The sequence below is a fragment of the Diadema setosum genome, chromosome 14 (genome assembly GCF_964275005.1).
Source record: "Diadema setosum chromosome 14, eeDiaSeto1, whole genome shotgun sequence".
Lineage (NCBI taxonomy): Eukaryota > Metazoa > Echinodermata > Echinoidea > Diadematoida > Diadematidae > Diadema > Diadema setosum.
Window position 1 is genome coordinate 6006434 of NC_092698.1, and position 67258 is coordinate 6073691.

Consider the following 67258-nt stretch of genomic DNA (forward strand, 5'->3'; position numbering starts at 1 on the left):
TTTCACTTACCCCGGCAGCCACAATTTTCTTTTTGCTTAGTAATATCCTACGAATATTACTTTACTTGGAAAACATACAACCTTTCAACAGTTTTACGCACCCATTTTTTTTTTCTCATTGGCAACTGTTGATAATTTGAATTTGTTCATTTGATGCTGTTTTTAATTCCAGGAGATATATTATTATGAGAGTATATGAGAATATATTACGTTCATTAGGCATATTTTATAATGTCACACCACATCTGATTATCTTATGATGCAGAATCTATAATTTTGTTGTACTCCCATCAATATTTGTAAACATTTACTACATTGTACATTTGACCGTTTGTGAACATTATGTGATCAAAATGCAGTTTAAGCGTGACGAATGTACAGTTATAATCAGTAATGCCGTGTAGTGGGAGAATGAGAATTTGTAGTGTCTGTATGTGTTTATGTGCTTGTGTGTGAGAGTCACTTTCTTGGATGTGATGAAGAGATGATTGTGTGTATGTGTTTGTGAGTGTACCTGTGTTTGCGCGTGCGTGTAATGCGTGTATGTTTGTGAGAGAGAAGGAGGGGGAAGATGTGAATAGAATGTGAGGAAAGGAAGTAACCGCATGGTTCCCTTTTATTCAGTTTATGTTTACTCGTCACGTACAGTGTGTTGACTGTAGTGAATGTAATATATTCTAAAATGAATAATGTTGTAAATGATGTCAATTGTTATTTTTTAAATAGTGATGAATGATTTGAAAATTGTAAATACTTTCTTTTTTAATCAAATATGTATTGTGTGAACGAATGTTGCAATTCAGCCTTTTGGCTGCGAGAACATTTTATCTAATAAACCATACCATACCATACCATACCATACCATACCATACCATACCATACTGGCGTGTACTCGTAGTTTATGTTCTTCTGCTTATGCCCTCACAAATACAAAAAAAAAAAAGAAAAAGAGAGAGAGAAAATTAACCTATAGCCCGATATCAAAGGGAAGTGCGCCACATCATTCTGAGCGTGTACGATATTACTGTCATATCAGACGCGAGCGTTATCCACTGTCATCTGGAACGTATCTTTCATGCCGATGTAAAAATCTGCTACATAGTTTAATACACATTTGAATATCGCTGCGCCCAGTGGCATGTAGTCGTGAATGATTTCCAGCCCTGCCTCATTTCAGTGGACTACTCAACTTGTGTAACTTCGTCGAAGCGAGAGAACCTTCTAGTGGAGAAGAGACACATGACCGTTGTACCTCCTCCGTGTCTTCACACAACTATTTCATAAACACAGGATCAAACTTTTGACTATAACGATTGTTGGAGTTGACGCAGATCATGTCTAAGGAACTACTTTTCAACATGCTTCTGTTGATGCACCTGCTAAAGCACGCAGGTAGGCTGCTATTTTTTTTTTTCATTCTTTTCCTAATTGCCATGCTGTATATATATATATAACGAAGAATCAAGAAATAAACTAATAATGCATTATTTCTCCAATAAGAATGAGTTTATTGAGCAACTCAAATTTTCGATGGCCTCCACCTTCTTCAGGAGTTCGACTCCTGAAGAAGGTGGAGGCCAACTCAAATTTGAGTTGCTCAATAAACTCATTCTAATTGGCAAAATAATGCATTACTAGTTTATTTCTTGATTCTTCGTTATATTGGAGCCAATACGTGAATTCGCAACATATATATATATATATAATACAATAGCCCATGTATACATTCATCCGTTTGCTTTTGGTTGCTTTTTGTGTCCAACCTCTGATTTCGATTTCGTTTGTGTGTGTGTGTGTGTGTGTGTGTGTGTGTGTGTGTGTGTTGCATTTTGTGTGATGAGGAGTTACTGCAACGGTGAGGTGTCACACACTCGATCCCTTTGAAGTCTTACAATAATTGTACTATCACGTGACTTCATGTCATCAGAGGATATGATAATATTAGGTAATAATGTCTTGCGGTGCCAAGATCTTCCATACACAGAAAATGGCACCATGGAATATTGCCACTTCTGCCATAAATCGTCGGCTACTGTATGTCGACTAAATGCACGAAAAATAAGCTGATGGGTTTTCAACTCATATAGGTAAAGATAGATAAGTTCTGAGTGGTATTTTGAAGCTTAAGTGTCTAAATTTCCACGAAAGATGTTTCCTTGAATTTTACATGAGCAAGGGAGACTTTTAATAAAACAGGTAATTAGTTTTGAATTAAAAAAAATGTGCAACCAGATTCCTATGCCTTTATTTTATAGAAAATCATCCATGTTTTTCTTTATTTCTGTCGGATGATTGTTTTCATCATTTCTTATCGATCTTTATGCACAGTAAGTTTTGCTGGTGCTGAACATGTTGTTGGTTAAATATGATTTCGATCATCCCTATTCGATCAATGACATGCAAAGCTAAAAATATATCTCAATTAAAATGATACTAGGTTTTTAAGTATCCATCTTTCACTGAAAGCGATATCCATCCGTATCACTGAAGTTCATTTTGGATTCGAACGATTTTTTATCACTGCTTACATACTCATGTCTTATACCCTTGGACAAGTTTATACGAAACGTTGCGCTTGCCTGTGATACGACCGATATATCTGTGATTTTGTTCATCTATTTCGAAACATAGAAAATTACGTAAGACTTGTTGATAAGTCAGAGATGACGAGCTCGCTTAAGAAAAAAATTGGACTTCAGTACGTAACACATATCAATGTCCGTTAGGGTTTCTTTGAAATGAGAGCATGAACTTTTTTTTTTTCAGTACTTATCTCTCGCAACATTTAGCAAAATATTTTTGTTTTCTCGAGACTTTTTGAAGGCATTGAAATGCCTTTGTTTTACATAACCGAATATGCAGTGCCCATCGTGTTACCTTTGTTCTGCTCTCGAAATGTTGACGTAGGCCGGGGTAGTAGACCAGTCAAACACTTAAAAAAAAAAGGCTTTAGAAAAAAGATTCGACGGCATTTTTTTTGTAAAGCTCGGCTCTCATGCTGAAAGTCTTGCAAAAATACTGTCCCGGGGCAGGTCGGCTATCAGTGATGATCCCGAAGCGTGTGCTAAGGAGTTCCTGGTAGTTCGAGCAGTCCGACGCGCTCAGGCCTCGCGTCGCCCTTTTATTCTCTGCGTTTGGAGTGGCCATGAAACGATTCTGCTTTCTTAGTTTGTTTTGTCTTGTTTTGTTTGATTTGATTTGTTTTGAACTTGTTTGATTTTGTTTGTGAGTTTGTTTGTTTGTCTGTTTGTTTCTTTGTTCGTTTTTTTTTAACTTTTAGTCGCAAATCAATCAATATGAATATGTACGTTTTACGTGTCTTAGAATCCCTGTTTTCCAAATATGCACGACTGCATCTTCCACGGAGTGCTACCACCACCCCCCCCCGAAAAAAAAAAATCAAGAGCAGATCCCCCCCCCCCAAAAAAAATGGACTTTTAAAGACAAGCACAGTATTTCATCGTATGTGGTCCTTATTCAGCAAAGAATATACATATCTCCAACATACAAGCCCCTTCCCTTGAATTCCCTTCTTCAGTGCTTATGAAAAAAAAAGGTAATCCAACTTTGGAGGGCTACTGGATTATTGTGAGCTATGGAGAGCTCAATATTGATTATGAGGAAAGAGGAACTCTTCGTCTTTCCATTGATACCTAATTATGTTGACAGATGTCATGCATGACTGAGCACATGAATTCTAAAGACAACAATGACAAATTGCACTTTTTCCAAGTTTTCTTATTATTGTGAAGGAACAGCGAATGTCTCACTGCATGGATGAGATCTGTCATTGAAAGTGGCCAAATAGGACAGTCTGCCTACGAATGCATGGATAATGGATAACATAATTAGAATTCAAAGGAAAGAGGAAGAGTTCCCTTTCCTTTCAACCAATATTTCTCTCTCCATAGCTGACAATTATAAAATAGTAGCCATCCAAAGTTGAATTACTTTTTTTTTTTATACGTACTGTGTTATATCGTTATTTCTTTTCTGTAAAAATGATAGAAGAATAGGAGAGGATATATGTAATATAAAACATTCAATGAATGCTATAAAATGGAACAAGATGATGGTATCGGGCGGAAAACAATTCTGTTCAGGAGGTAAAGTTGCAGGCAGTAGTGATCATAATTATTAATCGTCATGTAAGGTCATGTGACCAGTTTAAGGCATAATTTACCATTTGCAGATGAAACAAAAACCCAGCATTAGTGCTCTAAAATAGTTCTACAAAGAGAGTTAGGGATAGAAACAACCACTGTGAAAATTTTAATCTGTATAATCGATGTTAAGTATTGTTGAATACACAAAATGTGAACAATAGGTATAATTAAAAAAAAATCAGACTTATCCGTCTACAGTTATGGTCTATTGAGAAAAATACTGGTATATCCTTATATTTTAGGCTTTATTGCAAACATTTTATATGGTAGGATGTTTTGTAAATAGACCTATATGCATCAAATATGATATCTTGAAATTTTTTCAATCACTGCTCCCAAAGATAAACATTAATAAAATTAATCGCTGCCCTTAATGCCTGCGCGACGCCTCGATCGACCGTCCTAACAGTTGTTCAGTCGAAAGACGAAATATTCCAGTGTCTGTTCTTTTCTTCAGCTTTTTTTATGTGTGTGTATATATATATATATATATATATATATATATATATATATATATATATATGTATATATATATATATATATATATATATATATATATATATGTGTGTGCGTGTGTGTGTGTGTGTGTGTGTGTGTGTGTGTGTGTATGTGTATGTCCACATGATGTTCTTCCTGAGTAACTGGTGATATTATTTTCAATTTTGGTTTATTTAGACGCCGCAAGTGGTGTGTGTCCTGATGGATGGGAAAGCATAGGCAAGGGATGTTACAAGTATGGTTCCAGCTCCTACGTGGATTATGACGCAGCCGTGGCAGCCTGTAGTGATATTGGGGGTTACCCGTGGGTGATGAACGACAACGAGGAGGCATCAGCAGTTCTGCTGTCAGATTACGTTAGAGCCGGTAAGACGCAGTATGAATCCATCTGGATTGGCTGTACAGACAAAGAGGTAGAAGGAACCTTCAAGTGTGCAGATGGATCGCAATATCAAGGTGCTGACGGTAAGAAATAAAAAGAGTTTCTATAGGATTTGGGTATTGTATAAGCATGTAACACTTTTATATTTGAAAAAAGAAGAAGAATGTTACAGTTTCATTCCAGTGTGTGTTTATCACCAGACCTGATCGACAGTAATTGCAATAACAATTAGTAAGTGTATGGAAGATTTAATTTTGAAGACTGTATTGCATACTATGTGTCAATATAATATCTGCGAGATGACGTCAAGCAAACTTAAAGTGAAAATAATGTTTGAATTAACATTTGCGAGCTTATAGTATCATCATGAATTGAGTAAATTTATGTGTAATTTTAGGGGAAAGGTTTCATATGATCGATGTGAGTATGTATTGACACAAACAAGGTGTATTTTCTTTTACTGTCTTCTTACAGCGGAAAATCAATAGCATTTTGTATATGAAAAGCCTGTACTGTTATATAACAGCGGAAATAATGAGTTTTCAATCGACTGCGAATGTACATATAAATAGTTTAGGTGAACTTTAAAATGTTCTGTTTGGATTTTGTAGGCTAAACTTACTTTATTGTCAACGTTTTATCATTGATGGAAATGTTTGAACGTACACAGCAGTCAGACCATTTTTGGCTATAACAATTTGGGCATCAGACGTTGTGAGCGCTTATTGTGGCAGACTTCTGCATAACCTACCAGTCCATGTTTCTAGAGATGTCTCTTCTCATGCATTTTTGGACAGCTCCTGTCCCGAGCTAAATTAGCCCGCGCCCAGCAGTAAAAAATGCGTTCAGTAACTATATTGTGGCAGACCCGCGCTACTTTTACGATGACCCATTCACCCATTCAGGATAATGTGATGCCGTGTTAAAAACTGAATTTTTTTGCAACGCTTTTCTATAGGATAAAAAAAGGGTAAACTCTCGAGTCATTAAAGTACCACCTGTTCCCCTATAAGATGATCTTGTCAGGCATTAGTTTCGTCATCAACACCAAATCAAATGACTTACCACTACCATTGGTAGTTTAGCCTACATTGTTCACCAATGCAAACTTAAGCCGATGTTCATTCAAAGGGCATCGACCCGTTTTCACGATGGGGGGGGGGGGGGGGTGCAAATCTTGGAATGGAAGATCTGTGCGTGGGAGCGGGGAGAATTGCGGTTTTGGTGGAATATCTGGCAATTTTTATCAGACATGAAATTGTCAGAAAAGTGTAGTACGTCTTTCATCAATGTAGGGAGACCAAAAGGGGGAACGATATGGGAGTAGGCATCCCCCTATACCCCTCCCAAACGAGAGAGCTAGCTTATACTTCTTAATGGATGAAATTCAACGATCTGGTGCACCTGGCATTTGTGATGCAGTGTAGCCATAATTTGTGAAGGCTAATATTATAGCATGGGGGTGTGGAGGGAATGTCCCCGACCCCTCCCATACGAGGGAGCTTTTGCATTGTAAGGATGGAATTGAATGTACCTCGCATACATAATACGAAGGAGTGGATATTATGTATTTTGTCAACTGAAAGAAGTGTTCCATAAATCTATGGATCTGTAGATCCCCTCCCACATGAGAAGATCTGGCGCGCACTTTTCTATGAAATATTCGGATGTTTGTCAATTACCAAAGTTAAAAGGACAAGTTCAACTTGTACACGAGGATTGAAAATGTAGCAATGTCAGTAAAACACACCAGTGATTAGAGGAAAAAACGACCATCTTTTCATGCGCTGTGAATTTTTAAAGTTTCGGTTTTGAAAACGATATGGGAGTAGGCATCCCCCTATACCCCTCCCAAACGAGAGAGCTAGCTTATACTTCTTAATGGATGAAATTCAACGATGTTGCCATAATTTGTGAAGGCTAATATTATAGCATGGGGGTGTGGAGGGAACGTCCCCGACCCCTCCCATACGAGGGAGCTTTTGCATTCTAAGGATGGAATTGAATGTACCTCGCATACATGATACAAAGGAGTGGATATTATGTATTTTGTCAACTGAAAGAAGTGTTCCATAAATCTATGGATCTGTGAAAGAAGATATCCCCTCCCACATGAGAAGATCTGGTGCGCACTTTTCGATGAAATATTGGGATATTTGTCAATTACCAAAGTTAAAAGGACAAGTTCACCTTGTACACGAGGATTGAAAATGTAGCAATGTCAGTAAAACACACCAGTGATTAGAGGAAAAAACGACCATCTTTTCATGCGCTGTGAATTTTTAAAGTTTCGGTACCCGCATCGCAGCATGAGAAGACTACTGCAGCTTGTGATGTCACATGTTTAGAATGATATAATGAAAATATACAGAAAATTCAACATAGTTTTACTTTTCTCACGTATTTAAGACTTGGCCTTTTCAGAAGGACAGGAAATGATAATAACATTAACATGCGTCCGTAACAAGTCGAGGGAATGCGTACTTAAAAAAAATAGAATTCTCCGTATATTTTTCCGTATATCGTTCTCTGCATGTGACAGCATGAACTGCAGTGGTCTTCTGCTCCAGCAGTGACTGTACAGAAACTTTGAAAAATTCATAATTTTTGAACAGATTGTCTGATTTTCCTCAAATTTTCACCAATGTGTTCTACTGATATTGCTGCGTTCACTCAATCCACATGTCCTATAATAAGTATATGGAAGGGGACATTACGGAAGGTGTACGGAAGGGGACATTATGAGAGCTGGTATCCCCTCCTATGCCAGGGACATTTCGCAGTTTTAAAATTGAATTTCTCGGATGCTCTCTGCGCGTAAAATATTTGGACAGTTTTTTATCAAAAAACAAAAATGAAAATTTTCCCCATAACAGGAATTATATTTGGGAGCAATATTATAATGTTTGCCCCCTTGTCCCCCAAGATACGATAGAGCTTTAGCATTTTTAAAGTTGAAAGGAAAAATTTCGTAAACACATTTTTAATGGAATTTGGGTAATTGTCAATCCCAAAAGTGTATAAAATCTATAAATGGAAGGGAACCAAGAGAGAAAATGGGTGACTGAAATGGAATATCCCCTCCAACGTGAGGGAAAATTTGCATTTTTAGAAATGAAGTGACAGAGTCGTTTCACTCTTTGGGTGATAATGATAATGATAATAAACATTTCTACTTCAAATTCGTGAAATTCTTCCGTCGAAACGTTTTCATTGCAACTTTATGTCGATATAGGGCAATTTGTCAATCAGTTGCAATATTTCTAATGCACACTTTCTGACAATTTGTCACCCAAGGCGCTACGATGATATATAATTGCTCAACGACATTAGATCAAAATATAATTTAAAAAGATAAGTAAGTTAGATAAACTAAGAAAAGTAGCAGAACCACACAAGTAGGCTACAATGTAATGAGGATGTCCCGTACTCCTTTGTAAACATCAGGTTGACTAAAAAGTCTTGATGTTATTTATGTTCCTACTCGATGTTCCCCATACTACCAGGCAGTCTTTTCCGCATGTCTGGTGGTACATAGGTAAAAGCATGTCCTCCATGATATGATGGGTTGTTCGGCTTCGAGGGGGCAAACACAGAGAGTTGATGACGATGATTTCGATGGATATTAACATTTGTTCTGCCTCATCACAAGAAAGTCCCTGATAAACGTAGGTGCTGCATTATGGAGCTTCATGGACCAGTGTCAGAATCTTGTAGGCCTATTCGACTCTTCTTGACACAGGGAGCCATTAGAGTTCCTTTAAAATAGGCATGATAATGATCGTAATATATTCCAACACCTTTCAGGACTCGTGCAGCATTATTCACGTATCCTCTGACGTCGTGCGATCGCAGAATGTTATAGATTAAATATTTGGACAGTTTTCTATCAAAAAAAAAGGGGGGGGGGGGAGGGAGAAAAATTTCCACATCTACGTAATTGTTGTTGGAGGGGGGGGGGGGATGAGAGAGCAAAATGGTATGTTTGCCCACTCAATTTTTTCATTGCCCCCCTCCATCGATGCCCCTGCTGCATTCTGTATATACATTGTATTACAAAAAAAGTGATGATGTATATACGCGTAGTACAACAGATATACTGTGCAAATTCTGCAGTGAATATATACACTTTTTTTTTCACCCGTCTTTTGAATTCCCCACGTAGGTAAATTCTGCACAAAGTAATGCTTTAGCTGAAAAAAAGAAGAAGAAGAAGACACAAACCCACACAAAAGAACACGGCAATAATTTCCGATTAAAGGTGCGCTCCGTGATACGTATGTCCCTCCTGTAAACTTCGGAGTAGGGGTGTGAGGGCCAATCACGTGTTTGACATAATGGCTCATTTATATCGTAACAACATAGAATATCATTATACAGATGTAGGCAGAGGTTTCCGAAACAACGGAACATTTTGTGTTTAAAAAAAAAAGATAAAGAGAATTGAGTGCACCAGGTGGGTTGGGGAGGATGGCCTGAGGGCCTAAGTCATTTAGTTGGCTCTTTCCAGACCCGGGCTACCCAACCTGGTGCCCCCTTACCACTCCAATGTTCAATTTTCTGATTTCGAAAAATGTATTTGTGATTGAAAGCCGAATAAATAATAATAATAATAATAACAACTGAAAAAAATCAAATCAATATTTTGAAATGTAACAGGTATACGCATGACAAGGACTGGTAGTAAATACATAGACGACAAATAAAAAGAAATGTGTGTGTGTGTGTGTGTGTGTGTGTGTGTGTGTTTGTGTGTGTGTGTGTGTATGTGTGTGTCCTCTGTTGTATGCATGTTCCCTGTGCTGTCTATACCAGTGGTGATTGTAGTATGATAATCCATGTTTAATCTTAATTCTCTCATTGACGGTTGACTGGAATGGAGGATGGAGCCACGACACAAGTCGAAACTGTATTACCAGGTCTCCTGTTTTCCCTTCGCAAGCTTCAACTAACATTGACTGTACTCCTAACCCTACGTTCACCTACGCTGTCTGTGAAAGTAAGTGCAGAACTGATCGATGACCTTCATTAGTCAATGTACGACCCCCCCCCAAAAAAAAAAAAAAAAAAAAAACCTTGCAAATAAAATCACACCTTTCTCATGAATCCTAACACTACAACACATTCTTTATGCAAAATGCATTGATATTACGGGGGGGGGGGGCTCCTGTCACAAATGTATATGTCTTTGACCCATTTGTGTTTATGATACTCCCTTTGTATACTAAGTATGTATTATGTATGTTTTTAAGACACACTGGAAGTGTGAATCAAAAGGACTTTGTAGGGTTTTTAAATTTGTCTTCAATTTCCGATGTATTACTGTCACTTTATACCATACGTATATTTCTGCCCGTACATGGTAACATTTTTTTGTGTGTACCTTATTGATAATGGTTAGAGGGGAATGCATATCTCAAGCTCTGCTTTCTAGCTCCCCGCCCCCCTCCATTTCCAACATTTTCAACATTTTCAACGTTATGTGCATGGTAAATATCTGATATCTAGACATCTGAATTTACTATGTTAATATTTTAGAATTTCGATGTGTAGAATATTTATGTTGCTTTTTTAAATAATATGATTTATAGGGCCTACACTTATATTTTGTGTTAAAATGAAAAAAAGATAGATAATGAAATGAAATGAAGTTGATACATATATGGTAAAGCACAGATTAATTGTCATAATTTTGTGGCCAAGTGTTCTTTGTTGAAAGTTCTTAGAAATGAGGTCATGCACATAGACATTACAAACAATACATTTTGTATAAGGGCGGTGAGTTGGCTCAGTGGGTAGCGCGTCTGCCTCACGATCCTAAGGACCCTGGTTCGAACCCGAGTACAGCTTATGGACTGGGCAATTTTGTGTGTAATCATACCGTCCCCTCTAGCAAGAGGCAAAATTAATACTCTGTCCCTCGGATAGGACATAAAATGGAGATCCCGTGTATGAGAGAGTCACAACTCATGCACGTGAAAGATCCCGCTTCATTCATTCATGACAAAGAACAGGGTGTTTAACCCGGTGAAGTGGTCCTACCTCACATCCAACTGGACCCCACAGCGTAGCTGAATACGGGCTATCCAGCCATCTTCTCAGATAGAAATGAACAAACAAACAAACAAATAAACACAAAACAAACAAATAGACAATAAGTCAGGGTGTGTGGAAGGTTCTGGAATCTAGAGATTAGAGATCCTTACAGAATGTTCAAGAGTGGTTGTAAAACAAAAACAAACACAAAAATCGTATATAAGCCACAGACATTAATACCGTGATCACGTAAAAGGAAGTGTAGATGTCAGTCCTCCAAGACCTTTGCTCTGACAGTAACGTCACATCCGGCTCTGAAGCGACTTATCATATAGTTAGTTCCATATAAGCCAGTTCGCAGTTCCATTTTGCGCATGGGCAGAAAAAAATGGTCATTTGTATCCACAGACATGTTGGCTTTTAAATTCACTGAGACAAGCATCGATGATCACTTCTGTTTTTGTTTGTTTGTTTTTTTACTACAATGTATAATTACTATAATGTCCTCCTCAATTGTTTTACATTCTCTTCGATACATAATGTTCTGTTTACTTTATTCTCTGTTGTCAAAAGAAGTGTAACTTATATGTTTTGTCGAAAAATGAAATAAACTTTGAATTGAAAAAAATTGAATTGATATAATGATTATTACTGTAATCCCTGTGATTGCTGCTTGCCAGCACATCCACCTGACAGCAAAAAATGGTATTTGGCATTATCAATAGAAAGAGATTGTTTTACATTCGATGCAAAATAATGAAATGGATGCTTTCCCAAGTGTTAATTGACGGAGCATTCTGGTCATCTGGTCTACGCAAATCCATTCTTTGTTTGAACAGAATTGATGAATCCATTTGTTACGTAGAGCTCATGCATAATTATGTCGATCTGAAAACGAGTGAAGTGCCCCTAACCGACTGAGAAAAAGTCTGTATCGGTCTTGTAATATAGAAGAAAATAAATCATATTAGTTAAAGCGAGGGGACTCTGAAACTTCATATAAAAACTCCATCATGTATCATTGATTGCACGCCTTGTTATAGATGCTCTTGTGGAAAACATTTATAGGGTACAGAAAAGCGGAAAAAATTGCTTGTTAAAAGAAAGATAATAATCACTTAACTTCCTGTGAGTAAAGTGAAAAAACCATGGTCTAAATGTTTAATTTTGATGCACAAAATTGAATTAAACAAAATATTTCTTTTCCTCATTTCTATAACTTCCCCAGTTGAACCGATAGATATGCCTCCAGCCCGGATGAGATCCAGTCTTTATTCGTTGGTGAAGGACGAGTCTGGTGTACCAGTAAAGGATAAATGCTTACGAGGAAGCGTGGTGGCGACCATTACTGTGAAGAGCGGGATTCAGTGCGCCGGAGAATGCTTAAAGAATACCGAATGTTCATCTTTCAACTACAAAGCGGATGTATGCGAGTTGAACAGAGGTACGAAAGACGATGGCCCTGGAAATTTCGAGGTTGACCCAGGATGTAGCTATTACGAGCCTGTGTATCAAAATGACGAATTGTAGCTTCTACTTTTCATTAATATAGCTGCTCGAATTTATTGCTGACATTGATGTGTGTTCATTGAGGTGAGAGTTTGGATATAATGATAGAAAATTTCGATTTTTAGACACGCCCTGACAATGCTTTTTTTTTTTCTTTCGAGAGATAATCTGCAAAAAAATATCTCAGACATCAATGTCAGGCTGCAACCTGCGAGACTGCGATTTTATCTCCAATTTACCTATTGTTTATTTCTATGCCGTATTCCTGGGGTTTTAATTAGATGAATATTCTAAGACTTGTTCATATTGTATACATATCTGTACATAATTATTATATACAATATACATGCATATTCATCTCTCCTTTCTCGTTTTCATTTGTATATTTATCAACTTTCATGATAATATCTAATTCACATGTCATAATTATGAACTCGCTCTAGTTATGTCCTTCTGCGCTTCAGAATAAGTCACAAAATCAAATGCTGTATCTAGTATATATGTCTAATTGTCTCGTTTCATTATTACTACAATTTTCACTACTCACGAGGGGACTGCATTCTACAAGCTTGGCTTTTTAGCAGTCCCCTCCATTTCCGACCTTTTCTTTGTTATAAAGAGATTCAGTCACATTTTGTCCATGTATTTCTTCAACTAAAGTATGTTTATTGTTTCATGTAAACAAATGACGTGTATTTAAATTTCATTTGGATATGCAAAAGTTACATTGTACTTAATTTGTCTATATACAATTGCCATGTATGCTTTGGCCGGAAATGAAATGAAAATGAAATGAAATGAAATGAAATGAAATGAATGAAATATTATTAGGAATAATTATAATCATATCCAATTTCTGTATTCAACATGCAAACACTACAGTAGCATACTTCGCCATATTTGTCTTTCTCTCTTTCTGTCTGATTAGATACGAAACGTGTATACATATTGCGTTGATGATTATGCCTTAAATATATATATATATATATATATATATATATATATATATATATATATATATATATATAAAATCTGTCATGATATTGATGATACCGGTACATTTCATTTTCTGTATTCAGTGTGAGACTGGTCATCACACCATCAGTGCACGCATTCGCATAATACTGTACTTAACCGATGGTTAAGCAGGTTACTTGATTGTCACAGATATTGATAAGAATTACATGAAATATTGTCAGAATGATGAATGAAAACGTTTTGAGTACATAATTACGATGAATACGAGTATTTGAAACGTAGGACTGCACGACACACACGCGCACACACTAACACATACAACTAATATGACTATATCTACGTAGATGTAACTGTATATTGCATTTGCCTATTTCATTTGTCATTGAAGGTGTTCATAATCTAATATGTATGTAAATTCCTACGAGAAAAAAAAAAACGCGCTTGGATTTTCATTGCCTAAATGGGAGTTCGCCTAAAACATATGATTATAACGAGGATTCAAATGCAATACTATTACTAAAACGAATCAATGGATTTTATAGAAATTCGGAGAATCCATCGCAAAGTTATGAATTTATGAAGTTTTGGTTATATCGATGTACTGTTGTCGCTGGACTGGATTGTTTTGACTGAGGAGAATTCCACACATTTTTTTCGTTGTTAAAAACACTCTTTACTGCAATCTAACTCCTTTGGGAGAATGCTATTACCCTTAATATTTGTCATAAACTAGTTGAAGTTTAAAAAGAATAAGTTGAAATTCTCTCGTACTCTCGTGACATCACGGATTATGAGTTTTATCTGGCGATTTACCCCAGCGAAACTTCAATTTTGCGAACTCAACATTTTGGAAACATTGCTTTTATTTTCTCAAGTATTTCTCAAGCGACGTTTTCTATATTAATTTATCTGCATGAAAGAAATCTGATAAAACATACATGTTTTGGGGGATCCTCTCTGAAAGTTTCTGTCACACTGTAAAATTTTCTAAGTATACAAAGTTATCAAGGATATATAATTCCTTACTTTTGGGGTGGATGCTCGGGATGTTTGGCTTAAATTTTATTCAATATTTGTCTTACATAATTCATATAAATACGATAAGACTCATAAGAAATAAAAGTCACATTTACATAGCTACATAAAAGGCATGCTGTGTAGCTACACTAGCTACATATACATAATAGATGAATCGACGGCTAATGCAAATGAGTCGTCAAGAAGCGTAATTTAGCTGCTGTCAAATGTTCCAATGATCATGCTTATATTTTCGACGTCTGTGTGCATGAATTTGTACAGTTGAGAGTCGCTCATGATTAAATCGTATAGAGCCCGAGACAGGTAATTAATGGCGATTGAATTCAGATCTAGAGACATGGCATAGAGAGAGTTCTTACTTCTGTATAAAATGCAAAGTTAATTCATTTCATCTGTGTAAGTGCACCCCCTCATTAATTGAATTGGATGCCTTGGCAACGAATGAGAATTCGGAAAGTGTGCAGTTCTTTTTTTAATGTATTTCCATGAAACTTATTCGCGTATAAGAGAAGATTAATGATTCCTTAGTCTGTAATAAATTATTCATGAAATTTATTTATTCTTTATCTAGCCACGTTTTTTTCATCAAAAAGGTGTATGTGCGTCTCTGGCGTGTAATTCGGAAAATGAAGAGGAAGGGGAGGAGTGAGTAGATCACGAAGATAACGCACGCATCAGACGTACCGACTCCATTTGCGGCGATTGGATTTATTGCACGTTATCACTCGGTACAATTCACATAAATATTTCAACATTCACCATCACTTAAACTGTACAGGTACTTTTTTTTTTGCACTATAAAAATACTCACATTTTTGCACATCACCGTTTAATGCCACAAAAACGTACAAGCCTGTATTGTATACGCAAGGACAAAAACTAACGCGCATGGACGTTGGACAGAGGTAAGGACTTCACTCCAGGGAAATTTTCTGTAATTGTTTGAGCCAATGTGCCCGAACTTTGCACATGTCTTCAAAGGGCAGTTAAAGTCGTTTCAAATTAACTTAAATCAGCAAAGTGAAATAATAAGCAGTGATGTTTAATGAAACCAAACATAACTAAACACATATTACAAACTTTACGTAGTTTTACGTAACATCCATAGAAATTCCTAGGGATGTACGTAAATCAGCAGGTTCATGATATTGATCGCAACTTGCGGCTCAATCTTAACTTGAATATGGACGACAAAGATATATTCTTACAACAAACTTTTATACAATAGATCTGGGTTAAGAGTCCTGAGGATATGGAGAAACAAGTATGGTTCAAACGTGTGATATTAGAGACTTTTACCAAACTGCCAAAGATACACTGTGATAAACAACACGCTGACTTAAAGGGATACTTGGTTGAGATGAGGATTCAGCTTCTAACTTTTTGCGAGATGCTTAGAAGCCACCTATGAAACGTTAAAGATCACTCAATTCTAAAAGGAATTCAAAGTTTAATTCATGAAAATAGGTTTTTAAATGGTTGAGATATCCAAAAAACCAAGTGAAACAAATCGATCCTATTAAAAGGTGGGTCCCACATTTTATTAGGATCACCTTGTTTTGGATATATCAGCCATTTCAAAACCATTTTTTTATCAAAGAAACTATGAATTTCTCTCAGACTTCTATGCTTTGTCACTTTCCATAAGAGATTTCTCATTATCTCACAAAAAGAGTTTTAAACCTGAAGCCCCATCTCAACCAAAACTATACCATCCCTTTAAGTTGAGATGGTATACGGTTTAAACTAATTTGCATACAGCCCATTTAATTCGTAACGTTGTTTCATAAGATTTTAACTTGCGCTTACAATAGCTTTCTTTTTTTAACTCAATTTCATATCACTTTTATTGATGTATGAATCAGCAGGAGAATGACTTAGACAACACCTAAAGGTTGTTCATTCCAGTATTATTGAACCGTGTGTCTTGGAACGAGCGCCGAAACTTGTGTCCCACTAAAATCGCTGACACTAAAAACAGTCCGACGAAAGTCCGAAATGATGTAAAGAAATCACACTTTCTCCACCAGCTTCGAAGTCCTGGGTCGGATCAAAATGTGTACATATTGATGTGTTGCAACTGGAAATAGTCAAGATTCAAGATTTTTGTTTAAACTAAGTGAGTGAGAAAAAAAAAAAGATATTTGAATGTTGTGAAATTGGCAACCCGTCGAAATCTTGTAGTGAGAAAAAAAAAAGGATTTAAATTTGACTGATCCAATATAATTATATCGAGATAAAGTCGTCTTATAATATTCTACAGGTAGAAAACGTACTAAACGTTGACAAAAACACGCGAAACACACAAATTCTTAAAGCGTACGGGGTATAATGAGTTTGTATTTTGCTTCTGGACGGCATAAGTAACAACTAAAACAAAACAATTTTTATTATTTAATATTAAGAACAACCGCCTAGCACAGCTTGGACCCGTTGTATGTGATCAAAAACAAAATAAATTCATTATCAGCCAACAACCGTATGTGCTTTGTATTAATTGAATCTGGTTGATAATGATATGGAATTCAGAATTACTAGAATTGTAAGCTACGGAGTTGTGTTCTGTTTTGTTTTTGTTGTTTCTGTAGTTGTTATTTTCACAAGAGTTTGCGAGTATAAGACGTATATCATGACGCATTTTACATCAATGATGACAGAACTCGATAGATTGCGGTGTTCAACCATACAAAGTATTTACCTTGAAATTTGGTTTGCCAACAAGAGTTTGCAGAAATCAAATTATCGATTTAGGTATCATCCAAAAAAGCCTACGATTGCGCGTTGTGGAGAAGAAAACTGACAGCGAAGAGCAGTGGTAATCAAGAGAATTTACGGAACTAGCCTATTGTTCATTCTAAAGAGCGCCACTTACGCCAGGGCATTCCAACAACTTGCCGTCCAGAGGTAATGATTAATTTTTACAGTACCATTAATTTCACAAAGCTCATTATTGATTTGAGTGGCAAAAAGCACGTAAAGCAATATTCTTTTTCCCTAGGAAAAAATGTATCAGGCAAATCTTTAAAAATGATGTACACATAGTTTCACTGAAATTCTTTCAGCAAGACATCTAAACGGTTCTCCATCATTGTCCACGTCCACAAGTCTCGAGTGAGATGAAAACAGGCATGGACGACACATCATCTCAACATCTCAACAACATAGGCCAAAATACATGAGATATTTCCGCGAATTTCCCGTGAGTCTCAACACACTTTGCCACTATCAAAGCGGATTAAAAAGGTCTGTACTCCTCGACTTCGCGAATCTATGACACGGCTTCACAATTTTCGAGTTTTCGTAGATGTGATCATCGGAAAAAGGGAACATGGTCATTTCCACTCCCTCCTCGTTGAGTTCTTTTACTTTCGATGGACTGGGCACCGTGGCCGCTCTCTTCTGTATGATCGGCCTCAGCTGCTGGCACGGCGTGGTGGTGGAGTTACTGTTCGAGTCTATTCCCGAGTTCGGGTTATTATTTTGGTTGATGCAGCCGTGCACCGGCGAATGTTCGCACTCGGAATCGAGGCTGTCTGATTTCTCTAGCAGTCTTTGGTGTGGCCCGCCCTTTTTGCCATTGGCGAGAAGTTTGAGTACGTCTGGTTTAGGTTTCATGGTTGGCTTGCCGCGCCGCAGCGCCGCTTGCAGGATCTCGCGCGTTTCCTGCCGGCCGCGAGCCGCCGCGGTACCGACGACCATCGCCGCCGGCGTGTTGCCGTTGATTGGGAACGGCGTCTGTCCGAAGGGGAAGAGGCGTTTGGAAATCTTCCGGTCCTGCCATTTAGCGACGGAATCGTTCACGTAGCCGTGTGGAGCGTTGTTGAGCGCTCGCATGTGTTGCTGGACCATGTACTGTAGAAGTATGCACTCGGGGGACATCTCGAGCGGGTCTTCCCCGACGCACGGCATCCCGTTCTCATCCTGGGTAAGGTACTCGTACGGGTGCGAGTAGTCGATGCTGTAAACGGACTCCTCGCGATCGACGTTCAGGTAGACGTGCGAGTCATCGCTGCACGACAAATCGAGACTGCGCGAGTCCGCCGGCTCGGGGACGGGCGGATCCTTGGAAGGGTCGGAGCGCAGGTTCGGCGACGAGCTGCCGACGAAGCGAACGTGGTGGGCGGAGGCGTCCGGTGGCTTCGGGGAGGATGACGACAAGAAGTTCGATGGCGGCGATGTGGGCGGGAGGGGTGGAAGAGGTTGGAGACCCAGGGACTCGTTGAGAGGCGTGGTCGGTAATTGTGACGTGTTAATCTCCGATGATGTCGTCACTAGAAGGAGAAGTTTGAAAGACAGTGCTCCATCACTGACGGTGACTGAGTTGTCATATCTACAAATCTACTTTCAACATCGTATTGGCTTTAATATGGTATTCGAATTATCACGAATTACGTCTTTACTTAGAGAATCTGTGTTTAGTTTCTTTAAGCAAACATGTGAAAATGAAGTTACTATCTTTGTTTCTCAAGAAAGTATCATACAATGTAGTGATAGTAAGGACAGTAAGGACAGTAATTGTGTTGAATTAAAGGACAATTTCGAAGCAGTCAAAACAGTCTGAAAGAAAGAGTTACACAAAAACAAATCCTCAAATAGAAGATAGAATTGAGAAAAGTTATGAAAGTGTAAGATTTTCCTAATTTTCACAAAGTGGTTCTCGAGTAGTCAATGTTAATATACAAATGAGTGAGTTGTTGATGTCCCGGTTGTTCTTCAAAGAAATAGACTTCATCACAAAATTGTCCTCACTATTTTCATTTCATAGTGATATCATACCATTTATTTCCTGTCGTGGATAACTTTGATTCAGAATCTCAAGCTCGTAATTTATGAAAGCATGAAGGGAAAACCATATTCGCCAATATCAATATTATGATTTAACCGCTTTCACGAAGGGGGAAAAAGCCGAGCTATTTACCTTCATTGTTAAACACTTTCTCCATTTTAAGCCGAAAGTAGCACAGGCTATATTTAGCTACCATGAGTATTTCCTTAGACAGATTTTTTTTTTTTTTTTTTAATCGAGTTTAAATAGATTTACGGCATCTCTGAGCGTGATGTCACAAAGGTATTTATTGATGCGATCCTAGTACAGTGCACTCCCGTTATGACGGACACGGTTATAACGAAATGCCGATTACAACGAAGTGAACATTCAGACCGAAACATTATCCCCTGTACATGTTTTTTTTTTTTTATACTGATTATATACCTTTGTTCGGTTAGAACGCATTTTCGATATAACGAAAGAAAACTGCCGGTCCCGAGAACTTCGCTATAATGGCAGTCCACTGCACTTCACACTCACTTGTCGTGGGCTGTGATATCCCCAACTCGGTGTCGTCATCAGATTTCAACTCCTCGCAATAGTCCGAGTCTCTAAAATGAAATACAGTAGCTGTAGCAGGAAAGCAAGGGAGTAAATGAAGGAGAAAATAATATTGAGAAGACAACAAGAAAGTACATAATTTAAAGATCATTCCAGCAACTTAAATTATCATGTAAATTTAACCTCTGTAAGCAAAGTTATCACATCTACGTCATATTATTGTGTATTATATTTATGTCTAATGTGTAATTGTATGTTAATAATGTTGTATTTTGTTTATATTCGTATTGATTTATTTCCGCATTTCAGAATTAAAAAAAAAATCCAGAGTATCACAAAGAGCAGAGTGAAAACAAACAAGCAAATCTTAAGATATACCACATACAGAGATCAGGTATACATGGATACAGTTTCATTAACTGAGTTTACTGAGATAAATTGCTGAAACCAGAAACTCTTGGAACATGACACATGTACATGTGCAGGGACCAAGTGCAATACTTTGATTATTAGAATACGCGTACTTGATGTAATTTGTTTAGCGTTATGTTTCTTGTCTTTCAGTTATGTATACATATATATTTATTTGTCTTTACATGTGGAATTTTGAAATGGAGACTGTTGAGAAGATTTTTATGCCTTAGTGCATGATAATAAATGACTTGAATCTTGAATCTTGAATGCAGAGGGATTGCCCATATAGCTGTGTCATCATGGAAACTGCTGTTTTTCCATGGTGTCACGAGAGTATTAATGAAATGAAAAATGTTCATTTGAGGAAAACTTGTTGAATGGAATTAAATGAAAAGAAATGACAAAAAGAATATGGAGAGATGTGTCTTGTCAAACATTTGTGACAAAACATAGCCAATTCATCCTAAATAAATTGAAGTTTTCACTGAAGAAGAAGATATCGACGCTTGAAACAAATAAACCCGCCTCTCCTTCGGCACACAGCTACCAGTCTCATTCTGTCCGGCGTCAGCGTCTTCTTCATCTGGTTCCTCCACACGAGAGTCCAGGTGCTCGTCTTGTCTATCGTGTTTGGCGCCATCTCTGTCGTAGCGTGGGACACTCTTAACGTGCTCGGGGTAGAGCTCTATCCGACAACGTGCAGGTAATCACGCAAAGTGTCTTTGTGTCTGTGGTGTCGCTCTTATCCGCTGTTTGGAGCTGTATAATGATATGAGTATATTCTTGATAATACTACTATATATTTATTTCATTGTCATGATTATTCATGGTTGAGACTCCAAAAAGTGTGGATACCACAGGAATGGTTTGGTATTTTGGTATTTTGGATTTTTGGATTTGGACTTTGTGTGTGTGTGTGTGTGTGTGTGTGTGTGAATATTATCCCTGCGACGAAGAAAAATTCATGTTACTGAATGTTCAATGTGCATGAATTTTTGTGCAAGGGCCTTGTTATCCTCGAATAAACATTACAGACAAAGCACAAAAGAAAGTGTAGAGATGTGTCAAACAATTAACTTCAAAACTATAAAATAGTCTTCGTGCTTTTTCATTTTGTTTCATTTTCTTTTTAATTTTTCATCTCATTTCCTGCATGAGCACTGCCATGGGTGTACAGGCAGGAATGAATCGAATTGGGGCCACCCTGGGCAATTTCATATTCGACCTCTTCATTGACGCCCACTACGCAGTGCCCATGATCGTCATCGCCGCCATGCTGGCAATCGGGGGCTTCACCACGTTGACCCTGCCCAACACTGTTATGGGAATATGCGATCCCGATCACACAATTATCGATATCACTATCGATGTCACATGTAATGCATACAGACGTATGCACAACGTTGATACGAAAGCCTGAGAACATGAGTAAACAGTGAACAGTAACTACGGTCTGAATAGTCCTTATTTTGCCTGATATTGAACTAACATGGTGTCAGCTTGAGTGGGATCCCGTGCAACGGACATCTGCCATGTCATGCAAGGGAAAATTTGACTGAGAAGAGGTGCTCACAACGCCGGAACCCAAGTCTGCTGCAGCCGATACGTGAGTAGAATTTGCTTAAAATCTACCGCTGTAGTCCCACCTGTTGAAAATGGCGACATGTCAGATACCACCGCCTCAGCCGATGAGCTGCAGGGGCGATCTCGAAACGAATTGGAAGGTCTTCAAAGAATCGTGGACCGACTATTGTGTGGCCACAGAATTAAACAAGAAGTCTCGGGAAATACAAGTAGCTACACTTCGAGCAATAATGGGGCAAGAATGTAAAGAAAGGCTGATGTCTCTAGCTCTGACTGAAGAACAGGCAAAAATCCAGACTCAATCCTGACAAAGCTTACCGAACATTTTGTACCAGCAAGGAATGTTCTCTATGATCGCTACATCTTTCACAGCGCCAACCAACAGCAAAATGAAACAATAGATCAATTTGTAGTACGCTTGAGGAAATTAAGCGAACCATGCAAATTTGGGAACCTACAAGAAGAAATGATCAGGGACAGATTAGTCCTGGGCTGCAAGGACAAACAGGCGCAGGCAAGACTGTTTAGGGAGCAAGCCCCGGTATGTGACCTTAGGAAGGCCATTGCTACATTAGAGGTCAGTGAAGCTGCACAGCAACAACTCAAAGTAGTTAAAGGAGAGGAGAATGTGCATTTTGCGCACAAATCTAAAGGAAAAGAGAGGCACAACACTGGAAAAGGGCGCTACAACCAAAAGCAGTCTCATACACAGAGCAAGCACTGGAAAGAGAGAGGAAAAGGCCAGAAGAAAGGCACACACAATCAGAAAGGAAACTGCAGATACTGCGGAGGCAGTCATGAGAAACATAAAGAAAAATGCCCAGCTTATGGGAAAACCTGTAACAAGTGTGGCAAGCCAAACCATTTCCAGAATGTGTGCATGGCCAGAGGCAAACCAGCATCCCAACATCAGGTAGATGAGAACAACTCTTACGAAAGCAGTGACGATGAGACCTTTGCCTTGGAGGAAGTAGGGACATTGAACATTAAAAATGGTGGAAGGAAATTAACAGTCCCAATCACGGTGAAGCTCCAGAACCGTGAGCATACCATGGAATGCCAAATTGACACAGGAGCTACATGCAATGTGCTTTCATTTGAGAAACTCTGTGAAATTGAAAACTCTGGTCAACCACAGCTTGAAACAACTAAGTCTAAGATAAGACTCTATGATGGCAGAACCATACCAGTCAAAGGGGAATGTACGCTCACATGCCAACATGACGACAGGGAGCAGGAAGTGGCTTTCAAGGTCGTAGAAACAAATCAAATGCCACTCTTATCAAGCAAGACATCGCTGGAAATGGGCCTGATATATGTCAAAGCAGGCAATGCTCTGAATGAGGTCAACCAGCTGAAAGAAAGAAAACCCCCACAAGCAATCATCGACGAATACAGTGATGTCTTTGAAGGACTCGGAAGTCTCCCTGGCGAGTATGACATGACTGTGGATGACACAACCGTGCCCGTCAAGAATTTGGCAAGGAAGGTCGCAGTAGCCTTGAAACCTGAACTCAAACAGAAGCTAGATGAGCTAGAAAACAGGGGTATAGTGAAAAAAGTATCCCAACCCACTGATTGGGTGAGCAACACAGTCATTGTAAGGAAGCCGGGCAAGATGAGGATCTGCATTGACCCGCGTGATTTAAACAGAGCCCTCAAACGACCTCATTACCTCATGCCAACTATGGATGATGTCTTGCCAAAACTGTCGAATGACAAAGTCTTTTCGGTCCTGGACGCAAAAGATGGGTTTTGGCAAGTGAAACTGACCGAAAGGAGCAGCTTACTCACAACCTTCGCAACACCCTTCGGCCGATACAGATGGACCCGCATGCCATTCGGTATATCAACAGCGCCGGAAGAATTTCAGAGACGCCAGCACGAGATTATTGAGGGTCTCAATGGAGTGGAAGTGATAGCAGATGACTTCCTGGTGTACGGCAGTGGTGACACACTAGAGGAGGCCATGGCAGACCACGATCAGAACCTGAGAGAGTTCCTGGAAAGGGCACGGCAAGTCCAGCTGAAACTCAACAAGAAAAAGCTGCGTCTAAGCATGGATGAGGTACCATACATGGGTCATCTCCTGACTAGCGAAGGACTCAAACCAGATCCAGACAAAGTACGAGCCGTGGTTGAAATGCCCATCCCTACTGACAAGAAGGGTGTCCAACGCCTTCTAGGGAGTGTAACATACCTGGCACGATTTCTCCCTAGACTATCGGACGTAGCAGAGCCCCTTCGACGACTCACAGACAAAGACGTTCTTTTTGAATGGCGCGATGACCACACAGACACGCTCAATGAGCTCCGAAAAATGCTGACCTCGGCACCAGTTCTGAAGTACTACGACGTCAAGGAAGAAGTCACAATACAATGTGACGCATCAGAGAAAGGACTGGGGGCAACCTTGCTGCAGAATGGGCAACCTGTGACATTCGCATCTCGTGCCTTGACCAAGACTGAGCAGAATTATGCCCAGATAGAAAAAGAATGCTTGGCTATCGTCTACAGCTGTGAGAAATTCGACCAATTCATTCAAGGAAGGAACGTGACGATCCTGACTGACCACAAGCCCTTGGTGCCCATATTCAGAAAGGCGATTCACAATGCACCGAAACGTTTGCAGAGAATGATGCTGCGGCTACAGACATACCAAGTAGAGGTTGTATACTGCCCGGGCAAGGACATGCTAATCGCAGATTGGCTGAGCAGGGCGTATCTTCCAGAAACAGGCAGTCAGGACAATATCTACAAGGAGTTAGAAGAGATCAACCAGACAGAATATGTCCGCATAAGTGATGCCACATCCATCCAACTTCAGAAAGAAACCCTGAGGGATCCTGTGCTACAAACTCTGACGTCAGTGGTCATGAATGGCTGGCCTGATAGTAAAGACGAGGTGCCGACTGCAATACGAGAGTACTACAACTTTCGAGATGAAATCTCTGCACAAAATGGGATTCTGTACAAGGGCATGAAGGTCATAGTCCCCAGAGCAATGCGACCACTGATGCTAAACCGAATCCACAGCAGCCATCTGGGGGTGGATGCCTGTATCAGGAGAGCCAGAGATGTGCTGTTTTGGCCGGGCATGCAAGGAGAAGTGAAGGAAAAAGTCACTCAATGCAGCACATGTAACGCTTTTCAAGCAAAGCAGCAGAAAGAACCAATGCTCTCCCACAGTATTCCGTCAAGGCCATGGAGTATTGTCTCACAAGATCTATTCACCTACAAGAACGAGGATTATCTCATTACGGTGGACCACTACAGTGACTTCTGGGAAGTGGACAAGGTTACAGGGGACACAACAGCAGCAACAATTGTGAAATGCACAAAAGTCCACTTTGCACGACATGGTCGGCCTGATAAAGTAATCACTGACAATGGACCTCAGTTTGTGGCCAGAGAATATGAACAGTTCGCGGAAACCTGGGAGTTTGAACATGTCACCTCCTCACCATTGCATAGCCAGAGCAATGGGAAAGCGGAGTCAGCGGTGAAAATCGCAAAGAAAATCCTGAAAAAAACGGCACATGAGAAGCAGGATGTGTATCTAGCAGTACTTGACTGGAGGAATACACCAAATGAGACTGGCAGTAGTCCAGCCCAACGACTGATGTCTCGGCGTACCAGCACTCTCTTGCCCACACCGGAAGGATTGCTGAAACCTGAGGTAGTCGACGGGGTGCAGGAGAGCATCAATCAGAGGAGAAAAATAGCCAAAAAGAACTATGACAAAACGGCACAACCCCTTCCTGAACTCCAGATAGGGGAGAAAGTAAGAATCCAACCAAAACAACAAGGCCTTGAGTGGAGACTAGGAGTCTGCAAGGAGAAGGTCGGGCCAAGGTCCTACCTGGTCGAGACTGACACTGGGCAGCAGTTGAGGAGGAACCGGAAATTCCTGAGGTCCTCGTGTGAGCCTCCCTCAAAACCGGCTCATACTGCACGGCTAAGTAGTCCTCAACGAGAACACCAACCTCAGCCCAGCAAGGAAGCAGAGCAGCAAAGTCCTACCTATGCCGCCGTCGCAACAGGAGCAGAGCCCGAGAAGCCGGATAGAGCAGCTCCAGCGAGCAGACCAGCGCGCATGACAACACCATCGCGTGACATTCAGCAGCATCAGAACGGGCCTAGCGGTAGCGGTAGCAACAGATCAACAAGAACCAGGAGCAACATCCAGATGCCAGCAAAGTTTAAGGATTTTGTGTGTTAATTAATCAGTAGATCACATTAGAAGAGAAATAGCGTTGTGACTGATGGATAGCAAGCAAAGGAACAAGTGCTATTGAACATTGAACTTTGAACTTTGAACTTTAATGAAAGTGCCACAAATGAGGATATCATCATCATCAAAAAAAAAAAATTGTATTCACATGAATAGAGGAAACCCATGGACAATATGCCAAAGTAGGCATTTATTTGATAAAATGTCAAAGTAGACATTTTTATGTTCATAAATGTAAACAAAATGCCAAAGTAGGCATTTATATGATAAAATGTCAAAGCAGACATTTATGCTCTGAATTTGGCAGCACCAAAAGAAGCATGTGTTATTTAGCGACACCTATGAAATTTGTTTGTTTTTTATCAAGCATTGGAAGGAAATCCATGCCATCAAATTACCTCTTAGAAAACCGTCAGTATCTTGCCAAAAGAAATATACCTCTGTGTTTTGTTTTGGAAGCCAAAAGGAGTCGGAAAAAAAAAATCATTTTCAGCATTATGCAACTGGAACTTTCTTGGAGATTTAAATCTGGAAAGTATTTATCACTAGGATTCACATTTTAAACACAGTTTCTTTTACTTTAGGATGACTCACATGGAGTCTACAGCATTTAATAGATAGACCAGCACAAGTTCACATAGCTCAGATAGATAAACAAATAGTTATTAGTCAAAAAGGACAAAAAAAAGGACAATATAATATTTAGACTCTGTTTGAATATTTTATTTGTTTATTTTGTTTTGTCAAATTGTAATGTGGTTGGGATCATGACATTCTCAATCGGAAAAAAAAAACACACCAAAACATAACATAATAAAACGGGAAGAAATGTAAGACAAAAGATTGAGATTTTTTCTTTTGAGAAAGGGAGATGTTATGGGAATATGCGATCCCGATCACACAATTATCGATATCACTATCAATGTCACATGTAATGCATACAGACGTATGCACAACGTTGATACGAAAGCCTGAGAACATGAGTAAACAGTGAACAGTAACTACGGTCTGAATAGTCCTTATTTTGCCTGATATTGAACTAACAAACACCACCAAGATAGCCCTGAAATGACCACCAGAACCTTCACTTCATGTGTCTCTTTATGATTGTAGCTGGCAAAAATTCTGCCTATCGCATATACATGTAAACATTTCGTCGCCAGCTATTGGATCCGTACGCTTTGCTGTGCGCTACATGCAAGTGAATGAGTTGATCTTACGCACCCCTGAGCAACGGGCAGAGGTCAAGCGGAGTCACACTTTCAGTTAGTCTAGCCGCGGGCGGCGGGCGACGTATTTTTAGCCTGAATCAGTCCTTGATTGGCAGTCAATAGAGGGCGCGACGATGTGGAAGTCAAGTTGACTAAAAATACGTCTAGCAAGAGACCTCCGAATAAGCCAGTTCGGGGTTCCACTTTGAGTATGAGCAGAAAAAGGTCATCTGTACCAGCAGAGCATGGTGGTTTTTAAATTCACTGAGATAAGCATCTGTAATGTAATGATTATTCAAGTGATCCCTATAAGTGGTGCTTGCCAGCACATCCACCTGACAGCAAAAGCGGTGTCTGACAATATCATTAGAAAGAGATTGTTAATACATTCAATGCAAAATAATGAAATGGATGTTTTCCAAAATGCCAATGGTAGGATCATTCTGGTCACCTGGTCTATGCAAGTTCATCCTTTATTTGAACATGACTGATGAATTCCATAAATTGTTACGTTGGGCAAGCTCATGCCTTCTGTCGCTTGAAACTAGTGGAGTGTCTAATCAACTGAGAAAGAAGAAAGGTCATTTGTACCCATGTGCCCATGAGCTAACCCCGAACTGGCTTATAGAGGCGTGGAAGCGGGCGTGGCACGACAGTTGCCAGTCTTCAATATCGAAGTTTCATTGGCTGAGCACCAATGTCAATCAAAACACATTGCAGAACCCAAAGGAATTCTAGTCTACTCTCCTAGGTATAATACATATTGTCTTTCAGTGAAAATAGAATTTCCCTGTCTCTTTCACACTATCATAGTATTTTGCCATTCTTTCCCATTCATTTTGATGTGTATAACATCTTACCTTACTTCAAATAAGAGAATGATAGCAGTCAATGACCACATGCATTTGAAAATTCATGAGGGTTCTGCACATGGAAACTACTCCAAAATTACTGCCGAATGCAACACGACATTGATTTGGTCTAGAACAATGCTCAAGTAATATAACTTGCATACCAGTTAATTATTGCACGTTCTCAATGAGCGATATCACGAAGTTTCCACCAAGAGACTTGTGTTATGGGTGAGAGGAATCAAATGCATGAGACACGAAAAAGGTGAAAACGGTGACGTCAGATCCGTAACATAAATTTCATGTTAATTCGAGGTTATTTGTTACCATCGCTCATTAGGAAGAGTGGAAATCTGATATAAATGTTAGTGCACCAATATAAAGGGCGAAACTGCTTTCGTCATCCTTGCCGGCCTGCTCTCGAAAGTCTAAAGCTGCAAGACCTTCTGCTACCCAATGGGAACTGTCAATTCTGAGCGTTGATGAAATGATTTATCGAATGGAGATTATTTTTTATTATTACCTATTCAAAACCGTACATCCTTGGAGGTATGACAATAATCCTTTATTTCGCCATATTCTGGGAAACATTATTCTTCGGAAAATTTCTCCTAAAGTTTGGAAACATTTCTATTATAACTACTGTTCACGTTTCGTATATTTAACAGTACTTAACTTCGATTTTACTGATTCAAATTTTTACTGTCGTTGTTTCTATCCCTAACTCACATTCTAGAACTATTTTAAGCATTAATGCTAGGTTATTTTTTCATCTGCAAATGGTAAATTATGCCTTTAATGAAACTTGGCAGCCATGTATATGTACGAGTTGGTGACATTATGCCTGTCAACTGTCAACTTTTGGGCACACATGCTCAAAGTCAAAAGGTCAAAAAGGTCAAATGTCCAAAATTCACTATTTCCCCCATATCTACGCAATGCCTGAAGGTATTTCTTGAAACTTTGTGTATACATGAACTATACCAAATGAAGATTCTCCAGAGAGAGTTTTGTGTCGTGAGGTCAAAGGTCAAAGTTCAAGTGAAAATGTTGAATTTTACTTTCTCTCCATATTTCATTTCATTCATTTCAATTTATTTTCATATTTCTCACAGATATCACAATATAAAGTAAATTGAAACGAAATTTATACAGAACACAGTACAAAATAGAACTTCACCGGAATGTTCAAAGTTTGTCTTGGTATACATAAGATCTGTATATAAATATGCGAGTTAAACTGAGAATATAATGCGAAAAATATGATGGGGCCTGCGGGAAAGCAAGCTTATATAGAGCCGCAGGTCCCGTGATAAAATCAGATCAGGGGAATCATAAGTACAGATATTTTTTAGACCATACTATAACTGGGGGATCCGATTAAAACGAAGAAAGATCAAATCAAATAAGTGTTACTATCTCACAAATCTCACATATCTCACAAATAGTTCAAAATATCTTCATGGAACTTAGTACATATGCATGCACTGACTGGCAGTGATTATATAGGGAATGCATGGGTCATGGATCAAAGGTCAAGGTCAAATACTCCAAATTTCACTATTTTCTTCTTATCTAGATGCGATGTTTGCAGAATTTTTCTTTAAACTTAATGTATGCAAGTATTACCCAATGAGATTCTTTTGGAAGTACCTTGCCATGAGGTCAAAGGTCAAAAGGTTCAAGGTCTAGTGAAAGTACTAAATTTCACTTCTTCCCTTAACTTATGAAAGGGTCAAAAGTTAAGTAAAAATCCTCAAATCTTCAAATACACGCACTTTTAGACAATATAGTAATTCACCCAATTAAACCTACTTTAACGAAAGTGAGCATTCAGCACATTTGTGACAAACCTGTCATTTTAATATTTTTCTGATAAGTATTATGTGAAACTGTCATCACACGTCAAGACATTGTACTATAAACCTACAAGGTGAACCATGCATTATGGCGGAAACATACCAGTCGTCATAGCGGCATTTCTATGTGTGTGTGTCTATGTGTGTGTGGGTGTGTGTGTGTGTGTATGTGTTTTGTTTTGTTTTGTTTTGTTTTAAGTGGCCTCTTAGTGCAATTATTGTTTCTTCGTCACGTATGGCTCGTCCTGATTATGAGTATACAGAGGAGAGGAAAAAAAAGTACCTATTTTTTTTTTTTATTAATAATACAATTTACAAATTACGATCGTATTCCGGTTTGCCAGTGAGTGTATGTATCGGTAGTGTTTGTATGTTTTTAAGTACGTGTGCGTGTGTGTATGCGTGTGTGTGTGTGTGTGTGGGGGGGGGGGGGAATTGTGCATGTTTTTGTTCAATTTTCACTGCGTAATATCCTACGATTTTGTTATATCGCCACATTTTTGCACTACAGACAGCTTAGTTTACTTCATCATCGGAATTACGAACCCTATTTTGTCTTCGGATCAACGATCCTTCGAACAACTTCGGAAAGGACATCAAGGAACACAATTCTTAATTCACAATTCTAGAAACTTGGCATAAAAGGCAGACAGTGTTTATCTCAGACAGATCTAAACTAATTTGTATAATATACGTAATAAACAATTCATGGGTTTCTTCTAAACGAGATGTTTCTCTTGAAAATGGTATCAGACACTTCATTTGAGCCACATGGGTCTTTTCTGGCGCTTTCGACGTGGTCATGGATTTTGTGCGTTGTGCTCTAGTTTCGTAACATATCGTGTTTCTGCCCATTGTGTGTGTGTGTGCTGTGTGTGTGTACACCATCCACATAGGTTAGCTCGTTAATGTTATTTCATTTTTTCAGCTTCACATTTTCTACATAGGCATGCATTTCGAATTGCCAGGAGAGATGTCCTTATCTACATTTGAGTTGAAAATGTTAATCAGTACTTACAAGTATTCTGTGAGACTGGCGTCTCGTAATTTCATGATTGCAAAGAATGCACCATATTTCCCTGACGCTTTGCAGGAATCCTTTTGTGTCGCAGGTCCTTTCTTTCTCCTTTCACAGAAAATGTACCACGGACGGATTTTCCCATGACAGTGTGATCACCCACGAAATGCCTGTTTAATGTAGATGTGCTTGGCAATAGTGATTAGCTATCTCGATGGCAGATTTGATTGATGTTGAGCAACTATCTTAATAGATTTGATATGAAAATAATATAAAGTATTTTAGAATAAAGAAAAGCCAACGGGAAAATTCATAAATCACACTTTCAAAACTGACAATGACAGTGAATATCTCGTAGACTTTACAACAACAGTGAGAGGTTTGCATTCGGCAGTAATTTTGGAGTAGTTTCCATGTGCAGAACCCTCATGAATTTTCAATGCATGTGGTCATTTACTGCTATCATTCTCTTATTTGAAGTAAGGTAAGATGTTATACACATCAAAATGAATGGGAAAGAATGGCAAAATACTATGATAGTGTGAAAGAGACAGGGAAATTGTGTTTTCACTGAAAGACAATATGCATTATACCTAGGAGAGTAGACTAGAACTCCTTTGGGTTCTGCAATATGGTTTGATTGACATTGGTGCTCAGCCAACGAAACCTGGATATTGAAGACTGGCAACTGTCATGCCACGCCCTGTTCCACGCCTCTATTCGGAGGTTTCTTGCTAGACGTATTTTTAGTCAACTTGACTTCCGCATCGTCGCGCCCTCTATTGACTGCCAATCAAGGACTGATTCAGGCTAAAAATACGTCGCCCGCTAGACTAACTTTCAGTGTGCGCTCATGCACTTCCATTGATGGGGAGTTACTAGTAGGGCAGATTGTAACAAAATTTGGCCGAGATGCTCACATCCGGCGGAAAGTATGAAATTTTGCATATAGAGGTATTTTGGGCGCTGATTTCAAATATTGCCGGATCCAAGAGATCTGACCACGGGGTCGGCCGCCATTTTGAATTCCAATATGGCCGCCATCACAAAACAAAGTCAAAGATCCCTATCTTTAGTTCTAAATGACATGTGCCACCAAAATTTTGTACACATGAGCGTTTTGACACATTGAATTTGATGACAGATTGATTCGGAGTGTCTGACAAACATCGAATGGCCGCCATTTTGAATTCCAATATGGCAGCCTCGACGAAATATTCAAAATTCCTATCTCGATTTTCTAAGTGGTGAGTGACCCTGAAATTAGGTGTAAACAAGTATTTTAACATACTGAGTGAAAATATTAACTGATGTGATGTGTCTGACAAACGCAATGCCTGCTATTTTGAATTCCAATGTGGCTACGAAGACAAACATCACGACTAACATTCACGGGCATGTCAAAAAGTGCAGCAAAAAGAAAGCATAATGCACCTTTCACTGACGTCACAATGTAAATACATCAGCGCGCACTCTATCAGTTACAAACGCGCGCTCAATCAGGTAGCCTAATTTACAAACCCGAGATAGAGATTTTCAACACTCCAACATGGCAAATATGTATAAAAATTCAAATTGGCTGCCGTGCAGCTTGTCAGACATATCAAATAAATCTGTTATTGAAGTCATCATATCACCATGCTTTTAAATATCAAATTCCAATGGCTAATGTCATTCAGAACTGAAGATAGGGATCTTTGACGGCGGCCATATTGGAATTCAAAATGGCGGCCGACCCCGTGGTCAGATCTCTTGGATCCGGCAATTTTTGAAATCAGCGCCTCAAAACACTCCTATATGCAAAATTTCATACTTTCCGCCGGATGTGAGCATCTTTTTCACATATCTGCCCCACTATACCGTGCGTCAGGCAAGAGCAGAGCATGTATGCCATAATTCCATCCATTTTTTTCTCCTTTTTATAATGACCAAACTATTGGCTCTACCAATAGCATTATCAGAGCCTATGACATGATATTTCTTTAACCAACATGTAACATTGCTGTGAAAATCTACAAAAATGTGATAGTTTGGAGAAAGAGATTGTGCTCCTTGTTTTTTGTGTGTAAAATCATGTGAGCTCGCCGCCTTTTGACTTTTTACTGTTATAAGTGATGGGGAGAACACTATGGCAGCAGCAGCAACAGTGGGCCAGGCAACAAACAAGCATCTTTCAGCTTTAAATGGTTGCCATGGTTACCGCAATTATTGTAACTATGTGATAATGTCGCACCTCTTTACCAAACAGATCCTAGGTGTAAATTTTAGATGCACAAACTACAAACATTCCTTCTGACAAAGGGATCCCAACAAGGTCAAATTTGTAAATATTTCAGTGCTGGGCCAGGTTTTCTTTTTTCATCTTTTGAAGGAGAAATCATTTCTTTTTTTTTTTTTTTTTTTACTTGTACAAGGTATTCTTTCAGATTACTTTTTTTTCCCACTGGTATTGCTTCATCATCGTCCACAGGACTCTTTTCTGATCCTAGGGAATATCTATTATGTATATAGTTTTGCAGATTTTTTAAACTGAAAAAAGAAATGCTGCATTTTTTAACCAGTATATATAGGAGAAACTGAGAGTGATGCTTGTTATTGAAGCAGCTATGAAGCCTGGAGAAGTTAATCTCTCTGGAGGGGGTAACAGAGATTTTGTTTGTGTGAGGGCTGCTTTGTGTGTATCAGAGAAGAGAGAGAGAGGGAGAGAATTTAGTGAATCGATTATGTGTGAGACATGGGGTTAATTTCTTGCCATTCCTTAACCAAATTCAGTGGGAAAAAATTGATTGTGAGACTCATCTTAGCACAGATGTGTCTGTGTATTGTGTGTGTGTGTGTTTTTTTTTTTGTGTGTGTATGTATGTTTGTGTTCAAATGTTTACTGATTATGCTTGAATTGTAATTTGCCAGATTTATGTATGCATTGAAGTGAATGCTTATGATTGATGCAATAATTATTAATTGAATGAAATAAAAATAATGAAGATTACTGAAGAAGGGGTATGATGCGTGTAAAGCAGAAACAGATGCAAGAAGGGAAGACCATCGATAGCAACAGCAATCCACTCTTTTGTATGACAATGTATATACTTCGGTGTTCAGAGCATGTGTATTATATGACCATTCCTTCATTTATCCATACTGAAAAGTGATACTGTTGTATCTTTGCTTATCATAAAAAGGATTGATATCAATAAGGATCGCAGCAGCTGTTAAGATGTATCCTCAGAAATTGGAGATGGTGTACATATGATGTTCAAACAGGATTTATCTTCAGTTACCAGGGTTACAGTGGAAAACCTTGCTGAGCATTAATTGGGATATTGCCATTCTATGAGCAACATCATTACATCACATTCAGGGTAGTTAGAATGGATTGACTTTGCTTCAGGGTACCTTTTATTCAAAGTCAAATTTACGATGCATCTTGATTATTAAGAATTTTTAATCCAGAAGCATCTTTATCAAAAAAAAGGAAGAAAAAAAAAAAAAAAAGGTTGACCCATGTAAAGTGACATCAGAGGACTGGGGCCTAGTAGATTGCATGAAATAATCTTTTGAATGCAACAAAGCTGAGATAACTTCAGATGAACTTAATACATATCATTTCTGAGGATTTTTTGTTCGATTTCTTGACGTGGATTTTCCAGTTATTTTAGTATCCTGGGGGTAAGAGCTGTCACCGTCTAAAAAAACAAACAAACAACAAAACAAAACACACAACAATGCACACACAGATGAAACAAACCAACAAACAACCTGGAGAATGTTCTCAGTAGATATCATGTTGTCAAATTATAATGAAATTACAATGTATTCTGAAATACACATTGCCCTGTGCTATTTTCCTACAGATACACAACACTTCATAACAAAATAATGTGCCATGGCTTATCAGTCTTTGGTCACCAAAATGAAGAACTATATCAACATACTGTCTTCTGTCCAGGGTGTTTCCTGTGCCTTAATAGAATATTCATTTATTCATTTTCACATGTGTTTTCATGTTATTCCTTTTCCTCATTGAGGGTGAAGTATAATTACAGAGCTTTTAGTTTCCCTCTTTTGAGGATTTACAGGAATTGCATTTGTGTGAGAAATATTGCAAATAGTAATATTCTTTCTATTTTGTATGGTATAGTACTTGATGTTATGAAATCAAAGGAGTCTCTATGTGTATTTGGCCAAACCACGAAAGAACAAATTTATACAGGACACAACTTGCCTGAATCTTGTGAGGGCATTTACACAATATGAAAGTCATTATATACTTTACACATTTTTAGCTTATTGTAAGAACTGCTGTGGTGCAATATATTGGTATCTACTTTAGATAAATATAAATGTATTAACAATTGAGAACTATTTGTTCCTCTTTTTCTGCCTCAATTTGGAAAATTGATATGAAAGTGGGAGGACCAAATGCCAAGTTTGTATTGTCTGTTGTCTGTGACTTTGTACCATGGATACAAACATTTCAATTTTCTATCTTTTATCACACAAATACTTTTTTTTAACCTAAAACCATGTGCGCCCATATGTTGTATTTGACTTCCATGATATCAGCTGAGAAACGGCGCTCGTCCGTCCTTGAAGTTGCCTTCTTTATATGAATTTGTTATTTTATATATTAACATTGTATTTACTTGATTTTCCCCGATAGTCTGTATGAGATATGTCATCCTAGAATTTAGTCTGGCTTTCAGACCCCTTGCTCGTACTATTTCGCTATTCCGGATGTAGACGCCCTCAATGTCGAAAACTGGTATAGTTTAAGGTGTGGTTTTTTTTTCCGGCAAAGGTGGAGACTTCATCGCGGCGCGATGATTTCGTCGCCGCGGAGTCCAGTTGGCAAAGGGTCTGGAAACCAGACTAGCTAGAATTGAGCATGGAGCCATTCGATGATTGTTATTAAGAGATGCAATTAAATCAACAGTAATGTAAAGCATTTTATAGAAATTATTTGTCAGAGACTGAAAGGGCGTAAAGACGGTTTAGGGAACCTCTTTAAAAATGAGCTGCTCCGGATTACTGAAATTTCCTCATATTGAATATTTCGCTATAATCATCAAGAAAAGAAATAACAAAATATTAAAAGGAATGGGACCCGCATGATAACCACATTATCAGATATCTCACAATATACGACCTCCGTATAAAGAGGTTCCACTGTAGGCCTACTAAGTCTGCTGCGCCAAATCAAATGTCTAATGTCTCTTTAACTGACAACTATGTGCTTGATCAACCAGATAAAGAATGTATTTGTGTTGTTGGTAACTGAAATTTTATGATTTAATCACAGAAATACGTAATGCAGTTCTGAAATTAACGTATATACATATGGGCCGTGACGCGAGAAAAGTGGTAGGATTTGAACAAAGCATTCTTTTTTAAATGTCATAATTGGGGCATTTAGGAGTGGAATTTCAGACAACGGTTTGTATATCTAAATACGTCAGAATTCATTGTACATTGTGACGGTGAAAACTCATTTTCGGTATTTCATGCCCTAAGGGCTCTTTTCTCGCGTCACGGCCCAATTTTGTCTTCTTCATTCCTTTCTTCAGCTTTCTCCATCTTTTCTTCTTGTCTCTCTCCCCCTCTCTCATCTCTCTCTCTCTCTCTCTCTCTCATCTATCTATCTCTCTCTCTTTCTCATCTCTCTCTCTCTTCTTTCTCTTTATTTGTCAGTCTGTCTCTTCCTCTTTCTCTCTCACCTGCTCTTTCTATTGTATCACGTAATATCGAGACACATATTCACGCCTTTCTATGTAAACTTTGATGATTTGAGTATTAATTTTGCTATACATGATGTATCAGCAACGAGAGAGGTCCCTTTGTGTAGATGCGCAATACATCGACAGAGGTACTCAAAAATTTGCATGAGAGAATGAAATTATTTTCATGCATATTTTTTATTCTGAGAATTTGTATATTTGATAATATATATTATGTGAGAATAATAAATCATTGTTAGTGAAATTGTCAGTGTGCCTTGCCAAAAGTGCGCATGGATGATTGTTCTTGATTCCTTTCATAGAGATATTATGATGTCAGTTACACATAGTCAACTATTGATCTGGGGGTGTTTAAGTTGCTTATTCAAGGTTACCATGATTTTCATGATTTAGACAGCAATTTTTACTTTGAGTTGCTTTCACTTATTTTTTTTTTCTTATTCCTCGGCGACGAAGTGGTGTCAAAGGCATTATGTTTTCGGGTTGTCCGTCCGTCCTTCCGTCCGTCTGTTCGTCCTTCCGGGGCCGATATCAATTTTGTGGACAGCGTAACTAAAAAACCGTTTGAGGTATCCTAATGAAACTTGGCATGTATATGTATGAGTAGGCAAAGTTGTGCCTATCAACTTTTAGACATACATGCTCAAGGTCAAAGTTCAAAAGGACAAGGTCAAATGCTCAGAATTTCACTATTTCCCCCATATCCATGCAATGCCTAAAGGTATTTTCTTTAAACGTAGGGTATACGATAATGTACTACCAAATAAAGAGTCTCCAGAGAGAGCTTTGGGTCATGAGATCAAAGGTCAAAGAGCAAGTCAAAATTTTGAAATTTCATGTTTTTCTCCATATCTTGCAAATGGTTCATGGTATCTTAATGGAACTTAAATGTGCATGTACTGACTAACAATGATTGTCTAGGGAATTGGGGGATATGGATCAAAGATCAAGGTCAACTCCTCAAAATGTCACTTCTTCCCTCCTATGTATGCAATGCCTGCAGGATTTTTCTTGAAACTTGATATACACATGTATTACTCAATAGAGATTCTCTGGGAAGTTTCTTGCTAAAAGGTCAAAGGTCAAGAGGTCAAAAGTCAAGTTAAAGTGTTTAATTTCACTTCTTCTTCCGTATCCCAAAAGTGATTCAAGGTATCATCATGAAACTTAGTACATATTTATGCATGTTCTGCCTGACAGTGATTCTCTTGGGAACTTCAGGGTCATAGGGTCAAAGGGCAAGGTTCGAAGGCCAGGTTTGAATGCTAATGTTTTACCTTCACACATTGAAATTATACTTTTTCACCTTAACTTGAAAATTATTCAATGCATAAACTTAAAAGGGTCAAAAGTCAAGTAAAATCCTCTAATTGCCAAATACCTGCACTCTTAGACAATTTAGCCATTCATCCAGTTAAACCTACTTCAAGGAAAATGAACATTCAGCGCATTTGTGACCACTCTGTCATTTTAATATTTTGCCAGTTATGTGAAACTGTCATCGCACATTGTCAAGACATTATACCGTAGACCTATTAGAACATACAGTCACCGTAGAAACATTTCTAGTTTTCCTGTAGAAAAACAAACACCCCAAAAAACAAGGAGAGCATTAGATTGGAGACAGACACAATTTTGAATGACTTATATCATAAGCGCATCTTTGATCCAAAGATCATTGACCCATTGATAAAATATATCAAGTAATTTGTAGGCCCTACTTTACCGAGTGTCATGTATACGATAAATGGCTTATAACAATTTATAACAGCACGCTTTATATTTGTGTAACAAGTTTTGAAAGATGAGTACTTGAAACTTATTTCATCGTGACTGATGCATTTCAACGTGTTGAGGTGGGTTAGGTTAGCTTAATTTCTTTGGTACCCGTATAGGGCGATCCAAAGACACTGTAAAAAAAAAAAAAAAACAAACAAACAAACAAACAAACAAACAAACAAACAAACAAACAAACAAACAAAAAAAAAAAAAAAACCTGCTCTAGCTTTCATTTTATCTCGGGATCTAAAAATAATGTCTTCCTTCTACTATTAAGCTGGTATCTCCCTGAACGGCGAACGTTTGCTAACGTAGCAAATTTGAGATTTACCAACTTTTTTGACGAATGTTTGCGAAAGTGTTTGCGAAACACAGGTGGCGACTATTAGCGACTGTAAGCAAATTTTAGCGACAGTTTTGCAAATATTAGCAACTGTTTGCAAATTCCTTACGGCAATTTGCGAATGTTTTGGGACCTGGAAAAGTACGAGGCGATTTTGTACAGTCAGACCCATAAAACGAACGTACAAACTTCCACTGTATTCTTGTGACCACCGTTCACTGAGATGCTTATCTCAGTGAATTTACAAACCAAAATGCTTGTTGGTACAAATGACCTTTTTCTGCTCATGCGCGAAGTGGAACGGCGGTGAGTTGGCTCAGTCGGTAGCGCGTCTCCGCTACCTCACGATCACGCGGCCCGGGTTCGAATCCGAGTCTGGTCCGAGCATTGTTGTGTGTAAGCATACCGTCCCCTCTAGCAAGAGGCAAAACACTCTGTCCCTCGAATAGGACATAAAATGGAGGTCTGTGGAGCCGGGAAATGTGCAAAGGCCGGGAAATGTGCAAACTCCGGGAATTGTGCAAACGTCTCGCCGGGAAATGTGCAAACGCCGGGAAATGTGCAAACGTCTTGCCAGGAAATGTGCAAACGCCGGGAAATGTGCAAACGTCTCGCCGGGAAATGTGCAAATTTCATCAACGGGAAATGTGCAAACGTGACGCCGTGAAATATGCAAAAGTTCAATTTTGCCGGGAAATGTGCAAATCATTTACTTTAGCGATATTGTGTATAAAGATAGTAGATAAACTCCATATAAAACTGCCCATGAACTTCCACCATTTAGATTTTCTTAATGAAATCCTTGACAGATTTTCAACAAAGTTGGCAGGTAGCACGATTATGGCAATGGGATCTCAATTTGTTTATATAGCAGCCACCCCCCCCCCCCCCGAAAAAGGGGAGGGGGGCTCAATTAAGTCCCAGAACTACGGTATTATCGAAATTCTTCTTGTATTATATAACCAAATAAGAATGAGCTAGGATGGTTCTTTAACCCTAAAGGGGCCGGGCTTTTTTGGCTATGCTCAGACCGCGGGGGGGGGGGGGGGGGGAGGGGAGGGGATGGACTCCGCCCCCCCCCCCCCCATGAGATCTCGGCCATTGGTGGTGCGATAGCGATAAAATTTCGCATGCGTGAGACCCACGTCATACTCTACAAGATTGTGTCATAAGATTTTGTGAAACAATCAATTTCTAATTTTAATTAATTAATTATGCAAATTAAGCTCAAGATGATATTTTAGCCTAATTAAAAGCATTGAGAGTCTAATTTTTGATCTGTAAATCTGTTTTTGCATATTCAACAATTGTACCTCACAAAAACTTCCAAAACTCATTTCAATTCTTATTTATTTCATTGTTTTCAGAATTTCTTATGTATTTCCTTGTTTTTTAACTTTTGGGTTTTTTGTTTTTTCATTGGAAATTGTCACTGACCACTCTTCTACCATGATTAGCACAAAATTGATAAATGAAAGTGATTAATTGTAAAAATAATCAGGTTTTTATGACTTTCATGACAGAACATTATTTTCCATAGGAAACGTACACAAAATCACAAAATTGTGCCCGTTTTGGGGCGACATTCCGTTACAAAAATGGGCGTGGCTTCGCAAAAGTATGCGCGGACGTTGCAAATTTGGTCTCAAAAGTTGCGCGAGACTTGAACAAAGAAAATGAAGAAGCCTCGCGACGAGGCCTTCTCGCGTTACAGATTTATAGCGCGAAACGTCGAGGGGGGCGGATTCCGCCGCCCCCCCCCCCCTCGCCCTTTTAGGGTTAAAGATATTGATGACAGGAATTCACGTTTAATGGCAGATCCAGGGAGGCAGGGCACGGGGACATAAGTGGGGAGGAGTCTTCAAATTGAAGCCTCAGAGTCCCTAAACTAGTGCTATGAAGACATTAATGACTGAAATTGCATGTTTGATTATGACGGATTCAGGGGTGTCCGGATCGCGGGGGAAGGGGTGAGGGGAGGAGAGGGATTTTCTACATTGTCAGTATCTTCTTGAAAAGTCTAGGACAGATTTTCACGAAACTTGTCAAATAGCCTCATTACGATGATATGATTTTATGAATTGAAATTGGCCCCCAATCCTCCCCCCCACCCCCGGCCGAAAGGGGGGGGGGGGGGAGTTGAAGCCTCAGAGTCTCTAAACTCTGGATTTTTAGTAGTCTTTTTCTGTCGTAAAAAAAGAAGAAGATAGAGCTAAGTTAGTGCCTTGTATGACTGAAATTTCATGTTTGATTATGGCAGATCCAGGGGTGCCCTGATTGGGGATGGGGGGAGGGGAAGTGATGGAGAGGAGGGGGATTGTACACATTTACTGCATCTTCTTGATAAATCCCAAGAAGGATTTTCACCAAACTTGGCAGATACCATCTTTACGGTGATATGGCCTTATATGGTAAACTGAGCTCCACCCCCTCCCACCGCCGGGGGGGGGGGGGGGAGGAGTTGAAGTTTTAGGTCCCTAAACTCTGGAATCTGTAATCTTCTTCTGTTGAACCGAAGAATATGGAACTACGTTATATGAAGACACTACAGTTACTAAAATTTCAGGTTTGATTATGACGGGTCCAGGAGTGCGCTGATAAGGGGTGTGAGGGGGATTTTCCACATTTTCTGCATAGTCTTGTAAAATATATGACGGATATTTGCCAAACTTGGCAGATATTATATTTATGGTGATTCGGTCTTATTGTTTTTTTTAATTGATCCCCCTCCCCCCCCCCTCCGCCGACGAGGAGGGGGGGGGGGGCAGAGTCCCTATTCTCTTGATTTTTTTTTTTTTTACTTCTGTCGAACCGAAAAAGTTAGTGCTGTAAAGACATTAATGACCGAAATCTCGTGTTTGATTATGGCGGGTCTAGGTGTGCTCTGATCGGGGGTAGGTGAGGGTGAGGGGGAGGGGGTGCTGTTCGTTATTCCGAAGGTTCGCTGTTCCGAAGGTACGTTATTCCAAAGGGTCGTTAATCCGAAATACGCAAAGTCCCTATACCCAGAGGTTCGTTAATCCGAAAATGAAAAAGGGTTCGTTAATCCGAAAATTTGTGGCGTTATTCCGAAGGTTCGTTATTCCGAAGACTGGTTAATCCGTAAATGAAATTCGGAACAATGAACCTTCGGAATAACGAATCTTAGGAATAAAGAGCCTTCGGAATAACGAACCTTCGGAATAACGAACTGTAACCAGGGGGAGGAGGGGGATTTTCAAAATTTTCTCCATCTTCTTGAAAAATCTATGACGAATTTTCACCAAACTTGGCCATAGCATCTTTATGGTGATAGTACTGTAAATACAGTTAATGCATGATGTAGGCTCAAGTTTACAATGACAGATGAAGGAATGCCCAAAAAGGTGAGTGGGTAGGAAGGAGGCTTAATTTTCACATTTTTTGTCTTTTTCCTGAAAACTCAAGACGCATCCCTCGGATAATAAAATTATATATCAGCTTAAAAAAAAAAAAAAAAAAAAAAAACTTCTGCACAGAAATAATGGAGCTAATAGAGTGCTGGTGCCTGTTATGGTAAGTTAATTCATGAATATTAATATTAAGTGCGGCGGAGGCGGATTTGTCACATATTCAGCTTCTTCTTGAAACCCTTATATACTAGATATTTGCCAAGCTTGAAACGCAGCGTAGCGTATTTATCTGGTGATATGACCTCAATTTGTCTAAATGAGCACTGCCCCAACTCTAAAGTGGGAGGAGATGGAACCCCCCCCCTCATCTCCGCCCCTTGAACTTGAAAGGGACCAACACGAGGGGGTGGGGTCGTTCGGGTGGAATTCAGAATTTTATTGAAAACCCTATACATATGGAAAAAAAACGGAATACATACTTTTTAAAGAAAATTTCTTTACAACCAAGAGTAATAGAACACAATCTTATCACATTTTTAGAAGGTAGATCTATACTTTGATGAAATTTCACTTCTGCTTACTAAATGACGTGGGGGCTACCCTGGTCTTATCCCTAGCTTTGGGGAAGGGGAACAACTTGGACTTGTTGCCCCTTCGAACAAAGTGGGATTCTATTACCCTAGAGATGCTACCTCTCACGTTCCGTGGAAATCCGTCAAAGATTTCTCAAGAGGATGCAAAATATGTGAAAATCCCCCTCCTCCCCCTCAACCCCCCCCCCCCTCCCCGATAAAGACACCCCTCGATCCGCCACAATCAAACGTGAAATAAAATTTCAATGTCTTCATAGCACTAACTAAGCTCTCTTTTCCGGTTTGACAGAAGAAGATAAAAATTGAGTTTAGGGACGCCGAGGCTTCAACCCCCCCCCCCTCTTAAGCAGTGTGTGTGTGTGTGTATGGGAGGGGGCTCATTTTAACAAATTTAACAAACCGTAAAGAGGCAATCTGCCAATTTTGGTGAAAATCTGTCGTAGATTTTTCAAGAAGATGCTGAAAATGTGGAAAATTCCTCTCTTTGCCCTCACCCCCTCGATCTGGAGACCCCTTGATCCGCGCCATAACCAAACACGAAATTTCATTCATTAACGCTGTGTCTTCATAACACTAACTTAGCTCTATCTTTATCGGTTTGACAGAAGAAGATTAAATTCCAGAGTTTAGGGACGTTGAAGCTTCAACCCCCCCCCCCCCCTTCGGCGGTGGGGGAAGGGGGGGGGGCTCATTTGAACAAATTAAGATCATAATTATTACCATAATCTTGCTATCTGTCAAGTTTGGGGAAAATCCCTCATAGATATTTCGAGAAGATGCTAAAAATGTGGAATATCCCCCGCCACCCATCACCCCCCCCCCCCCGATCTGGGCACCCCTTGATCCGCCATAATCAAACATGAAATTTCATTCATTAATCACCTTAATGTCTTCTTAGCACTAACTTAGCTCTATCTTCTCGGTTTGACAGAAGAAGATTTAAAAAAAAAAAATCCAGATTTTTGGGATGTTAAAAGTGAAGCTTTAATTCCCCCTCCCCCCTTCGGCGATGGGGGGGGGGGGGGGGCGCATTTTAACAAATCAAGATTATATTACCATAAATATGACTGTATTTCACAAGTTGGATGAAAATCCGTCCTAGATTTTTCGAGAATGTGCTGAAAGTGTGGAAAATCCTCCTCCTCCCCCTCACCCCCGATCAGGACACCCCTGGGTCCGCCATAATCAAACATGAAATTTTAGTCATTAATGTCTTCATAGCACTAACTTAGCTCTTTCTTTTTCGGTTCGACAGATGAAGAAAAAAATCAAGCGTTTATACATGGTATAGGGACTCTGAGGCTTCAACTCCTCCCCCCCCCCCTTTCTTAGGACTGGTGTGTGTGTGTGTGGGGGGGGGGGGGGGGCTCATTTTGACAAATTACGATCATATCACCATTAAGATGTTATCTGCCAAATCTGGTGAAAAATCGTAGGGTTTGCAAGAAAATGCTGAAAATGTAATAAAAAAATAGAAATGTCGCTATGGCGACTGATGCCTCCGCCATAATGCATGATTTTCCCAATAGGTGTATAGTACAATGTCTTCACAATGTGTGATGATAGTTTCACATAACTGGCAAAATATTGAAATGACAGGTTTGTAAGAAATATCTTGAATGTTTACTTTCCTTGAACTGGGTTTGCTATATTTGTCTAAGAGTGTAGGTACACATATTTAGGGAATTGAGAATTTTTACTTGACTTCTGACGGACACATTTATAAGTTTATGCATTGAGTAATTTCCAAGGTATGAAAAAAGAATGTAATTACAGTACAAAATAGTTTTTTTTTTTTTTTTTTTTTGGGGGGGGGGGGGCATTGAAACCTGGCCCTTGACCCTTAACCTTTGACCTTTGACCTTCTGGCTGGAAATTTCCCGGAAAATCTCCATTAGGTAATGCACGTATATATTAAGTTTTAAAACTAATAATGCAAGCATTGCATATACTAGTATATGAGGGAAATAGTAAAATTTTGAGGAGTTGACCTTGACCTTTGACCCCCTGACTATTGACCCACGACCCCTAAATTCCCTAGATAATCCCTGACAGTCAGTACATGCGTATGCACCAAGTTCCATGAAGATACATTGAACCATTTGCGAGAAAAGTGATATTGCAACATTTTCACTCACCTTTGACCTTTTGACCTTTGACCTTATGACATGAAACTCTCTTTGGAGAATCTTTACGCAGTAGTACATGTCTACACTAAGTTTGAAGAAAATACCTTTGGGCATTGCATAGATATGGGGGAAATAGCAACATATTTAGCATTTGACCTTGACCTTTTGACCTTTGACCTCTTGCCAATGTCACTAAGATCTACTCAACTAATTTTCTCATCATACATCATCCTTGGACCAAGTCTGGTGAAAGCTGCTTCATCCAGTTTTGAGTTATCACGTAAACAGATAAATTTTAGGATTTGACCTTGACCTTTGACCTCTGTCCGATTTCACTAGAATACTTATCAAGTAATTGTCCCATCATACATCATCCTCCGACAAAGTTTGGTGAAATTTGCTCGATCCAGTCTTGAGTTATCGCGTAAACGGATACAATTTCATGATTTGACCTTGACCTTTGACCTCTGACCTTAGGCCGATTTCACCCAAAATCTTATCAAATAATTACCTCATCATACTTTATACTTGGACCAAGTTTGGTAAAATTCCAGTCAATATTACTCAAGTTACCGCGTAAACGAAAGCGGACGGACGTACGTACGGACGGACGGACAACCCGAAAACATAATGCCTCCGGTACCACTTCGTGGCGGAGGCATAAAAAGACAGATGGTCGCCAAGACAGGTGGTAAAGATGGTAATGGTTCGTGCGCAGCTTTAATTGAGAGTTTCTCTTCCATCTCTACACAATATAGGTGAAATGAATGGTTTGCACATTTCCCGGCGACGTTTTGCACATTTCCCGGCAAAATTGAACATTTGCACATTTCCCGGCGTCACGTTTGCACATTTCCCGTTGATGAAATTTAGAGATTTGCACATTTCCCGGCAAGACGTTTGCACATTTCCCGGCGTTTGCACATTTCCCGGCGAGACGTTTGCACATTTCCAGGCGTTTGCACATTTCCCGGCGTTTGCACATTTCCCGGCTCTACAAGGTCCCGTGTATGAGAGAGTAACAACTCATGCACGTAAAAGATCCCGCTTCATTCATTCAGCGCAAAGAGCAGGGTGTTTAACCCAGTGAAGTGGTCCCACCTCACATCCAACTGGACCCCATGGAAGACCAGCTTAACGTAGCTGAATATGGGCTATCCATCCATCTTCTCAGATGAAAAAACAAACAAATAAACAAACAAACAAAACAAAGAAACAGATGAGACAAAAAGAAGAAAATAAATGAACCGAGTATAAACGAATTCAAATACAGAATAAAAGTCACACACAGAGTTTACTTAAAGTACATGCTGAATTCGACAACCCTGTGTCATTTTCGCACGTACACCCACTTTGTTGTTCCTATCTTGTTCGCCGTGGTGTTGAATGAGGCAATGTAATCCTCACTAGAAACAAGAAGAACCTGTATGACATCTTGATCATATACAAGAAGAAATGATGAGATCCTTAGAGACAAATGAAATTGTTCTGCTGGTAACTCATTTCATTGCATTCTACTACTTATGCCCTCACAAATACGAAAGAGGGAGAGAGAGGGAGAGAGAAAATTAACCTATAGGCCGATATCAAAGGGAAGTGCGCCACATCATTCTGAGCGTGTGCGATATTACTGTCATATCAGACAAGAGCGTTATCCATTGTCATCTGAAATGTATCTATCATGATGATGTCATAATCTGGTACATAATTTAATACACATTTCAATATCGCTGCGCCCAGTGACATGTAGTCGCGAATGATTTCCAGCCCTGCCTCATTTCAGTGAACTACTCAACTTGTGTAACTTCGTCGAAGCGAGAGAGCCTTCTAGTGGAGAAGAGACACATTGATACCTCCTGCGTGTCTTCACACAAATATTTCATAAACACAGGATCAAACTTTTGACTATAACGATTGTTGGAATTGACGCAGATCATGTCTAAGGAACTACTTTTCAACATGCTTCTGTTGATGCACCTGCTAAAGCACGCAGGTAGGCTGCTATTTAATTTTATCATTCTTTTCCTTGTCATGCTGTCAAAGTGATTTTTTTTTTCCATCCGTTTGCTTTTGGTTGCTTTTTGTGTCCAACTTCTGATCTTCGATTTCGTTTGTGTGTGTGTGTGTGTTGCATTTTGTGTGATGAGGAGTTACTGCAACGGTGAGGTGTCACACCCTCGATCCCTTTGAGGTCTTACAATAATTGTATTATCATGTGACTTCATTTCATCAGAGGATATGATAATATTTGTTAATAATGTCTCGCGGTGCCAAGATCTTTCATACACAGAAAATGACACCATGCAATATCGCACTTCTGCCATATCAGCTACTGCATGTCTTAATGACTTAATGCACGAAAAATAAGCTGATGGGTTTTCAATTCATGTACAGTAGCTAATGATAGATAAGTTTTGAGTGGTATTTTGAAGCTTAAGTGTCTAAATTTCCACGAAAGATGTTTCCTTGAATTTTACATGAGCAAGGGAGACTTTTAATAAAACAGGTAATTAGTTTTGATTCCTATGCCTTTATTTTATAGAAAATCATCCCATGTTTTTCTTTATTTCTGTCGGATGATTGTTTTCATCATTTCTTATTGATCTTTATGCACAGTAAGTTTTGCTGGTGCTGAACATGTTGTTGGTAAAATATGATTTCGATCATCCCTATTCGATCATTGACATGCAAAGCTAAAATGTTACAGCTATATCTCAATTAAAATGATACTAGGTTTTTAAGTATACATCTTTGAAATTTTGACCATATCACTGAAGTTCATTTTGGATTCGAACGATTTTTTGATCACTGCTTACATACTCATGTCTCATACCCTTGGACAAGTTTATACGAAACGTTTGCTGCAATGTGATACGACCGATATATCTGTGATATATTTGTTCATCTATTTCGAAACACAGAAAATTATGTAAGTCTTGTTGATAAGTCAGTGATGACGAGGTCGCTTAAGAAAAGAATTGGACTTCAGTACGTAACACATAGCAATGTCCGTTAGCGTTTCTTTGAAATGAAAGCATGAACTTTTTTCAGCACTTATCTCTCGCGACATTTAGCAAAATATTTCTGTTTTCTCGAGACTTTTAGAAGGTAATTTCTGGTAATGAAATGCCTTTGTACTACATAACCAAATATGCAGTGCCCATCGTATTACATTGTACCTTTGTTTTGCTCTCGAAATGTGGACGTATAGGCCTGGGCAGTAGACCAGTCAAACTCTAAAAAAGGCTTTAGAAAAAAGATTCGACGGCATTTTTTTTAATGCTCGGCTCTCATGCTGAAAGTCTTGCAAATATACTGTCCCAGGGCAGGTCGGCTATCATTGATGATACCGAAGCGTGCGCTCATGAGTTTCTAGTAGTTCGAGCAGTCCGACGCGCTCAGGACTCGCATCGCCCTTTTATTTTCTGCGTTTGGAGTGTCCATGAAACGATTCTGCTTTCTTAGTTTGTTTTGTCTTGTTTTGTTTTGTTATGATTTGTTTGATTGTTTGTTTGTCTGTTTGTTTCTTTGTTCGTTGTTTTTTTTTTTTTACTTTTAGTCGCAATCAGTCAATATGAATATGTATGTTTTACGTTTCTTAGAATCCCTGTTTTCCAAATATGCACCACTGCATCTACCACGGAGTGCTACCACCACTCCCCCCCCCCCCGAAAAAATTCCCCCAAAAATGGACTTTTAAAGACAAGCACAGTATTTCATCGTTAGTGGTCCTTATTCAGCAAAGAATATACATATCTCCAGCATATGTACAGGCCCCTTCCCTTGAATTCTCTTCTACAGCGCGTGATAAAAAAAGGTAATCCAACTTTGGAGGGCTACTATTTTATAATTGTCAGCTATGAAGAGCTCAATGTTGGCTGTGAGGAAAGAGGAACTCTTCGTCTTTCCATTGATACCTAATCATGTTGACAAATGCCATGCATTACTGAGCACATGAACTATAAACACAACAATGACAAATTGCACTTTTTCCAAGTTTGCTTGTTATATTGAAGGAACAGCGAATGTCTCACTGCATGGATGAGATCTGTCATTGAAAGTGGCCAAATAGGACAGTCTGCCTACGAATGCATGGATAATGGATAACATAATTAGAATTCAAAGGAAAGAGGAAGAGTTCCCTTTCCTTTCAACCAATATTTCTCTCTCCATAGCTGACAATCATAGAATAGTAGCCATCCAAATTTGAATTACTTTTTTTTTATACGCACTGTGTTATATCGTTATTTCTTTTCTGTAAAAATGATAGAAGAATAGGAGAGGATAGTGTAATATAAAACATTCAATGAATGCTATAAAATGGAACAAGATGATGGTATCGGGCGGAAAACAATTCTGTTCAGGAGGTAAAGTTGCAGGCAGTAGTGATCATAATTATTAATCGTCATGTAAGGTCATGTGACCAGTTTAAGGCATAGTTTACCATTTGCAGATGAAACAAAAACCCAGCATTAGTGCTCTAAAATAGTTCTACAAAGAGAGTTAGGGATAGAAACAACCACTGTGAAAATTTGAATCTGTATAATCGATGTTAAGTATTGTTGAATACACAAAATGTGAACAATAGGTATAATAAAAAAAAATCAGACTTATCCGTCTACAGTTATGGTCTATTGAGAAAAATACTGGTATATCCTTATATTTTAGGCTTTATTGCAAACATTTTATATGGTAGTATGTTTTGTGAATAGACCTACACAATAATATGCATCAAATATGATATCTTGAATTTTTTTTTTAATCACTGCTCCCAAAGATAAACATTAATAAAATTAATCGCTGCCCTTAATGCCTGCACGACGCCTCGATCGACCGTCCTAACAGTTGTTCAGTCCAAAGACGAAATATTCCAGTGTCTGTTCTTTTCTTCAGCTTTTTTTTATGTGTGTGTATATATATATATATATATATATATATATATATATATATATATATATATATATATATGTGTGTGTGTGTGTATGTGTATGTCCACATGATGTTCTTCCTGAGTAACTGGTGATATTATTTTCAATTTTGATTTATTTAGACGCCGCAAGTGGTACGTGTCCTGATGGATGGGAAAGCATAGGCAAGGGATGTTACAAGTATGGTTCCAGTTCCTACGTGGATTATGACGAAGCCGTGGCAGCCTGTAGTGACATTGGGGGTTACCCGTGGGTGATGAACGACAACGAGGAGAGACTGGCAGTGCTATCGTCAAATTACGTTAGAGCCGGTAAGCAGGTCTCTGAATCCATCTGGATTGGCTGTACAGACAGAGAGGTAGAAGGAACCTTCAAGTGTGAGGATGGATCGCAATTTCAAGGTGCTGACGGTAAGAAATAAAAAGAGTATCTGTAGGATTTGGGTAGACCTACATTGTAAGCATGTAATACTTTTATATTTGAAAAAAAAAAAGAAGAAGAATGTTACAGTTTCATTCCAGTGTGTGTTTATCACCAGGGTCCCGTTGCATAAAACTTTTTTAGCAACCTTAAAAAATTCAGGTTGGGATTTGCCCAACCTGAATTTTTTAAGGTTGCTAACCTAAGAATGTAAAATCCATTGCATAAAAACTCTGGTTGGGAGCTTCCAACCGGAATTTTGTGAGTTCAACCGGAAAAAAATCCGGTTGGAGTTTTATGCAACGGGCCCCAGACCTGATCGACAGTAATTGCAATAGCAATTAGCAAGGAGCTTCAAACACAGAAGCTCCTTGCAATTAGTAAGTGTATGGAAGACTTAATTTTGAAGCCTGTATTGCATACTATGTGTCAATATATCTGCGAGATGACGTCAAGCAAGCTTAAAGTGAAAATAATGTTTGAACTAGACTCGGAATTTGTCAAGACTGACAAATTAGGTGATCCGATCTCTTCGAAAATCAATGATTTGAGTCCTGATCCAAATATTCATGACCATACAGGTTTCATCTGTGTTGACGTGACATTGGCCGTGTGATGTTTGAATTCTCATTTAGAAAAGGGAGTGAGACCTGCCATCTTTGGTACCGAATTCCGTATACACTAACGGAAATACAGAATGAAGTATATTTGACCTTTGACCTCACTTTGCACGCCCAAGATGGCGTCTAAGCAAAAAGTAATTATTTTATGAAATGATTCTTGTAACATGGTCTTTGCGTGTGCAAAATATGGGAAAGATAGGACATGTATTCACCAAGATACAGGATGAAACATTTATGACCTTTGACCCTAATTTACATACCCAAGATGGTGTCCGATCAAGTAGTTGTTATTTTATGAAATAATGTACGTGACATGTACTACACATGTGCAAAATATGGGATTGGTAGCCATTGTTGTTGTTCATCTATTGCACAGAAAGTAGTAGAAAGAAAGAAAAATAAAGAAAAATTGTTATTTTATAGAAATTTGAAGGAGAAGCATAAAACAAAATCAGAAAAAGATAAAGTAAAGAAAGGGAAATTAAGATTAACTAAAGAAAAAGAAGAAAAAAGTGTTTAAAAAAATAAAAAAAAAAAATATTGGCAGGGGTGAGCCTCGAACCAGGGACCTTAGGATTACGAGTCGGATGCGCTACGCAATGACCTATTTCATTCTCCATAGGCCCTGTGTATTAAGCAAAATGACGCTGCATCGAAGCCTCGTGCCATTTTCAACCAAGTTTTTCAACGTGATGCCGACGTCGTATGAAAAAATAAAGGGCACACTCACGATAGCCCAAACTCTCAGCTACAACTTACTAAAATCTGGGAGAAATTCACCGACGCATAAGTGAGCTAGTACTCGAAAAAGAGAGTCATGTCAATTTTCACTTCCAGAAAAACTGCTCTCCCATAGAGATAACACGTAAACTGGTCAAATTTGACAATATTACTTTTAATCCATTTTTACGAGGTGATGCCGTCATCCAATCAAAATGTTGTAATTATTTTAATGAAAGATCATTCAATAAGCTACAACATACTGAAATCTGGGTGTAAATTGGCAAAGGATAAGTGAGATACGCTCGAGTGAACTTGAAATTTGATGACGTCATTTTGAAAATTTACTTTTTTTACTTTATTAAGAAATTTGATATCTTTTAATCATTTTTCCAGCATCGTCAACCCATGAAATGACATGTCCAACTCATCAGCTTTCAGAATATGTAAAGAAAATGGGAGGTCACCGTTCATCCTGACGAGTAAAATCGGATTTAAAATTGGCGGTTTTTTGGCATTGTTGCACTGTATGTCGCCATTGACGCGCGCGCGGAATTTCAACTTTGGCGGGCCCGTATGGCGTCATATTGAGTCGGATTGATTTGAAACTTGGTAGACGTATTCCCTGACATTTCAGGCAGGCGATAAGTGTGAAAAAACGGGAAATTTCTATTGCATAAGAGCTGTGCGTGCGTATATGCGCGCGCGCGTACGCGTCCGTAAATTTTTTTCAATTTTTCAAAAAATGCTCTAAATGGTCTGAAACGTGTGCAAAAAAATTTTGAGCTCGATTTGAGCATACAAATATTTCAACGCGCGCGTACGCGCACGTTTTAAGGTATAGATGAATTTTGAGAATATGAGTAGAATGCGCTTGACTTGAAATATATGTGACGTAAATTTCATTGAAAAATTCCATTCCATTAATGAGATATGATTGAGAATGTGTTTTCATATAATGACGTCATAGTGACGTCACGGTCGACTGATCACTTTGATTTTAGTTCGATTGCCGTCTTTGGGAGACGATACATATATGGTATAAGTTTGAAATTGATAGGAAGAGGACTTTCTGAGCTAATCGATGCACAACTTTTGGGGAGAAATAAGAAGAACTAGAGATTGTAATTTGTCATTACTGACAAATTAAGGTGATCCGATTTTTTTTTAATCAATGATTCGAGGTCTAATCTCAATAGGCATGACCATACAGGTTTCATCTGTGTTTAGAGACATTGGCCGTGTGATGTTTGGATTCTCATTTAGAAAAGGTAGTCATATCTGTCATCTTTGGTACCAAATTCTGTATACACTAGATAACGAAGATACAGCAACAAATACATAATTTAGGCATGACCATACAGGTTTCATCTGTGTTTAGGGACATTCGCCGTGTGATATTTGGAATCTCATTTAGAAAAGCGAGTCAGACCTGCCATCTTTGGTACCAAATTCCGTATACACTGTAACGAAGATACAGAATGAAGTATATTTGACCATTGACCCCACTTTGCACAGCCAGGATGGCATCTAAGCAAAAAGTGGTTATTTGGTAAAATGATTCTTGTAACATGGTCTTTGCGTGTGCAAAATATGGAAGAGATAGGACATGTATTCACTAAGATACAGAATAAAACATTTATGACCTTTGACCCTAATTTTCATACCCAAGATGGTGTCTGATCAAGAAGTTGTTATTTTATGAAATAATGTACGTGACATGAACTAAACATGTGCAAAATTTGAGGGTGATAGACGCTGTTTTTCTTGAGTTATTGCAAAGAAAGTTGCAGAAAGAAAAGAAACATCTCAATACATTGAAGATAAGCTTTAAATTCAACCACGTTTTTTAACGTAATCCCGACATCGTATGAAAAAGACGAAGGGTAAAATACGATAGCCCAAAGTCTCAGCTACAACATATTAAGATCTGGGAGAAATTCACCGAAGCATAAGTGAGCTATTGCTCGAAAAAGATAGTCATGTCAAAATTCATTTGCAGAAAAACTGCACTCCCATAGAGATAACACGTCATAATGAAGATACAGAAAAAGAAGAATATATGACCTTTGACCGCACTTTGCACAGACATGATGGCATCTGAGCAAAAAGTGGTTATTTTGTGAAATGATTCTTGTAACATGGTCTTTGCGTGTGTAAAATATGGGAGAGATAGGACATGTATTCACCAAGATACAGGATGAAACATATATGACCTTTGACCCTAATTTACATACCCAAGATGGTGTCCGATCAAGTAATTGTTATTTTATGAAATAATGTACGTGACATGAACAAAACATGTGCAAAATATGGAATTAATAGCCATTATTTTTGTTCATCTATTGCACAGAAAGTAGACTTAAGAAAGAAAAATAAAGAAAAAATTGTGTTATTTTTATAGAAATTTGAAGGAGAAGCATGAAAAAAATCAGAAAAAGATAAAGTTAGGAAAGGAGATTAAGACTAACTAAAGAAAAAGAAGAAAAAATAGTGTTTAAAAAAATTTAAAAAACACTGGCAGGGAAGAGCATCGAACCAGGGACCTTAGGATTACGAGTCGGATGCGCTATGCAATGACCTATTTCATGCTCCATAGGCCCTGTGTATTAAGCAAAATGACGCTGCATCGAAACCACATGCAATTTTCAACCAAGTTTTTCGACGTGATGCCGACATCGTATGAAAAAATGGAGGGCACACTTACGATAGCCCAAAGTCTCAGCTACAACATACTAAAATCTGGCAAAAATTCACCGAAGCATAAGTGAGCTAGTGCTCGAAAAAGATAGTCATGTCAATTTTCACTGCCAGAAAAACTGCTCTCCCATAGAGATAACACGTAAACTGGTCAAATTTTACAAGGATACTTTCAATCCATTTTTACGAGGTGATGACGTTATCCAATCAAAATGTTGTTTTTACATTAATGAAAGAACATTTCATAAGCTACAACATACTGAAATCTGGGTGAAAATTGGCGAAATTTAAGTGAGATACGCTCGAGTGAATTTGAAATTTGATGACGTCATTTTGAAAATTTACTTTGTTTACTTTATTAAGAAATTTGATATCTTTTAATCATTTTTTCAGTATCGCCAACCCATGAAATGACATGTACAACTCATCAGCTTTTAGAATATATCAAGAAAATGGGGGGTCACCGTCCATCCTGACGAGTAAAATCCGATTTAAAATTGGCGGTTTTTTGGCATAGTTGCACTGTGTATCCCCATTGACGCACGCGCGGAATTTTGAATTTGACGGGCCCGTATGACGTCATATTGAGTCGGATCGACTTGAAACTTGATAGAAATATTCCTTGAAATTTTGGACATCCGATCCGTGTAAAAAAACTGAAAATTTCTATTGCATATGAGCTGTGCGTGCGTATATGCGCGCGCGCGTACGCGTCCGTCCGATTTTGTCAATTTTTCAAAAAATGCTCCAAATGGTCTGAAACGTGTGCAAAAAAAATTTTAGCTCGATTTGAGCATACAAATATTTCAACGCGCGCGTACGCGCACGTATCAAGAGAAAATGTGAATTTTGAGAATATGAGTAAAATGCGCATAACTTGAAATATATGTGACGTAAATTTCATTGAAAAACTTCATTCCATTAATGAGATATGATTGAGAATGTGTTTTCATATAATGACGTCATAGTGACGTCACGGTCGACTGATCACTTTGATTTTAGTTCGATTGCCGTCTTTGGGACACGATACATACATGGTATAAGTTTGAACTTGATAGACATAACACTTTCTGAGCTAACCTCTGCACAACTTTTGGGGAGAAATAAAGAAAGAAGAAGAAGAAGAAGAAGAAAGAATCCGTACAGATACAATAGGTGATCCGAGAGGATACTCGGATCACCTAAAAAGAAGAAGAAGAAGAAGAAGAAAGAATCCGTACAAAAACAGAAGGTGATCCGAGAGGATACTCGGATCACCTAATTAACATTTGCGAGCTTATAGTATCATCATAAACTGAGTAAATTTATGTGTAATTTTAGGGGAAAGGTTTCATTGTATATTATGACCAATGTGAGTATATATTGACACAAACAAGGTGTATTTTCTTTTACTGTCTTCTTACAGCGGAAAATCAATAGCATTTTGTATATGAAAAGCCTGTACTGTTATATAACAGCGGAAATAATGAGTTTTCAGTCGACTGCGAATGTACATAAATAGTTTAGGTGAACTTCAAAATGTTCTGTTTGGCTCTTGTAGGCTAAACTTACCTTATTGTCAACGTTTTATCATTGATGGAAATGTTTGAACGTACACAGCAGTCAGACCGTTTTTGGCTATACTTTGGGCATCAGACGTTGTGAGCGCTTATTGTGGCAGACTTCTGCATAACTTACCAGTCCATGTTTCTAGAGATGTCTCTTCTCATGCATTTTTGACCAGCTCCTGGTCCGAGCTAAATTAGCCCGCGCCCAGCAGTAAAAAAAAAAAAAAAAAAAAAAAAAAAAAAAAAAAAAAAAAAAAAAAATGCGTTCAGTAACTATGGCAGAGCCGTGCTACTTATACGATGACCCAGGATAATGTGATACCTTGTTAAAAATTGAATTCTTTTTGCAACGCTTTTCTATAGGATAAAAAAGGGTGAACTATCGAGTCATTACAGTACCTCCTGTTCCCCTATAAGATGTTCTTGTCTGGCAATAGTTTCGTCATCAGCATCAAATCAAATGACGTATCACTACCATTGGTAGTTTAGCCTACATTGTTCACCAAACTTCAGCCGATGTTCATTCAAAATGGCGTCGACCCGTTTTCACGTTGGGGGGGGGGGGGGGCAAATCTTGGAGTGGAAGATCTGTGCGTGGGAGCGGGGAGAATTGCAGTTTTGGTGGAATATCTGGCAATTTTTATCAGACATGAAATTGTCAGAAAAGTGTAGTAAGTCTTTCATCAATGAAGGGAGACCAAAAAGGGGAACGATATGGGAGTAGGCATCCCCCTATCCCCCTCCCAAACGAGAGAGCTAGCTTATACTTCTTCATGGATGCAATTCAACGATCTGATGCACCTTGCATTTGTGATGCAGTGTAGCCAAAATCAATGTGCATATTAGTGAAGGCTAATATTATAGCATGGGGGTGTGGGGGGGGGGGGGGACGTCCCCAACCCCTCCCATATACGAGGGAGCTTTTGCATTTTAAGGATTGAATTGAATGTACCTCGATACATGAAGGATTGGATATTTGTTACATTGTCAACTCAAAGAAGTGTTCCATAAATCTATGGATCTATGAAAGAAGATATCCCCTCCCACATGAGAAGATCTGGTGCGCACTTTTCTATGAAATATTCGGATATTTGTCAATTACCAAAGTTAAAAGGACAAGTTCACTTTGTACAAGAGGATTGAAAATGCAGCAATGTCAGTAAAACACACCAGTGATAGAGGAAAAAACGACCATCTTTTCATACGCTGTGAATTTTTAAAGTTTCGGTATGATACCCGCATCGCAGCATGAGAAGACTACTGCAGCTTGTGATGTCACATGTTTAGAATGATATAATGAAAATATACAGAAAATTCAACATATTTTCACTTTTCTCACGTATTTAAGACTTGGCCTTTTCAGAAGGACAGGAAATGATATTAACATTAACATGCGTCCTTAACAAGTCGAGGAAATGCGTACTTAAAAAAATAGAATTCTCCGTATATTTTTCCTTATATCGTTCCCTGCATGTGACAGCATGAACTGCAGTGGTCTTCTGCTCCAGCAGTGACTGTACAGAAACTTTGAAAAATTCATAATTTTTGAACAGATTGTCTGATTTTCCTCAAATTTTCACCAATGTGTTCTACTGATATTGCTGCGTTCACTCAATCCACATGTCCTATAATAAGTATATGGCAGGGGACATTACGGAAGGTGTACGGAAGGGGACATAATGAGAGCTATAGCTCTCATAATGTCCCCTTCCGTACACCTTCCGTAATGGCATAGGAGGGGATACTATAGTATCCCCTCCTATGCCAAGGACATTTCGCAGTTTTAAAATTGAAATTCTCGGATGCTCTCTGCGCGTAAAATATTTGGACAGTTTTTTATCAAAAAACAAAAATGCAAGAAAATTTTCCTCATAACAGGAATTATATTTGGGAGCAATATGATAATGTTTGCCCCCTTGTCCCCAAGATACGATAGAGCTTTAGCATTTTTAAAGTTGAAATGAAAAATTTCGTAAACACATTTTTAATGGAATTTGGGTAATTGTCAATCCCAAAAGTGTATAAAATCTATAAATGGAAGGGAACCAAGCGAGAAAATGGGTGACTAAAATGGAATATCCCCTCCAACGTGAGGGAAAATTTACATTTTTAGAAATGAAGTGACAGAGCCGTTGCATTCTTTGGGTGATAATGATAATGATAATAAACATTTCTACTTCAAATTCGTGAAATTCTTCCGTCGAGACGTTTTCATTGCAACTTTACGTCGATATAGGGCAATTTTTCAATCAGTTGCAATATTTCTAATGCACACTTTCTGACAATTTGTCACCCAAGGCGCTACGATGATATATGATTGCTCAACGACATTAAATCAAAATATAATTAAAAAATAAGTAAGTTAGATAAACTAAGAAAAGTAGCAGAACCGCACAAGTAGGCTACAATGTAATGAGGATGTCCCGTACTCCTTTGTAAACATCAGGTTGACTAAAAAGTCTTGATGTCATGTATGTTCCTACTCGATGTTCTCCATACTACCAGGCAGTCTATTCCGCATGTCTGGTGGTACATAGGTGAAAGCATGTCCTCCAAAATGGGTTGTTCGGCTTCGAGGGGGCAAACACAGCGAGTTGATGACGATGATCTTGATGGATAGTTGTTCTGCCTCATCATATTAAAAGAAAGTCCCTGATATACGTTGGTGCTGCATTATGGAGAACTTCATGGACCAGTGTCAGAATCTTGTATTCGATTCTTTTTGACACAAGGAGCCAGTGGAATTCCTTTAAAATAGGCGAGATATGATCATATTAATATTCCTACACCTTTCAGGACTCGTGCAGCGTTATTCACGTATCCTCTGACGTCGTGCGATCGCAGGCTGTTATACTGTAGTAGATGAAATATTTGAACAGTTTTCTATAAAAAGGGGGGGGGGGCGATTTCCACATCTAGGTAATTGTTGTTGGGGGGGGGGGGAGGGGGGAGGGAGCAAACCGGTATGTTTGCCCACTCAATATTTTCATTGCCCCCCTCCATCGACGCCCTTGCTTCATTCTGTATATAGGCCTACTACAAAAAAGTGTGAAATGTATATACGCGTAGTACAACAGATATACTGTGCAAATTCTGAATATACACTTTTTTTCACCCGTCTTTTGGATTCCCCACGTTGGTTAATTCTGCACAAGGTGATGCTTCCGCTAAAAAAAAAGACACACACACACACACCCACATACACACACATACACACACGCACATACACACACACACACACACAAAAGAACACGGCAAAAATGTCCGATTAAAGGTGCGCTCCGTGATCCGTACGTCCCTCCTGTAAACTTCGAGGTTGGGTGCGAGGGTCAATCACGTGTTTGTCAATATCCTACCATAATGGCTCATTTATATTGTAACAACATATAATATCATTATACAGATGTATAAGGCAGAGGTTTCTTAAACAACGGAACATTTTGTGTTAAAAAAATAAAGAGGACTGAAAAAAAATAAGTCAAATCAATATTATGAAATGTAGCAGGTATATACGCGTGAGGACATAATTAAGTAGTAATCACATAACAGCGTTATTAAGACAAATAAAAAGTGTATGTGTGTGTGTGTGTGTGTTTGTGTGTGTGTGTGTGTGTGTGTGTGTGTGTGTATTCTCTGTTGTAATCATGTTCCCTGTGCTGTCTATATACCAGTGGTGATTGTAGTATGATAATCCATGTTTAATCTTAATTCTCTCATTGACAGTTGACTGGCATGGAGGATGGAGCAAAGACACAAGTCAAAACTGTGTTACCATGACTCCTGCTTTCCCTTTGCATGGTCAAGATAACATTCAGTGTACGCCTGACTTTGTGCTCACCTACGCTCTCTGTGAAAGTAAGTGCAGAACTGGTCGATGACCTTCATTAGTCAGTGTACGACAACAAAAAAAAAAGACCTTGCAAATAAAATCACACCTTTCTCATGAATCCTATAAACACTACAACACATTCTTTATACAGAATGCATTGATATTACGAGGGGGGGGGGGTTCCTGTCACAAAAATAATGTATATGTCTTTGACCCATTTGTGTTTATGATACTCCCTTTGTATATGTATTATGTATGTTTTTAAGACACACAGGAAGTGTATATCAAAAGGACTTTGTAGGGTTTTTAAATTTGTCTTTAATTTCCGATGTGTTACTGTCACTTTATACCATACGTATATCTGCCCGTACATGGCAACATTTTTTTTTTGTATCTTATTGATAATGGTTAGAGGGGAATGCATATCTCAAGCTCTGCTTTCTAGCCCCCCCCCCCCCATTTCCAACATTTTCAACATTTTCAACGTTATGTGCATGGTAAATATCTGATATCTAGACATCTGAATTTACTATGTTAATATTCTAAAATTTCGATGTGTAGAATAGTTATGTTGCTTTTTTGAATAATATGATTTATAGGGCCTACTATTTTGAGTTAAAATGAAAAAAGATAGATAATGAAATGAAATGAAGTTGATACATATATGGTAAAGCACAGATTAATTGTCATAATTTTGTGGCCAAGTATTCTTTGTTGGAAGTTCTTAGAAATGAGGTCATGCACATAGACATTACAAACTATACATTTTGTATAAGGGCGGTGAGTTGGGTCAGTCGGTAGCGCGTCTGCCTCATGATCCTAAGGACCCGGGTTCGAACCCGAGTACAACTTATGGACTGAGCAATTTTGTGTGAAATCATACCGTCCCCTCTAGCAAGAGGCAAAATTAATACTCTGTCCCTCGGATAGGACATAAAATGGAGATCCCGTGTATGAGAGAGTCACAACTCATGCACGTGAAAGATCCCGCTTCATTCATTCATGACAAAGAACAGGGTGTTTAACCCGGTGAAGTGGTCCCACCTCACATCCAACTGGACCCCACAGCGTAGTTGAATATGTCTTCTCAGATGTGCCATCTTCTCAGATAGAAATGAATAAAAAAAACAAAAACAAACAAACCACAACAACAAATAGACAATAAGTCAGGGTGTGTGGAAGGTTCTGGAATCTAGAGATTAGAGATCCTTACAGAATGTTCAAGAGTGGTTGTAAAACAAAAACAAACACAAAAAGCGTATATAAGCCACAGACATTACCGTGATCACGTAAAAGGAAGTGTACATGTCAGTCCTCCAACACTTTTGCTCTGACAGTAACGTCACATCCGGCTCTGACGCGACTTATCATATAGTTAGTTCCATGTAAGCCAGTTCGCAGTTCCATTTTGCGCATGGGCAGAAAAAAAAATGGTCATTTGTATCCACAGACATGTTGGTTTTTAAATCCACTGAGACAAGCATCGATGATCACTTCTGTTTTTGTTTGTTTGTTTGTTTTTTTACTACAATGTATGATTACTATAAGGTCCTCCTCAATTGTTTTACATTCTCTTCGATACATAATGTTCTGTTTACCTTATTCTCTGTTGTCAAAAGAAGTGTAACTTATATGTTTTGTCGAAAAATGAAATAAACTTTGAATTGAAAAAAAAAAATTGAATTGATCTAATGATTATTCCTGTAATCCCTGTGATTGCTGCTTGCCAGCACATCCACCTGACAGCAAAAATGGTATTTGGCATTATCAATAGAAAGAGATTGTTTTACATTCGATGCAAAATAATGAAATGGATGCTTTCCCAAGTGTTAATTGACGGAGCATTCTGGTCATCTGGTCTACGCAAATCCATTCTTTGTTTGGACAGAATTGATGAATCCATTTGTTACGTAGAGCTTATGCATGATTATGTCGATCTGAAAACGAGTGAAGTGCCCCTAACCGACTGAGAAAAAGTCTGCATCGGTCTTGTAATATAAAAGAAAATAAATCATATTAGTTAAAGCGAGGGGACTCTGAAACTTCATATAAAAATTCCATCATGTATCATTGATTGCACACCTTGTCATAGATGCTCTTGTGGAAAACATTTATAGGGTACAGAAAAGCTGGAAAATTGCTTGTTAAAAGAAAAGATAATAATCACTTAACTTCCTGTGAGTAAATTGAAATAACCATGGTCTAAATGTTTAATTTTGATACACAAAATTGAATTAAACAAAATATTTCTTTGCCTCATTTCTATAACTACCCCAGTTGAACCGATACCTCCAGCCCGGATGAGATCCAGCTTTTATTCATTGGTGAAGGACGAGTTTGGTGTACCAGTGAAGGATAAATGCTTACGAGGAAGTGTGATGGCGACCATTGCTGTGAAGAGCAGGATTCAGTGTGCAGGAGAATGTTTGAAGAATTCCGAATGTTTATCTTTCAACTATAAGGCGGATGTATGCGAGCTGAACAGCCACACGAAAGAAGATGCGCCTGGAAATTTTGAGGTTGACCCAGGATGTAGCTATTACGAGCCTGTGTATCAAAATGACGAATTGTAGCTGCTACTTTTCATTAATATAGCTGCTCGAATTTATTGCTGACATTGATGTATGTTCATTGAGGTGAGAGTTTGGATATAATGATAGAAAATTTCGATTTTTAGACACGCCCTGACAATGCTTTTTTTTTTTCTTTCGAGAGATAATCTGCAAAAAAAAATATCTCAGACATCAATGTCAGGCTGCAACCTGCGAGACTGCGATTTTATCTCCAATTTACCTATTGGTTATTTCTCTGCCGTATTCCTGGGGTTTTAATTAGATGAATATTCTAAGACTTGTTCATATTGCATACATATCTGTACATAATTATCATATACAATATACATGCATATTCATCTCTCCTTTCTCGTTTTCATGTGCACATTTATCAACTTTCATGATAATATCTAATTCACATGTCATAATTATGAACTCGCTCTAGTTATGTCCTTCTGCGCTTCAGAATAAGTCACAAAATCAAATGTTGTATCTAGTATATGTGTCTAATTGTCTCGTTTCACTATTACTACAATAATTTTCACTACTCACGAGGGGACTGCATTCTACAAGCTTGGCTTTTTAGCAGTCGCCTCCATTTCCGACCTTTTCTTTGTTATGATTCAGTCACATTTTGTCCATGTATTTCTTCAACTTAAGTATGTTTATTGTTTCATGTAAACAAATGACGTGTACTTAAATTTCATTTGGATATGCAAAAGTTACATTGTACTTAATTTGTTTATATGCAATTGTCATATATGCTTTGGCCGGAAATGAAATGAAAATGAAATGAAATGAAATGAATGAAATATTATTAGGAATAATTATAATCATATTCAATTTCTGTATTCAACATGCAAACACTACAGTAGTATACTTCGCCGCCATATTTGTCTTTCTCTCTTTCTGTCTGATTAGATACGAAACGTGTATACATATTGCGTTGATAATTATGCCTTAAATATATATATATATATATATATATATATATATATATATATATATATATATATATATATATATATATATATATATATATATATATATATATATATATATATTTCTTTATTCATTTATTTATATATATATATAATCTGTCATTATATTGATGATACCGGTAAGATACATTTCATTTTCTGTATTCAGTGTGATACTGGTCATCACACCATCAGTGTACGCATTCGCATAGTACTGTAATTAACCGATGGTTAAGAAGGTTACTTAATTGTTAGAGATATAAGAATTACATAAAATATTGTCAGAATGATGAATGAAAACGTTTTGAGTACATAATTACGATGAATACGAGTATTCGAAACGGTGAGGACTGACACACATGCAAACAAACTCACACATACAACTGATATGACTATATCTAAGTAGATGATATTGTATATGTTATTGTATATTGCATTTGCCTATTGCATTTGTCACTGACGGTGTTCATAATCTAATATGTATGAAATTCATACAAGCAAAAAAAAAAAAAAAAAAAAAAAACGCGCTTGGATTTTCATTTCCTAAAGAGGGAGTTCGCCTCAAACACGTAATCAACGAGGATTGAAATGCAAAACTATTACTAAAACGAATCAATGAATTTTATAGAAAATCGGAGAATCCATCGCAAAGTAATGAATTTATGAATGAGCTGCTGACAAAATGTTCGAATGATCATGCTTATTTTCGACGTCTGTGTGCATGAATTTGTACAGTTGAGAATCGCTCATGATTAAACCGTAGAGCAGAAGGCAGGCAATATTAATGGCGATTGAATTCAGATCTGGGGTAGAGACGTAGTATGGCATAGAAAGTTCTAATTTCTGTATGAAATGCAGAGTTGATTCATTTCATCTGTGTAAGTGCACCTCCTCATTTATTGAATTGGATGCCTAATTGGCAAAGAATGAGAGTTCAGAAAGTGTGCAGGAATTTTTCTTTTTTTAATGTATTCCCATGAAAATTGTGAGTATTCACGTATAAGAGAAGATTAATGATTACTAAGTCGTAAGTAATAAATTATTATTCATAAAATTCATTTATTCTATATCTAGCCACGTTGACATCTAATTTTCGTATACAGCCCCGAGGTCAAAAGAGCTAATCGTGATTGTGATGCTTGTGTGTGTGTGTGTGTGTTTGCGCGCGCGTGTGTGTGTGCGTGTGTGTGCGCGCGCGTTGGGTAGGAGTGATTATTTTTTTTTTTCATTAAAAAAGTGTATGTGCGTCTACGTGTAATTAGGAAAATGAACAGGAAGGGGAGGAGTGAGCAGATCACGAAGATAACGCACGCATCAGACGTACCGACTCCATTTGCGGCGAGTGGATTTATTGCACGTTATCACTCGGTACAATTCACATAAATATTTTGTTAACATTCACCATCACTTAAACTGTACAGGTACTTTTTTGCACTATAAAAATACTCACATTTTGCACATCACCGTTTAATGTCACAAAAACGTACATGTCTGTATACGCAAGGACAAAAACTAACGCGTATGGGCGTTGGACAGAGGTGAGAAGGACTTCAGAACTTCAGGGAAATTTTTTGTAATTGTTTGAGCCGATGTGCCCGAACTTTGCACATGCCATCAAAGGGCAAAGTTAAAGTCATTTCAAGTTAACTTAAATCAGCAAAGTGGAATAATAAGCAGTGCTGTTTGATGAAACCAAACATAACTAAACACATGTTACAAACTTGTCATGTTTCGCAAAGTTTGATTTGATTTGATTTGATTTATTTCTGCTTAATTCCGTTACATCAGATATGATTATGTACATGTCATTTATGACAAACAGTATATCGACACATAGTTTTTTAGTACAATTATACAAGACAAATACAAACAGCTTATGGAACTTAAACAGAACGGTCTCCAAAATAAGCCGAGGCTTGACGGTATGGAGACTATATATGCTTACCTACTCTGGATAGGATAGGGAATAGAGAAAGAGAGAAATAGGGAAGGGTAGGGGGAAGAGGGAAAGTTACAGAGTGTGTGTGTACCACTCCAACTACTTTACAATAATAGTAATGATGATAAATACAATATGACAATGATATTAAAGTTTACACGTTCAGTTGCCTTTGCCGGAGTAATGACCGAATATGCACTATGAAAATAATAATGTGTGAATACAAAGTATCCTATACATATTGTTATCTGATATGGAATGAAATATATCGTGCTTATTTTATGTACGCAGTAATGGTAAGGCACATCGTACACATACATAATACATGCTCATATAATATACATGATGTACCTATCCTATACATACATATATATTCATATTCATAATATGGACAGATAAATAAATCGATATATGTATGCACACATACATGCATCATGTACCACGTACATTTTCATATACATTTGATTATAATACAATAAAGGAATCAGAATGTTATCCTGGGGAATACTGCTTAAGGAGGTGAAGTTTTACAGCCTTCTTAAATGAATACATAGTGGTCATGTTTTTAATTTCGATGGGAAGGGAATTCCAAGTGTCAGGGCCGGAGTGTCTGATAGAATGATGCGCGAGTGCGGTTTTGGGGTTAAATAAATGTAAATTTGTGGATTGTCTAGTTGGATAAGAGTGAATCTCTGAATTTGACCGAAATATTCTGTTGAATATTGGAGGCAAGAGGTTTGACTTGAGACAGAACATAAATACAGCTTTTTGGAGAAAATTTATGTCATTTATCTTAGGGGATTTAAGCTGGAAAAACAATGGGTCGGTGTGATCTCGAGAGCGTGCTCGACTGCACACTCGAATTGCTTTTTTCTGTAGAAGAAGTATACGGTCTGTGTTACATTTGTGGGTTGCCCAGATAATGTTGCAATACGATATATATGGTAAGATTAAGGCATTATACAGGGTAAACAATACACGAGTTGATAAAAAAAATACTGAAGCTTAGTTAGCAGGCCAACGTTTCGGGATATAGGCAAAATGATGTGTTTTACATGATCATCCCATTTTAGGTTTTCATTTATATACACACGGAGAAATTTATTAGATATTTTCCTTTCAAGAGATATACCATCAATATACAATTCATATTCTGGGAGATCAGCTTTATTACATTTAAAATGAATGAAATTAGTTTTGCTTAAATTAAGTGCCAGTATATTACTTTAAAACCATGTAGGTAATTTCGGTAATTATTTCGGTAATTTCGGTAGTTTGACGTAACATCCATAGAAATTCCTTGGGATGTATGTAAATCAGCATGTTCATGATATTGATCGCAACTTGCGGCTCAATCTTAACTCGAATATGGACGACAAAGATATATTCTCCAAACTTTTATATAATAGACCTGGGTTACGAATCCTGAGGATATGGAGAAACAAGTATGATTCAAACTTCTTGTGATATTAGAGACTTTTACCAAACTGACAAAGATACACTGTGATAAACAACAGAGGATTCAGCTTCTAACTTTTTGTGAGATGCTTAGAAGCCACCTATGAAATATTAAACAGCACTCAATTCTAAAAGAATTCAAAGTTTATTTCATGAAAATGGGTTTTGAAATGGTTGCGATATCCACAAACCAAAACAAATGGATCCTAATAAAAGGTGGGTCCCACATTTTACTAGGATCACTTTGTTTTGGATAAATCAGCCATTTCAAAACCAATTTTCATCAAATAAACTATGAACCTCTATGCTCTGTCACATTTCATGAGAGATTTCTCGTTATTTCACAAAAACAGTTGGAAACCTGAAGCCCCATCTCAACCAAAACTATATACCATAATTTTAAGTTGAGATGGTATACGGTATGAACTAGTTTGCATACAGCCCAGGTAATTTGGATTATGTCAACTTTTTCTTTTCTTTTCTTTTTGATGATGGAAATAAA

At 38.3% G+C, this 67258-nt stretch overlaps 2 protein-coding genes across 2 annotated transcripts; one reads left to right on the forward strand and one right to left on the reverse strand.

The window, feature by feature from the left end:
- The first annotated feature begins 1334 nt into the window (after nt 1-1334).
- On the forward strand, nt 1335-5860 carry LOC140237858 (uncharacterized). Its single transcript, XM_072317790.1, has 3 exons — nt 1335-1392; nt 4842-5129; nt 5844-5860. The coding sequence occupies exons 1-3, from the start codon at nt 1335-1337 to the stop codon at nt 5858-5860; spliced, it is 363 nt and encodes a 120-aa protein (XP_072173891.1).
- Nucleotides 5861-17832: 11972 nt separating this feature from the next.
- Nucleotides 17833-20990, reverse strand: LOC140237859 (uncharacterized). Its single transcript, XM_072317791.1, has 3 exons — nt 20876-20990; nt 19916-20005; nt 17833-18878 (listed from the first exon to the last, which is right to left on the reverse strand). The coding sequence occupies exons 1-3, from the start codon at nt 20988-20990 to the stop codon at nt 17833-17835; spliced, it is 1251 nt and encodes a 416-aa protein (XP_072173892.1).
- Between the last annotated feature and the right edge of the window lie 46268 nt (nt 20991-67258).

Coding starts and splice junctions, on each gene's coding strand:
- LOC140237858 (XM_072317790.1), top strand. CDS start 1,335: ATGTCTAAGGAACTACTTTTCAACATGCTTCTGTTGATGCACCTGCTA. Junction 1,393..4,841: donor GCACCTGCTAAAGCACGCAG/GTAGGCTGCTAT, acceptor TGGTTTATTTAG/ACGCCGCAAGTGGTGTGTGT.
- LOC140237859 (XM_072317791.1), bottom strand. CDS start 20,990: ATGGCGCCAAACACGATAGACAAGACGAGCACCTGGACTCTCGTGTGG. Junction 20,006..20,875: donor AGCTGTGTGCCGAAGGAGAG/GCGGGTTTATTT, acceptor TTCCTGCTACAG/CTACTGTATTTCATTTTAGA. Junction 18,879..19,915: donor GATATCACAGCCCACGACAA/GTGAGTGTGAAG, acceptor TTCTCCTTCTAG/TGACGACATCATCGGAGATT.